Source organism: Myotis nattereri (genome assembly GCF_964212035.1).
Source record: "Myotis nattereri genome assembly, chromosome: 7".
Classification (NCBI taxonomy): Eukaryota; Metazoa; Chordata; class Mammalia; order Chiroptera; family Vespertilionidae; genus Myotis; species Myotis nattereri.
This window is the reverse complement of record NC_138082.1, coordinates 11,001,686-11,069,648: the sequence shown is the minus strand read 5'-3', so window position 1 is coordinate 11,069,648 and position 67,963 is coordinate 11,001,686. Positions and strand designations below refer to the sequence as shown.

Here is a 67,963-nt window from a genome sequence, read left to right as displayed (position 1 = left end):
TCAGGGAGGGGATGAAACTCCTTAACTAAGTGCCAGGTGGGTAATTAATCAATTTAACTACAAACAATCATGCTTAAGCTACATAATCTTTACTCCCTGGAATGGAGATAAGAAACGCCCTAACCTTTGAAATAGAGATGGATAGGATTGGAATCAACTGGTATAAATACAGATGTAAGAAGACAGACAGAGAGAGAGACAGAACCTAGGCACAGAACCTACACAGAACGTTCTCTAGGGACAGAAGAACTTCACTGGAGAGAACATGGCAAAAGATCCTGGACAGAAACTGGCCTCAGAACCTAGAGACAGAACCTAGCGAGAGAACATGGCAAAAGATCCTGGACTGAACCTGACTACAGAAATTGGCAAGAGAACCTGACTAGAACCTGGTGACTAAACCTGGCTGGAGAACCTGGACAGAACCTGACTGGAGAACCTAGCGAGGGAACTTGGCTACAGAACCTGGCTGGAGAACCTGGAGAACCTGGCTGGAGAACCTAGCAAGAGACCATGGACACAGAACCTGGCTGGAGATCCTAAGCAGAACCTCTCTGGAGATCGAGACCAGAACTTGGCTGGAGATCCTGGCTAGGCTGCTGATAACTGAACACTGTCTCCGTGTCATTCCTTCTTCGCTGACTCCGTCTACGCCTTTGGGAACCCCTGGACCTGCTGGGGCTGGACCCCAACACCCCACGAGGGGGTGTGCAGGAGGTACCCGTTTGTCTCTCTCATTGATGTTTCTATATTTCACTTCCTCGCTCTGAAATCAATAAAAACATTATTTTAAAGCAAAAAAACAAAAACAAATAAAACACTTGAAAAATAATCTTTTCTGGTTTATAGCAAAGCCAATTTTTCTCCCTGCCTCTACTTATGCACTCTCCCCACCCGTGGATGATTTTCAACATTGCAACAAAAGTGATCTTTTTAACACAGAAATAAGATGCCATTCCTCTTACTAAAACCTCTCCGATGGCTTCCCATCCTACCTTAAATGGCCAGGAAGGACCTGTATTTTCCACCCACACTTTCCTCATTTCTCTAATATCCTGGGCTTTCCTTATTTCACTCCAGACACAAGTCTTCCTTGCTGCTCCTCAAATTCACAAAGCACACTGCAGTCGCAAGGATTTTACATAAACTGCCACCGGACCGGAAATGCTCTTTCCCCCGATGTCCACACACAATCTTCAAGTCTCCACTCCAGAATCCCCTTGTCCATTCCTGCAGTGTGTATGTTTGTGTACGCCACGTTTCATATGTTGACATCCAAACCCCAATGTGATGGGGTTAGGAGGTGGGGGCTTTGGGGAGCTACTTAGGTCATGTGAGAGTGCCCTCATGAATGTGATTAGTGCTTTTATAAAATCTCACAGAGCTCCCAGCCCTCTCTGCCCTGTGAGAAGGTAAGCAGAAGTCTGGGACTTGGGAGAGGGCATTCTTCCAACAACACTAATCTTGGACTTTCAGCCTTCAGAACTGAGAAAATTAATTTATGTTTAGAAATGACCCAGTCTGGTATTTTTTACAGCAGCCCAAAAGACTAACGCATCCATGAAGCAGTCCCTGACCCTCTGTTAGAAAATAGTATTTCCTTTTCTCTTACTTTATTTTTCATTATAGCACTTACCAGCTGACATATTTATTTGCCTATTATGAGTTTCCCTCTAATAAAATGTAAGAACTATGAAAACAGAGACTTTATTCAATGCTATATCTTCAGGTCCTTGAATAGTGTCTTATGCACAATAGGAGTACAGTAAGTGTTTGAAGACAGTATAATCAAAGAAATAAATGATCTCTTTCACTATATATCTATACTATTTCACCTCCAGTTTTGCTCCCACTACAAACTGTTAGTTTACAGCATGTTGGACTCATCATAATAGCACTATAAAATACAAATGTAATCAATTTGTAAATTATAGCAAAAAATGTGTTGTCCATAAGCAAAGATGATAATGTTGTATGCACTGCTTCTCAATGTTTGCCTCACAAACTTTCAAGGAATCTTGGTAAAATGCTGATTCTGATTCAGTAGGTCAGAGGTCTATCCAGCTCCCAGCTAATGCCAATACTGCTGATCCACAGTCCACACTTTGAGTATTAACATTCCCACTGTTGATACAGATGGAATTTGCTTTGGAGTAGTTTGATAAATTTGCATCCATCTATTCTCCTCTTCCTCACCTTCCCCTTGTGACTAATGAAACAGATATTGAAGAGATGTAATCTGTGACACAAAACCAAATGAATTGCTACATGTAGGCACTGAGTCTTCAAACACGACATCATTGCAGTTACATCTAGAAAGAAATAGATACATCATGTGACACATGGATGTTCCTGTTGGGACACAAAGAGTGGCGGTATTTTGTTTTAATGTTCACATCATAGGATCAGGCCTCAGCTTTGCCACCAGTAAGGAGACTCCCGGGCTCTGACTTACCCTAGTAAACTCACCAAGGACTAATGCATGTAACCTGTGGGGCAGGTTCATCCTTTCTGTTCCACAGGAGGTCCCTAGCTATGCACTAAAGAGGAGAAAGTCAGGGAATTTATCTGTATTGTCTCTGTTGATTATCTTTCCCATCTAATCATTCTAATATTGGGGTAGGCAGGTAACCATTAAACTTTTGTGAACAAGGATTATCCCATTCTAAGATCTCCTTTCCATTTTCCCTCAGATGAAAGACACACTTAGCATCTGAATTGCTGCTGGGGTCCAACCCCAGCAGGTCCAGGGGTCCCCAAAGGTGTGGACGGAGTCGGCGAAGAAGGAAGGACACGGAGACAGTGTTCAGTTGATCAGCAGCCTAGCCAGGATCTCCAGCCAAGTTCTGGTCTCGATCTCCAGAGAGGTTCTGCTTAGGATCTCCAGCCAGGTTCTGTGTCCATGGTCTCTTGCTAGGTTCTCCAGCCAGGTTCTCCAGGTTCTCCAGCCAGGTTCTGTAGCCATGTTCCCTCGCTAGGTTCTCCAGCCAGGTTCTGTCCGGGTTCTCCAGCCAGGTTTAGTCACCAGGTTCTAGTCAGGTTCTCTTGCCAATTTCTGTAGTCAGATTCAGTCCAGGATCTTTTGCCATGTTCTCTCCAGTGAGGTTCTTCTGTCTCTAGGTTCTGTGTAGGTTCTGTCTTCTAAGTTCTGTCTCTTGCTGTCTATTTACATCTGTATTTATACCAGTTGATTCAAACCTATCAATCTCTATTACAAAGGTTAGGGCGTTTCTTATCTCCATTCCAGGGAGTAAAGATTATGTAGCTTAAGCATGATTGTTCGTAGTTAAAGTGATTAATTACCCGCCTGGCACTTAGTTAAGAGATTTTATTCCCTCCCTAACTTCAGGGGAAAATCCCTACCTGGGGAAACAACCTTTCTCAGAGACCTTGGTTAGAGCACATAGTGCCAAGAAGGTGAGCAAACATATTAAGAACAGTATGCCATATATGCCAGGTCCCTTGAAACAGCAAGCATGGACCGGCTCCCGGCAAATTGCAGTGAAGGATTACGCAGTTCTTGTGCTGAAGGTTTCCACTCTGCCAAAGATTATAGAGAGTCACAGGGGAGGTGAGGAGCTATGTCTTTGTTTAGGTCATTTCTTTTCTTACACCAAAAGGAAACAAGTGCAGTATTTCACTGCATAGGTTTTAATACGAAGCGTCTACTGGTCCATCCCCAGTTCCCTTAGCTCTCCCAGTTCTCATCAGTGTCTCTCCAGTGAAGCTACAGTCACCTTTACTCCTAGCATTCCTAAAGAGAACCTACAACTAGGTCCGTGCCCTGACTGGGAATCAACCCTGCAACTGGACAGCTCTCCAACCAACTGAGCCACTTGGCCAGGGCTTGTCATCTTTCTTAAAAAATAAACATTTTCAATATTTGGCCAAAAGAAGGCCATGTAGGTTCTTGGCTAGCAGGACGGTTGTTGCACACTTGGACTGTCACCTTCTCCAGGCTGGTAGTTGATATCGTTTTTCCAACTTATTTTTATATTAAAAATTTAAAAATGCATGCTCCAACTGAGGCAGGATAGTAAAAAGCTATGAAAATTCCTTGGCAAGTGGAATGGGGAAACAGACAGCTGAACACTGGCTGAGCAATTTACAGCCAGATAGAGAAGGTCACCAGGGCAGAAAGCCGCTGGTGCCTAGCAATGGGCAAAACTGGCATATCCTCCCTTGGCAAATCACTGACCATGTGGTTTAGATCCCCGTGACCTTTCATATCACAAGTCATGGGATTTAGACACCCTTCCACCCAACCCTCCCCCCGCCCCCCCCACCCCCCCCCCCCACCCCCTGCACACACACACCTTTCCTCCCTGGAGATAATATCTAGGCCTCAGTTGTATTTCGGCTCCAGGCCCAGCAACACAAGGTAGGCAATGCTAGGACCAACTGTGATGACTAGTGACCCCTGCCCTGATGCCGACAATCAGTGGAGCCATGACCTGAAAGGATACCTGGAAAAGCTGACGGATATTCTACTGAGATCCTGCCCTAAGACCTCCCCTAAATTCCCAGCCTTTAAAACCCTCAAGATGAAGGACCCTGCTCCTACTCTCCCACCCTCCTGGGAGCACAACAGCACCTTTCTCTTTTCCCTCTTCTTCCCCCACAGGTGTGCATCTCCTAAGCTCTAAGGCAGCAGTTGCCAGCCTTTTGGACCTCACAGGCCACCAGTGGTCCACGGACCACAGGTTAGCAACTGCTGCTCTAAGGGACCCCACCAGACTTGCAACCAGGGGAGCTATGGGCAGTAGCCGCTCATCCCATGCTAACCCCTGAACCTGTTCCCAAGGCCCCCTTTTTCTGATTCTCCAGTGAGCTGACAGCAGCCCCACCTCGGCTCACTTCTTTCCTATAAGCTTTCTAGAGAGCCAAAGCAGCCCCGCCTACGCTGTCTCCTGCTGCTGCTTCTATCTTAGGACCTTCCTTGTTCCACTGTCCCAGCTTGAATAAACATACTCAAAACCACCTGGACTCTTTCCTGCATGAGGTCAGGAACCCACACACTACAGGCCAGCCAGAGGCAGACCCAGTCTGGCCTGGCCCCCTTTCAGGTTGCAATTGTCCTGACTGCTGGCTCAATGATTTGTATTTCATTCTGTATAAAATTAGAGTTTTTAAGTAGAGACATGACAAGATTAAAACTATATTTGTTGTTCTAGACCTTGTGATGTATTTCCCAAGGCGACATGTAATCATACACTCCCCTCACCATACAAAATGTAGTACTTAAAATTCAGTCGAAACATGAAAGAAAACCACTTTGCTTTCGGGTATAATGAACTTTCTATCATGGCTGGGAAGTTAATTAAAAGTTAAGACTTCCACAATCTACAGTCGAGAAAACTCTTTAATCAAGAAGAAAAAGGAAATTACAGGAAATTTTTTATTTAAAAATTAGCATTTTTCTCTTTTTAAGTTCTTATTTCCTGAGAAGAAAAGAAAATTTTGAGACTGGGAGAGATTTCTTGTCCTCAGAAAGCAGTTTTCTTGAAATTCAATTATTCTCATTCAAATTCATGTTAATCAATATCTGGATTTCTTTACTTGTCATGTAACAAGGAATATTTCTTTCTTAGAGCAATACAATGTTGTAAGAATTAAAAAGGAAAAAAAAAACAATGACTGCTACATAAAATTCTTGATCATTTTAAACTACCTTTTCTTCCTTTATATTTTTTAATTAGAAGTGGGTGAAGCTCTAGCTTCTGTGCTTACTGATAGAGTTAAAATCTATGGAACTGTAAACTCTAGTGTAATTAAAAATTAAAATGATCTCAGTGTTTCCATGGAAATAAAGACCTCATGAATAAAGAATTAATATTATGCAACTGATATAGAAGTCTGTTACTGTGAAAGCCACACATTGTTTTACAGCTACTAAAAGCTAATGTTTTTGTTTTGTTCTTGCCTATTTCCCTTGGTTAAATTCTTCTTGAAGGTCTAAATATACCCATGTTTTTTATTACTAAAAACATTACAATATATTTTCAAATGTTAAACAAACTTGAAAAGGTGGAAAGATCTTAAGAGAGTGTATTTACATAAGAATTTCAAGATCTAAAAAAAAAAAAAATTTCAAGATCTAATTGGCTTTAAGCAATCCATGAACAGGATCGCAACTAGAAGGATGCTCTAGTCATCTTTTAAAAGCCAAAATTTGTATTGCCAACCAACCATATTTTAGGTAAAAGCAAAATAAGTGAAAAGTTAGTTTATTAAAAGCTGAATAATGTATACAAATGGTTTTTAAAAATTGATAGTTTAAGGCAGTTAGTTAAGCGCCCTGGCTGGTGGGGCTCAGTTGGTTGAGTGTTGTCCCATGCACCAAAATGTTGTCAGTTTGAGTCCCGGTCAACCCCAGTTAGGGGGCGTGCAGGAGGCAGTAATTATCAATACTTCAAGTATGGAAAGTGGTGTCTCTCATACGAAACAAAGTGATTTTTCTCTTTTAGACCTACAATACCGTCGTCTTATGAGGTATTTTGGAGGAAAGGAGAGAAGAACAGAAGGATAAACAGAAAAGAGAAAAATGAAGGAACATAAGAGAAAGTGGAAAAGAAGAATAAAGGACTTTATATTCAAATCTGATTTTAAGGGATCTAAAAGATTTCACTTTTTTTTTAAAAAAATATATTTTTTTTATTGATTTTTTACAGAGAGGAAGGGAGAGAGATAGAGAGTTAGAAACATCGATGAGAGAGAAACATCGATCAGCTGCCTCCTGCACATCTCCCACTGGGGATATGCCCGCAACCCAGGTACATGCCCTTGACCGGAATCGAACCTGGGACCTTTCAGTCCGCAGGCCGACGCTCTATCCACCGAGCCAAACCGGTTTTGGCTAGATTTCACTTTTAAATTTTCACAATTTTCTCTTGCCTTTGCCAAGGAATCTTTTAAGGAGGCAATTTCATAATTCCTTGAATATATTTTGAAAGTTTCTTCTTGCTTTAAAATGTGGACAGGCCCTACCTCAATTGGTTAGAGCATTGCCCTGATATACCAAGGTTGTGGGTTCAATCTCCAGTCAGAGCACATACAAGAAGCAACCAATGAATGCATAAATGAGAGGAACAAAAAATTAATGTTTTTTTCCCTCTGTCTCTCCCTCTCTTGCTCCTTGCTCTAAAATCAATAAATTAAAAAATGTGTAAACAATTGTATGTTTGGGATACTGCTCCCTTTGTGCTTCCAAGTGACTCCCAAAGGAATGATTTTGTTCATATAAAAAGTTCCTCAAAGTAACCACTGTAATTCCAAATAATGATTATATCATTTAGAAACTTTAAGATTTGTTTTGATTCTAATATAAATACATATAAGATGCAGGAGTTCAACCCAGTTGGGTACAGAACTAGACTAAAAATAAACCTATGAGTCTGGCAATAGTCAGTCAAATCTTGTGCACCTTTGTATCTTGGGGACCACCCCCTCCAAAAGAGAACTAGATCTTCATGGATAAAATAACACAACAGTGAGTAAAATTTGATAAGATTTTCATAAATGACGAGGCATTTTTCCAAAGGATGCCAGTCTGAAGAGAAGTCTTCTGAGTAAACTAGCTTACACCCATCTTAATACCTCTGGACTTCTTCTTACAGATTAACAATGAAGAAATGACAAGGACAAACACACAAAAGTATTGTCAGCAATAATGCAGATTTCTACCAAAAATATGTTTTTCAAACTTGATCAATCTGGATTTTTAAAAAGAGCCTCTTATTCCTAGATACTACTCTCAAACTAAACAAATTAAATAGCATTTGGAGTGGTTGATGAAGAAAAATAAGAAATCAAAGCTGAAACTCAATATGAACTTACCTTACCATCGTCATTGGAGAGACCCTGTGCAGGAGACTCAAAGGGCCTCAGAAAGCACACTATTTCCAAGTTGACCAGATTTTTATAGGACCTCCAAGATCATCAAATGCTGGCTCCTTTAAAATACCTCCAAAATAACCTGTTGACAGAGCAGAACTAAGTTTTTTGCTTACTGCAGTAAGGGAGGATATCTTAATAGTCTTTGTAGTGTCTTATGGGAGAAGTCAGAGGTACAATATTTATGAGTTTTGGGGATCTAGTTTAAGATGAGTTTCAAAGCAGGGGATCTGGTTGGGATTGGGACAGTTTTTACATAAGAGTATTTTATATAAAATAGTGTTTACACCTAGTTTTTGACTGGACAGAGGGAGGTGAGAGTTTGGAAGTGATTCTTTCGCAATCTTCTGCCTTCTCACAGTAATCTGCTGTTCCCTCCACAACCTGCATTGCTCACCAGCCTGGAACTTCTTTAATATACGATGCTTTACCTTTCAGTAAATAGTACTTATCACACCATTTCACAATTGGCTAATTATGTATATGTCTGCCAATACACAGTGAGTCCTCATGGGGTTAGGATGAGGTTTTGTTAATATATCTCACAGTCCGCAGGTAATAGTGTCTGGTTCTCAATGAATAGTTAAGTCACTGTTGATTGTAGCTGGAGTAAAACAAACATGCTGACTAATCTGAATTTCAATTTATGAACATAAACCTCAAATGAACCCTTAATCAAGTAGACCCATTAATAATACAGGGATGGGCAAAAGTAGGTTTATAGTTGTAATACAAATAAATAATACAATAATACATAATACAAGAAGAAAATGTGTTTCATCTACTCACAACAGTAAACCTACTTTTGCCAACTCCTTGATTATACTTCCTGAGTCTAATTACTCTCCTACTAGCTTTTGTCAACTCCCGCCACACCCACCTTCACACTTACCAAAGGACCTTGCTTATTTCACTGAGAAAACTGAAGCAATCAAAAGATAATTTCCACAAACTCTCATTTGTTCCCACCTACTAGCATCTTTACCCATGTAGGCTGCCTTGTCATCTGTTCATAGATGAGGTATCCATGCGTCTATCTAAAGTCAGGCCCTTTCCTTGGGTGCTAGATTCCATCCCCTTTCTCTTAGCCAAAGACATTTCTTCAGCAATTCTCTTTCCTTGACTTTCCCAGCTCTCTTCGGGTTGTTTTCCAATTATTTTCTATAAGGACACACCAAAATCTTAAATGCAGATGGTCATTCATTTAAAAATATTTCCCGCCGGGACCAGTTTGGCTCAGTGGATAGAGCGTCGGCCTGGGGACTGAAAGGTCCCAGGTTCGATTCCGGTCAAGGGCATGTACCTTGGTTGTGGGCACGTCCCCAGTGGGGGATGTGCAGGAGGCAGCTGATCGATGTTTCTCTCTCGATGTTTCTAACTATCTCTCTCTCCTTTCCTCTCTGTAAAAAATCAATAAAATATATTTTAAAAAAATAAAAAAAATAAAAATATTTCCCATGCATCTACCACTGTGATACATCTATGAATAAAAAAAAAAAGACAAAGGTCCCTGCCCCATGCAGTTTAGAATCTAGTAGGTGGAGACAGATTAATTACAAAATTTATTTTATATATATATATATATATATATACACACACACACACACACACACACACACACACACACACTAGGGGCCCGGTGCACGAAATTCATGCACTGGGTGTGTGTGTGTGTGGGGGGAGAGTGTCCCTCAGCCCAGCCTGCCCCCTCTCACATACTGGGAGCCCTCAGGCGTTGACCCCCATCACCCTCCGATCACCTGATCGGCCCCTTGCCCAGGCCTGACGCCTCCGCCAGAGGTGTCAGGCTTGGACAGGGGACCCCCATCTCCCCCCGATCACTGGCTCTGGCCCCCGCCCAGGCCTGAGGCCTCTGGCCCAGGAATCATGCCTGGGCAGGGGACCCCCATCTCCCTCTGATCGCTTGCTCCACCCCCCGCCCAAGCCTGACGCCTCTGACCCAGGCTTCAGGCCTGGGCAAGGGGACCATCATATCCCCCCAATCCCCGGCTCCGCCCCCCACCCAGGCCTGATGCCTCGGCCAGAAGAGTTGACCCTCATCACCCTCCGATCACCAATCACCGGATCAGCCCCTTGACCAGGCCTGAGGCCTCCGGCAGAGGTGTCAGGCCTGGGCAGGGGACCCCCAGCTCCCCGCGGTTGCAGGCTCCGCCCCTGCCCAGGCCTAACGCCTCTGGCTGAGGCGTCCGGCCCAGGCAGCGGGGACCTGCAGTGGCAGCGGGGGGCGCCGTGATTGTGGGCTTCGCTTGAGGCCCAGGCAAGGGACCCCTAGCTCCTGGGACTGCCAGCTTCGACCGTGCCCAGCTCCCATCGCTGGCTCCACCCCTACTTCCTGCTATCACTGGCCAGGGCGGAAAAGGCGCCTGATTCTCTGATCATGGCTGGGGGGCAGGGCAAAGGCGGCCCCAGGGTTTCCGATCACTGTCAGTGGCAGGGGGCTTCTTCCGCTTTCCCTTTCGCCTCCCTGCATTGTGCCTACATATGCAAATTAGCCGCCATCTTGTTGGCAGTTAACTGCCAATCTTAGTTGGCAGTTAATTTGCATATAGCCCTGATTAGCCAATGATAAAGGTATCGCCGTACGCCAATTACCATTTTTCTCTTTTATTAGTGTAGATTTCAGAGAGGAAGGGAGAGGGAGAGAGAGATAGAAACATCAATGATGAGAATCACTGATCAGCTGCCTCCCGCACACCCCACACTGGGGATGGAGCCCACAACCCGGGCATGTGCCCCCGACGGGAATCGAATCCAGGACCCTTTAGTCCACAAGCCTGGTGGGCTGGTGGGAATGGGCATCCTTCTCGTCCCTTGTGAGCCTCAAGAGTTGTTCCCTCACTGAGTCAAACCATCCAGGGCACTAAGTTTATTCTTGAGGGAACAACTCTTGAGGCTCACAAGGGACGAGAAGGATGCCCATTCCCACCAGCCCGAGTAGAAAACCGCATTAACTCAAAAGCACAGTGTAGAACACTCCAAAGGGTTTTGCTTTAACAGTGGGACAAAATGAACACTAGATTAAATGCTGCTCTGGTCTCACTTAACAAGGCTTGAAAGCAAGCCTTTCCAGGAACAAACTGTTTTCAAGACACCTGTGTCCTAGACAAAACTCAATAATATTTATATAAATACAAAAATATCCAGTATCTAACAAGGTAAAAATTATATCAAGCGTGCAATCAAAAGTTACAAGGAATTCAAAGCAGGAAAACATACAAAAATAATGAGCAGAAAAATCAATCAACTGAAATTGTCTCAAAAAAAGTTGACAGAATTAGTAGAAAAGGACATTAAAATAATTTTTTAAAAAATATTTTATTGATTTTTTTACAGAGAGGAAGGGAGAGAGAGAGAGAGTTAGAAACATCGATGAGAGAGAAACATCGATCAGCTGCCTCCTGCACACCTCCTACTGGGGATGTGCCTGCAACCAAGGTACATGCCCTTGACCGGAATCGAACCTGGGACCTTACAGTCCGCATAGACACAGATAACCATATAGTGGTTATGAGGGAAGAGGAATGGAGACTAGTAAAAGATAAACAGGGCCAAATACTAATATATGGTGATGGAAGATGATTTGACTGTGGGTGGTGGCACACGATGCAATATACAAATCATGTATCATAGAAAGGTACACTTGAAACCTATATAATCTTATTAACCAATGCCATCCTAATAAATTTAATTTTATGAAAAGATAAATTGGATTTTATCACAATCATAAACTTCTGCTCTTTGAGAGATCCTGTTAAGAGAGGTGAAAGATAAGCTATGACCAGAAAATAAATATTTGTAAATCACATTTCTAATAATGGACTTGTATCTAGAATACACTATTTAAACCTCTATAATAAGAAAACAATTCAGCTGAAGAATGGGTAAAAGATTCAAACAGACACTTCACTAAAGAAGATATACAGTTGGAAAAAACAAAACAAAACATGAAAAATGCTCAACAGTGTTCATTAGAGAAATGAACATTAAAACCACAATGACATATGTGGTTGTTACTAGTATATTATTACTACACACCTATCAGAATGCCTAAAATTTAAAAGCCTGTCTATACCTAATGTTGGCTAGGATAGAGAGCACCTGTAACTCTCATACATTCTTGACAGAAATATAAAAGGCTACAGCCACTTTGAAAAATCAGTTGAAAATTTCTTAAAAGGTTAAATATATACTTAACATATTTATTTACCCAAGAGAAATGAAAGTATGTATCCATACAAAGACTTACACAAATGTTTATAGCAGCTTTATTTGTAATAGCCAAGAACCATAACCCAGATGTCCATCAACAGGTGAATGAATAAGCAAATTATGGTATATTCATACAATTAGATACTACTCAGTAGTAAAATGGAATAAATTGTTCACCCTGTGACATAAATTCCAAAAAACTATGCTGATTGATAAAAGTCAAATAAAAATGTTCATACTATATGATTTCATTTTATAAAATTGACAAAGCAAATTGATCTTTAGTGACAGAAAGCAGTTTGGTATGTTTGGGGATGGTGGGGTGGGTGTGGGAGTAAAGGAAAAGTAGGGATGGATTACAAAGAAACACTAGGAATCTTTTGGGGGTGATAGATATGTTCATTATCTTAACTGGAATAATGGTTGGATATATGTATACATATATCAAAACTTATCAACTTGGCCCTGACCGGTTTGGCTCAGTGAATAGAGCGTCGGCCTGCGGACTGAAGGGTCCCAGGTTTGATTTCGGCCAAGGGCATGTACCTCGGTTGCAGGCAGACCCCCAATAGGGGCTGTGCAGGAGGCAGCTGATCGATGTTTCTCTCTCATCGATGTTTCTAACTCTCTATCCCTCTCCCTTCCTCCCTGTAAAAAATCAATAAAATATATTTTTAAAAAAACTTACCAAATTGTACACTTTAAATATGTGTTTATTATATTTCAATTATACCTCAGAAAAGATATTTAAATTAAAAACTGCTGGTATCTGCCTCCCACTTTTCCCTCTGGTTTTAGAATTCATTTTTATGAAGATATAATTAACATAAAACATTGTCTGAGTTTAAGGTATATAATATACTGATTTTTTAATTTATGTATCACTAGAGGCCCAGTGCACGAATTTGTGCACCAGTGGGGTCTATTGGCCTGGCCTGTGAGATTGGGCCAAAACTGGCTCTGACATCCCAGGAGGGGTCCCAGATTGCGAAAGGGTGCAGGCCAGGCAGAGGGACACCACCAGTACACGATCAGGGCCGGGGAGAGACGTGGGAGGTTGGCCAGCCGGGGAGGGACTGCGGGAGGGCTCCAGGGCGTGTCTGACCCTTCTTGCTCAGTCCCGATTGGCCGGAGCCCAGCAGCAAGCTAACCTACCGGTTGGAGCATCTGCCCCCTGGTGGTCAGTGCACATCATAGCAAGTGGTTGAGCTGCCTTAGCATATCATTAGCAATTATGCTTTGATTGGTTGAATGGCTGACTGAACACTTAGCATATTAGGCTTTTATTATATAGGACAATATGATTACCATCATAGTGTTAGCGAATACCTCTGTCTCATCACATAATTTTATTTTTGTGGTGAGAACAATTAGTATCTAGTTTCTGAACAGCTTTGAAATTTATAGCACAGTATTGTTGACTATAATCACTGTGCTGTACATTAGATCTTCAGGAGTTTGGTTGTAAGCTTGTACCTTTAGACAACATCTCTCCTGCACTCTTACACCCGTATCACATTCTCAAAGGTTTTCCATATTAACCATACAATTTATTAATTTTTCTCATGAATCAGTTCAGGACTCATTAATAAGTGAGTTTTTTAAAAATTCTGGTTTTATTCCTGAAGTTTTAACAATTCACTCAATAACAAATATTTTTATTATTTAAAAACAGAATTCATAGTTAATATATATGTGGCAAAATACTAAGGCTTTGCCATTACAACTATGTTAATTAAGTAGAAATGCAGGTATTTAGAATCAAAACAATACACCATTTAAAATGTCTAAAGCCTAAAACAGCTGATGAAAAAGAGTAAATCTTCTGGAGGGAGAAAGATTTTCTATGATCCTGAAAAATAGGCATAGTGGAATTATGGGGAGATAAAAGCATAGAGGGAAAAATTAATGCTATTTCCTTTTTAAATAGCATACTCTGTCATTACTCAAAAAATATAATGCTATACTTGAAAATGTCACAGCACCAAAATGTGGGGAAAAGGAATTACTAATGCCTTACTTTGCACATTGTTTTAAAATGTTGATGGTATATATAGTCTCCCCAAATGTAATGATAACAGTTATCACTGGCAGTTATGCTTAAAAACTTTCAGATTCCAAATTGAACATAAATCTACTACCAGAATTCTCAGATATTAAAGTATTTATTCAGCATCTTCAAAATGAACAAAACCACCACTATCCCCAAAGTATAAAAAGAAAACTAACAAGTTTAAGAAAAAAAGCACAGCATTTTAATGAAAAAATTACATTATAACAAGGACACTATACATTAAGTTACTATATACATATATATATATATACACACACACTCTTAAAACTTTTTAAAAAAATCCTGGTACAAATTAAATGACAACTTTCTCATACTCACATGATTAAGTATGTACTTTGACAGAATATAAAGATGAAATACAAGCTGATGAACCTCAAAATCAGAAACTTCAATGCAGGACCAGACCTCAAAATCTGATTTCCATTACTTTTGTAACTTTTAGAAAATATTTACCTGGTATAAGCATACACATTTTTTTCTTTTAAGTAAGTTAACTGCTTACATAGAAAATCAGTATTTAGGAAAATGCCCACCATAGCTGTGTTTATCTATAATTCATTGTAGTGTATATAAAGTTCACTTGGAGACTTGGAACATAAAAACTACAATGAAGAAACAAGCTCATCTGTAATTATGAATTTCTAAGCACTTATTCTGAATGTCCAACTTACTACTTCAGATATTGGACCTTGTGATATATGACACAAAACAGCATCTGTCCAACTTTGCTGTAGAGCTGTTAGGAGAATGCCAAATAAAGATACCGAAAAATTTATGCACTTGTATTCAACACCCTGCACGTTTAAAAGATAACTGAATATTTAAAATATGTAAACATACTTTTAAAAAAGTGATACTAAGCACCTTTATAATACAATACTGATATATTGTGACTGAATATGCATTCAGAGGACAAATGAACTTTTTAAAACTAATTTAAAAACCATTTTAAAGAGCTACTCATTGAAATACTTACATGAAAATATTGATAGTTCCAGTTTCTACCTAAAAACCAAAAGAGTATATAATTAGGAATATAAACTCCCTTCATCCACTTTTCTTTTGTTTTGTTTTTTGTTTGTGGGGAGAATGGACGGTAACTTTCTATCCTCATAATAAAAGAGAAAAAAAAAACAGTATCAGAAGAGACGTTCACAGCCCAGCCAGCATGGCTCAGTGGTTGAGAGTCGACTTATGAGCCAGGAGGTCACAGTTCCATTCTGGGTCAGGGCACATGCCTGGGTTGCGGGCTTGATCCCCAGTAGGGGCATACAGGAGGCAGCCGATCAATGATTCTCTCTAGTCATTGATGTTTCAATCTCTCTCTCCCTCTCCTCCCTCTCTGAAATAAATAAAAATATTTTTTTAAAAAAAGAGACATTCACAGAGAATAAAGTGAGAGAAATATTTCTAAACTATGTTTTGTTCTTGATTAACTCTGAATTCTTGGACATCTCTCATCCTCATCCATAACTGACTAGAGTTTGTATCTTAACAAGCATTTCTCCTTAACAACTCAACATCAAAAAATAAAGGAATGTTTCCAAAGAAATACAGTTCAATTGGTAAAATATTTAATAATAAATTATTATCATTAATGAAAGGTGAAGATTATATAAAATATTGCAAAAATGTTCCATAAAAAGTAGAAATAACAAATGAAAAGAACATTACCTACAATGGAACACTAAACTATAAATTAATTTGGACTTATTCCCTTAGTACACACAAACTAAGAGAAATCTGGGTTTGAGGTAACTAACAGTTGTGTTTAACTCAGCATAACATAACAGATCTGGCAGCCTATCTATAAATGCTGGTATCAAATATTTTCATTTATTAGGAAAATGATAAGCAAGTCTTATTAAAAATCATATATGTAATTGAATATTAATTTTGCATTAAATAGGGGTTTAAATAATAAATTATATATTAAATAGGATACAAATCTAAAGAGCAAGGAATTTTAAAATTCCACCCACTTCTAATATAACAGTGCTTTATACTTATACATGCTGTGAACCTGAAACTATTAAAGTGAATTAAAAATGGAAGATTGGACTTAGAAAAGGAAAGAAAATTCATATTCATATAAAGTATTATGGTTAAATTCCATATTATATTGCACATGCTTTAAGTGTTAAACATTAAAATCCATTTGAAAATCTTATTACTTTTAAATATATCCACAGATGGTCTCTGAAGGAAACAAGTCTTTAAGTTGATTTCTTGATAGTTATAATTGACCTTACAGAAAACAAAAGCTTATATTGAATATTTAAAGTAAATATACTTACTCAACAAGCAAATATATATAACACATCAGTTGTTTTAGTTTTAATATAAACTAAATTTTAAACTATTAATATTTACCTTTAAGTACTATAAATTCTAATACCATCAATTCAGTAAAAACTTTGGCATAAAAAAATAAATACAACTCAAATCCTTTCCTAACCAGAGCTGAATCTTCAATATAAAATAGGAAGGAATCCTCTGCTGATATAAAAAAGTTCCCCAAATTATCTGTAAATACCATGGAATTTTATTATTCTTTCAGAATTTTTTCCATTTCTACATTTTTCTACCCATAGGTAGAGTTGTATTACAATACTGCATAAATCCATGTAATATACATTAATTTCTGTTGCTTATTGATTAATTCAAGTTAAAATTCTCAGTACTTACCAAGATCCTATAAATTTCTACTAGATTACCATTAGTGTGCTATTGGTTTGAGTTACAAGTATAAAAATCAGAATGAAAGACGCTAAAATGCAACTATACACAGTTTCCACAGATGTGAGTGCTGGGCTTCGTGTTATGAAGTAAAATCTATTGTTTATTTTTCCAAATGAGAGACTACAAGTCTTCTCTCACCTATCTGCCAATTTAAAACATTTCTTCACAACTTTAAAGAGGGAATAAGTTCTTTTAGAAATTTTAAAAAGCATCACACATGCTCGCGCGCGCCGCGCACACACACGCACACACATGCACACGCACACACACGCACACACACACACGCACACACGCACGCACTAAGTTTTTTGTTCTTTTTCATTTTTTAAGAGCCAAAATTAGGTATTTCCAGGGAATAAGTTAGATAACTATTTGTGTTCAAGCTATATTACCATGGATAAGTTCAGATAGCCTTTTGAAATACTGGCCTCATCAGATACCTAAAAGCATAAGAATTATACAAAATAAGAAGTGTAAAATATCTCTTAAAGTAAAAATATAAAATTGGCAACAAATATCAGTTTTAAATAAAAGCTACTCATCAAACCAGTCTTCAGTCCACTTATCACACTGCTGAGGTTTGACAATATTCACCTTCTTTTCTATGACATCAGAGGTCACCAGAGTTGTACAGTTCAGAAAAGCTTCAACAATTTATGTAGCAGATAATTTCTTATAGTCCAAAATTTTTTTTTGCTTCCATAGACAATGCTGGTTCTTTGGGTTCCTGTTTAACTAGGTTCACAGAAATGGTACCTTCTGGGTTTTCTTCAACTTTAAAAGAAAAAATAAAAGAAAATACCTAAAGGTTAATATAATTTATAACACAGGGATCTTTAGAATTATATAAATTAGAAGCAAAGCATAAAACAATAGTTTGGAAAAAAGAACTAGGTAACTTAGAAAGGCAGTTGGTATATTTGAGAATTTAGTGCTCCTGACATCCTAATAGCCATTCATGTTACATTCCTTCAGTATGCTTCAAGTAATGAAAAAAGGAAGAGACAAGAAATCTATGAAGTTATTCTCCTCTAAAGATACTTTGACAAAAACGTAGTCCATAATGTGATAAAATTATAAGGAATAACTAATATTTAAACATAACTATAAACGCATCTGTGACTGAAAGTTAAGAAGCCTCCCATTATTTCAAAATAACTTGTTTTGCAAACAGCAGGCATATGTATCATAAATTCACAAATGTGTTTCCATTGCCATATGGTTTTCACATGTAGTCATATATTAAGAAAATGTTCCCTCTCTAAAGAAACTTCACTATATAAGTACTTTAGAAAAAATACCACAACTTAAAACAATAGTTCTGCACGAGCTATGTGTTTGCTGATCTAAAATACTTCAGAATAGCCCTGGCTGGTGTTTCTCAGTGGCTAGAGCGTCAGCCTGCAGACTGAAGGGTCCCAGGTTCAATTTCAGTCAAGGGCACATGGCCAGGTTGCAGGCCGATCCCCAGTAGATCAATGGAAAAATATCCTAGGGTGAAGATTAACACCCCTCCAAAAAAAGTAATATTTCAAATAAATTTAAAAGACAATAATTACTTTCTAGAAGGAACGACTTCACACTTTTCTTTACCCAGAAGAATGATGATTAAAAATGTAGGGAAAATATATGTTCTAAGGATAATGTTTATTAAGATTTTGCTTTTCAAAGCAAATCGCAAATCTTTTCCCACTAAACTGCCCAATCCAGAACAATTAGTGGAAAAAGAAGTGACATAGGTCAAGTAGGAGTTAACAGTCTATTACTATGTTGACTGGGCTCATTACAAAGTGAAGGTAACAAAGTCATGTATTATACCCAAGTCCCCTTTCAAATTCCACAGAACTCAACATTTAAGTCTATAACTCAAAATTTTCCTTTAAATCTTTATATCTGCCCACTTCATTCCATTTTCATTATGTGCATATTAATTTTTCTATAGTAACCTTTTCACTAAATAGTTTTCCCTTTAAAGTTTAATTTTTCATGGATTCTAACATCACCATAGATTTTCCTGATCTAACATCACCACAGATTTTCCATGTAAAGATAGGTTATTAATGAATAATTACAGTAGAGAAAAAAAATAAGTTTGTTATTAAAACATATGCTCATAAAATGTTTTCCCTTTTTCTCATAGCTTTACTTGATTTCTTTACATATTATAAACCCACTGAGTAGAAATGATAGTTTTTTTTCTAGTGTAGTGACGATAGCTCATAAAGTGTTTTTTAAAAAAAATCTTAAGATGACTTTAACTTACTAAGAGGTGGGTGGCTGTCTATAATTTGTATTGGAATGGTCTGTACATTTCCCAACAGAAACCGATGAACACTTCCTTCCAGATTCTCTGTATCCTCAGCATCTCCAGCGTCCACCAGCTGAACCACTGCAGCCACATTTTGATCTCGTGCTGGAAGGTTACCCATGGTAGAGGCAATACTGTTGTTTGGGGTAAGGCATGTATCTGTTTGAAGGCCATGACTTTGACCACACTGTAGAGAGTTATTATTTATTACGGTACTTCGTATTGAATCCAGAGGTCTTGAAGGACTAGAGGAGAGGTGGTCATTTACTGATATCAGAGCCGGTGATCCATCAGGAGAAGTGAATCTTGGTTGCAACTGTAAACCCTTTTAAATCAAAAAGAGTTACATCAAAACGTCTGAATTTACTATATAATAGTTCTCATAGGCTGTATTATTCTTTTGACACAAAATCGGAGTAAAATATAAGAGTACAGTTGTAAACAAATATTATGTGAGGACAGAAATAAGAACCAAAGGAAAAGTAGGAAAACTAAATTTTATTGCATGCATAGTCCACTCAAACTTTTTCAAAATGTATTGTTTAAATTATCATTTTAAATCAAGATACAAAAAGTCAGGAAATTAACAACAAAAACATATTTGATCAGTATTATAATTCTATAACCAATCCATGAGAAGGAGGAGGAGGAGGAGGAGGAGGAGGAGGAGGAGGAGGAGGAGGAGGAGGAGGAGGAGGAGGAGGAAGAAAGAAGAAAAGGTCTCAAATTTGGCTATTTTACTGAATTTCTACCTGTAGTTGTGTGAATATTTTTGGCTGAAATGAAGAATGTGAGGAGGAGAGCAAATGGGCTGATTCTGGAGACAAAGAACCCCTTGTCTGATTTGTTTCCACTTTGGTGGTAGACGATTCTTCTGGTGAATTTCCTAAATTATATAAAAAATAAACTATTAAAACAAAAAATGTACGGCTTCTAGGATACTAGACTTCATTACAACCTTAACTATCAGAAAATAAGGTAAAAGGTTTGAAAAGAACTTTAAGAAGTTATCTAGTCCACTATTTCCAGAACATGGTAGATTATCAGAATCACTAAGGGAACTTTAAAAATATATAAATTCCTAGGTTCAACCTCTATTAAATTTAATTCAGTACATCTAGGATATACTGGAAAAGGAAATAATTTTTTTTTTCCTTGAAAGACTCTACATCTGTAACTCTAATCAAATCCATTTTCCATGCCATGATTCTGGATCATACCTAAACTTCTCTAAATCTGAGAAAACTACTGAACCTCTCAATTACACGGACCAAACTTAACTCATCTTTGGTAGCCCTAGGACAATGCCTGGCATAAAGTAGGGCCTCAATAATAACAGTATTAAATTTCTTTCAATAATTCATTAAGGAACAAATGTTTTCTCAATATTTCAATTTGTAAAGTAAATTGTCCTTAGGGAATTTGATTCCTTCTCATGTAATTCTTATGTTAACCCAAGTATATTTATCGTTTTAAATCAATCACAAACCAATTACCAACAGCCATCTATTGCTTTCATAAATGGCACTGGTGTCAGACAAGGATGGCTTTTTTCTGTAACCTTCAACATGCTATTTAACCCATTTCTAAACTTCAGTTTCCTCATCTGTAAAATGAGGATAATAAGGGAATCTTCCTCAAAGGACTACTGAGAGGATTAAACATGACTCTCACATTTCTTGCCTTTTTCATTTCTAATTGTCCTTCTACTTCATTCTGCTACGACTACTATGGTCATACCCTGGACTACTCTACATCTAAAATCTCTAATTCAAACGTCCCATTCTCTGATCACAACTTATCCTCCCAGGTGTTTTTGCTCAGGTGCTCCATTACAAATTGTTCTTCAACCTCCTGTGAACCTCTAGTCAAGTGATTCCTCAGTTTTCTTCAGATCTATCAACTTCTTTCTTAATAAAATTATCTCCCCATCCAGCTTAGCGTGCTGGGTTTATAATTTTAGTCTCACTCTTGGAAATATCCTGAACTCCCTTGTCTCTCTGTCTTTGGGTCATACCCACATAGTAAAACCCTAACTCTGGATGAAAATGGCTTCCACTGCCTATACATGTGAAGCCAAATGCCACTGAAGAAGAAACTCACGGCTACTACCAAAACCAATTCATGATCATCAACATCAACCTGATGGTCACCTGTATCTGACAACCTTACAATGTTTCTCTCTCTCTGTTTTAGGGATGATATCTAATCTCCATTGTCTTAAAATCTTGGCCACTCTTCCCGAGATCTCTCATTTTTAGCACTCTTACTTCAAAGAGAAAAGAAAAGCTATCAGATAGAAATTTCTTCAACTTCCCATCACCAAAGCAATCAAATATCTTCATCTTCACCTATTTCTCCAGATCTCTCCTGTCTTAAAATGCCTTCTCTCAACCCCATAAACCCTTCACAGCAAACTTCTTGAAAAAGTAGGCCACACTGTCTCTATTTCTTCATCTCCCATTCACTCTTCATCCACCCATATGGCTCCCACCCAATCCACTCTACTGACAGGGCTCTGACATGAAAGCTTTCCAAACCTGGTCTCATGATCTTTTTCACTCTCCCTTATGGTCACCAATACCTATTCTTATGCCAGTGTTACTGAGCTCAGTAAATGCCTCTATTTGTTAGCTGCTCGTGGAAGAAACTCAGGAATCATTCTAGATTATTCCCACTCTTTTACCTCCTGCACCTATTCAATTGATAACCAAGGCCTTTAGTTCTACTTTTAAAATAACTCTTAAATCTGTCCACCTCCAATATGAATGTCCCGTTAAACCAGAGTCATATTTCAAAGGCACAGCTGAAAGAGCCTCCTAGACCTGTTTTGCTTATTCAGTTTTATCTCCAAGCATTATCTATGCTGAAAACCACACTAACTCTCTTAATTCCTTGAATATGACAAGCTCTTTCTTGCTTAACCTTTGAACATGCTATTCCTTTGATTGTCAAATTCCTATTTATTCTTCAGTTCTTAGTCTAAAAGTCACTTTCTCAAGTGTCATTTCCCTACTCTCTGGACTGTTATATGTCTCTATCACTACTGCCACAAAATTTTGCAAAAACTCTCTCATGGTGCTTTCCCTAACAGTGATTAATTAGAACATATTGTTTGGTATCTTTTTCTCTTGCTAAACTTTCAATTTAATCAAGAAAGAAACTTACTTGTTCTCCATTAGGCCTGCCATTTATCACCTTGAGTGAAATATGCACAGAACAAATGAATAATGCTAAAGAGTTTGAAAGTTATCTGTAGTCAGTGACTCAAAGGTTAATATGCCCAAGAATAAAGAAATAATTGTGAGAGAACCAAGATGGCGGCATAGGTAAACACCTGTACTTGCTGCCTCTCACAACCACATCAAAACTACAACTGAAGACAAAACAAATATCATCCAGAACCATGGGAAAGCTGGCTGAGTGTAAGTTCTCCAACTAGAAGGAAAGGAAAAAGCACACTGAAACTGGTAGAAGGGGTGGAGGTGTGGAGGCACGTGCGAAACCAGCTGGCAACGGGGTGCGCTGTAGTTGTTTTCAATCGGGAGGGACATACAAGCTCCCAATTGCTCTGAACTCCAGTTCCTGGCGAGACCCTGGGGACCCAGACTCATACAGGGAGAAACTGGACTGTCTAGCATCGGGACAGGAACGCGAGGGCGACTTTCTCTGAGGTGCTTGCAGAGATCATTGTTCCTGCGTGGGGGCACGGAATGCAGAGACACGGAGATGCAGGAACCTCCCCGGTGCAAGGCTGACTGGCAGCCATTACTGTTTGCTCGCCCTGGTGATTCCCTGAGACCCTGCCCCACCCAATTTACAACCCCACCCAAGCTGTGCGCAGTGGCTTTTGCATATGAATGGCCTGTTCTTTCGCAGTCTAACCTAACAAACTGCAGCTGGGTCAGAGAGCTCCAAAAATTCCAAAAGAAGTCCCAAGGCTCCGCAGCAGCAGCCTGCCTTGATTCACAGCTGCGCCTCATCTGGGCACTTCCAAACCCCAAACAAAGGAGGAATCTGCAGATCTCTCTGTAGCTCCTGCTGGGTGGCCTCAGGCAGTGGCTGACTTTGCACCTCCTTGGAGATCCAAGAGCCAGTGTACCCAGTGGTCAGTGTGAGACTATACCAGATTATAACTCTTCACATCCATAAGCGACACACTCAAGGGGCAGACTCAGTGAGCACCAAAGCCTCACTGAAGCAAGTCCTGCCACATAAGGGTGTCTCCAGCACAGCAGTTCTCCCCTTATAGACATAGCTGGTCCTCACAGTCAATTGGCCTGGAGGTCAATTCCTCCCAGTAATACCAACAGCAATCAAGGCTTAATTAACTGTGAACACAGCCCACAAAGGGGTGCACCAAGAGTGTCCACCTCAGGTGATTGTGGAGGTTGAGCCACTGGACCCTATAGGACACCTACCACACAAGGCCACTCTATTAACACAGGGAAGCAGCCAAAATGTGGAGACAAAGAAACATGTCACAAATGAAAGAAATGGAGGAACGCAAACTACTGGATACAGAGTTCAAAACCACGGTTATAAGGTTACCAAAGAATCTTCTAGAAACATCTGAGAAATTTAGTGAGACCCTCAAGGATATGAAAAAGGACCAACTAGAAATTAAGCATACACTGAGTGAAATAAAGAATAACGTACAGAGATCCAAAGGCAGACTAGAGGGTCTCAAGAATCAAGTCAAAGATTTGAAATATGAAGAAGCAAAAAACACCCAACCAGAAAAGCAAAAAGAATCCAAAAATATGAAGATAGTGTAAGGAGCCTAGGGGACAACTTCAAGCGTACCAACATCTGAATTATGGGGGTGCCAGAAGAAGAGAGAGAGAGCAAGATATTGAAAACCTATTTGAAGAAATAATGACAGAAAACTTCCCCTACATGGTGAAAGAAATAGACTTACAAGTCCAGGAAGCGCAGAGAAGCCCAAACAAAAGGAATCCAAAGAGGACCACACCAAGACACATCATAATTAAAATGCCAAGGGCAAAAGACAAAGAGAGAATCTTAAAAGCAGCAAGAGAAAAACAGTTAGTTACCTACAAGGGAGTACCCATACGACTGTCAGCTGATTTCTCAACAGAAACTATGCAGGCCAGAAGGGAGTGGCAAGAAATATTCAAAGTGATGAATAGCAAGAACCTACAACAAAGATTACTCTACCCAGCATAGCTATCATTTAGAATTGAAGGTCAGATAAAGAGCTTTACAGATAAGAAAAAAACTAAAGGAGTTCATCACCACCAAACCAGTATTATATGAAATGCTGAAGGGTATTCTTTAAGAAGAGGAAGAAGAAGAAAAGGGTAAAGATAAGAATTATGAACAACAAAGTGACAACAAATATATATCTATCAACAAGTGAATCTAAAAATCAAGTGAATAAAAAATCTGATGAACAGAATAAACTAGTGAATATAATAGAATCAGGGGCATAGGAAAGGGAGTGGACTGACAATTCTTGGGGGAAAGTGGGTGTGGGGGGTGCGGGAAGAGATTGGACAAAAATTTTATACCTATAGACGGACGAGGACAGTGGTGGGAATAAGGGCATGGGGTGGGGTGGGAACTGGGTGGATGGGAGCTATGGGGGGAAAAAAGAGGAACAACTGTAATAATCTGAACAATAAAGATAAAAAAAGAAATAATTGTATTCTATATAGTTATTCATAAATTTATTCTAAAGCATTTTTTAGGTGTTAACTTTTTAGCACGCATCATGCTATGAACTAGTTATATTAATTTGAATAAAATACAATCCTTGTACCCCTGAGGAGCTCAAATCATAATGAAGGATACAGACGTGTAAACAGAAGGATACCATGTTAAATGAAGAGGTAAATACAAAAGAGTAAATAGCTAACTTTATACAGGGGGTGAAGTTAAGAAAGCACTTACAGCCAAAGAGATTATTATTTGAGTAGTGAGTGGAGTTTGCCATGCGGAAGAAGAGAGAAGACATTTCCAAAAGAGAGAACAAAGGGGTTGAAATAAGTTTGGGCTATTGAGAGAACACAGGAGTTAGAACATACGAGAAAAATCAGTTTCCTGATCAGAGTATCTTAGTATTAGTACTGGAATTAACCTAACTTTACAGTAAACTGTGATAGTAATCAGACTCAAATTTCAATCATAAAGAACCATAAGAGCTGATTATAAGAGGGAATTTAAATAGCTGGAATTATTTTGATAAGTCCTAACATAGTTACTCTTTTCTCTTTGAGCCATGATTTCCTTATCCATTAAATTTGATTAGATGATGCCGAAACCGGTTTGGCTCAGTGGATAGAGCGTCGGCCTGCGGACTGAAGGGTCCCAGGTTCGATTCCGGTCAAGGGCATGTACCTGGGTTGCGGGCATATCCCCAGTAGGAGATGTGCAGGAGGCAGCTGATCGATGTTTCTCTCTCATCGATGTTTCTAACTCTCTATCTCTCTCCCTTCCTCTCTGTAAAAAATCAATAAAATATATTTAAAAAAAAAAATTTTGATTAGATGAGATACTATCTTAAATGTCTTCCAGTTTTAACATTGTTTGATTTTATATTTTTAAAGGTATTAAGATAACCTACCTTCTGCAAATGTTACTGTCACAGTCTCTCTGAGAATATTCCCACTGTCTGTAGTCCACTGAAGCTAAAAAGGGAACATTCACTTCAGTATAATATTAAAAAATATTTTAAAACAGCAATACAACTGTCATATTCCGTCAGAGTATAATTATGTTTTATTATGTAATTATTCTTTTCACTTGTTTATATTCTCAAAGCACAAGTATATTTCACTAACTAAATGCATTAGCTTCCCAAATTCAGATAGCAAGACTTTGGTTAGAAAGTGTAGGTGGCAAAGACCATTGCTAACCAAATCTGTTTTCATTCCTGAATTTGGGATAAAGAATAATTAAGAGTTTTGAATAGCAAAGACTAATAGCTCTAGCTTTAAAAAAATATCTAAATCTATTAATCTATTCAGTTACTGAATTTGGATAGTAAAAATGTGGAGAACAAAGAATATTGTTGCTGATATTTTAATGCCATAATCACTACCTGCATTACAATAACTAGTTTCTGGGTAATTATATTAATCTCTTCAGAGCAGGAAAAATTTTTATAGAAATTACCAATATTCAGAGGGAAACTATCACAGTATGAAGTAACATTAACCCTTTTCAGTCCAACGTCGAGGCTGACTCGACAGACCAGGCGCTAGGAGCAGGTCCAACGTCGAGGCTGACTCGACAGACCAGGTGCTAGGAGCAGGTCCAATGTCTAGGCTGAGGTCGACACCGCAAACAGGTTCAACATTCAATCCTGTCAATTAATTTGGATCAGACTATTTGAATTCCAAAAATAAAATTGGACCGCAAAGGGTTAATATCCATAGGTGGAATATAGAACATTATTACTTTGTTTATTCAAGTGTGAACTATTCTATTTAAATTTACCCATCTACTTAAAAAGGGGAAAATATACATAGCATGTAATCAATAACTGTCTGTTGAATGGATAAGGTATACTTTTTAGAGATAAACTATGCTGATTTTTAAATAAAGATTACTATTATTATTATTATAGTCAGAGTTGGATATTCAGTGGTTTTTCTTCTTGTGAAAGCAAAAAACAGATTTAGTTAAATCATCACTTAAGAGTTCACAGTATTTACGTTTTAAGAAAAATACCCCTATTTTCTCTTATATCATAGTTACTTACATGGCCTAATTGCAATCATCCCTATTAGTCCAAATAGTAATGGAGGCTGAGAAAGATTATGTAATAAAACAAGGAATTACAGTTGTAATCATACCGTTGCTGGAATAATCTCTGAGTTAGATACATTATCTCCATTTCTCAAGGATTTCTGTACTTCATGGATGTGATTTTTTATATCATTTACAGTTGGAAAAAAGGATAAATTATGTCTTTCAGGTACCTCATCAGATTTGAACAGTTCTCTTTCCACAAATTTTCTGTAGATAATATAAAATAGAATAAAACATAATCTAGCGATTTACTTTAGATCACATGAGATAAGGTTCTCTTTTTAGCATAAACTAGTATAAAACATGGTTTATAGCTTTATAAGTACTTTAACTTTTTCCATTTTCATTTCCCTACCTTTAATCATAGAATTCATGTGATTAAAGAAATGTAATATTTACATTGGTTAAACAACTGTATATCTTAGAGTGAGCTTTACATTTTTATGATTTAAAGGAATCACTATTTTCAATTTAAGGATGTTTTTGAATGCCTACTAGGTCAGGCACTACACTGAACACTTCACATCAAGTATCTACTCAAACCCTTAATATAATCCTTTGCATTCCCACTTTATGGATAAGGAAACTGATAGGTTGCAGAAGTTAAGTAATCTGCCCCAAATTGTACACTTACCTAATAAGTAAGAGAGCTTGGGCTCTCACTCAGATTATTTGCATAAATATCATGTTATGCTGCTTCTAAAAGGCATCAATTAATATCATATAAAATATGATCTGCTTGCATTTTACAAGTAGACAAAACAGAAGATAGAAACAGAAGGCAGTATTGTCATATAATTATATAAAAATAGATACATAAAATAAATTAATACATAAAATTTTGTGCATTACATTAGGTAGACCATATTGCAGAGGTGTATTAGACCTCTGTCCTTAAAATTCAGTTTTAGTAAATAGTGAATGGCTTTACCAAGTTCTGGTTCTAGTCTAACAATGCCTCAATGAAAATAAATATAAAAAGCCTAAGAAATCTGCTAAATAATAAAGTAATGTATTAACTAAGGAATAATCCTAGAAAATACTCATTAGGTTATTCAGATCAGACTACACAACAACGACTACAAACAGGTCAATTAAGTACAAGAAATCATGGCAAAGAGTACAGGCTGTAGATTCAGACCTAAGTTGCAGTTCTGCCTCTATCTCTTAAGCTAGTTATTTAACCATTTTCTCATCTGCAGAACGAGGAAAAATATACCAATTTTATAGTAGTAAGAATAAATGAGAACATGCATGTCATGTACATAGCATAACACCTGGCACACACATGGTAAGTGCCACATGACAATAATAGTTACTAGTAATTATTATATCCTGAGTATCAATAAAATTAGACCAGAGTGCTACATATAAAATTTCATTAGACAAAGAACTGTCCATATTCTTCTGCTGTAATAAAATATATTTCAAATACTTTAAAATAAGTACCTTGACCTAGAGGTTTTAAAATCTTTGGTTCTATACTTAAATGTTACACTCAAAACCATAAAAATCCTACAAGAAAACATAGTCAGTAAAATCTAGTATCTTTCTTATAGCAGTATTTTTTTCTGATATATCCCCTCAGGCAAGGAAAAATAAAAATACAAAATAAACAAATGTGATTAAATCAACTAAAATGTTTTTGCACAGTAAAGGTAACCATCAATAAAATGAAAAGACAACTCACTGAATGGGAGAACACATTCGCCAATACATCTGATTAGGGGTTAATGACAAAATTTATAAAGATCTTATAAAACTCATCATCAAAAAAACAAATAATCCAAATAAAAAATGGGCAAATGACCTGAATAGATACTTCTTCAAAGCAGACATACCGATGGCCAATAGACAAGTGAAAAGATGCTCAATGTCACTAATTATCAGAGAAATGCAAATTAAAACCACAATTAGATATCACCTCACACCTACCAGAATGGCTAACATCAATAAGTTAATAAATAACAAGTATTGGTTGGTATGCTGAGAAAGGGGAACCCTCGTGCACTGTTGGAGGGAATGCAGATTGGTGAAGCCACTGTGGGAAGCACTCTAATGGCATATTTACTGAAAATTTCTATAATATTAAGTGTATTACTTAAAGCAACAAAAATGAAAAACATATTCGAGCAATTTGTTTCTACTGTACCTTAGATGTTTCCTTACTGCATACACTTGTTCTATTCCTTGTGATACTAATTCTTGAATCTTATGTGCTACTTGAGGATGTAGACGTGAGGGTAATGTACAATTCTCATCCCTAATTGCAGTTTCCTCTTCTTCCAGAGAGGACACAGGAAAAGGGGGAGGTGACAAAGGGAGGGAGGGAGTCTCCAATTCGTGATACTGATGAGCTTGCTGTGTAGGTAACTGTACATACCACCTGACAAGAGAAAATATTTAAAATTATATTACTAGACAAAGGCAAGAATCATAATTACATCTGGTAATACTTATCAAGAGAAGGAATAATCCTTTATGAAAAAATTATATATTATTATATCATATTAAACATAAATTTAAATTGCCCTCTGCTTAACTTTTCTAAGATTGGCTTTAAATCCAATTACATAAAAATCTTTTTGTTTTTAACAGACTTTTTACTATGGCCATAAAGTTAAGGAAGGTACAGGATTTAAATATATATGAAAATGGTATTTTAAATCTCCTATTAAGTAAATTTCACCTCAAAATAATGAGACTTTTTATAACATTATCTTTTGAATTGTGTACTTTCCCACTCATCTACCATTTTGTCCCCAGATTACAACCCCTGTGTTGCACCTATTATCCTTCCAACCAAAAAGTGGACACAAGATTGAGCTATGTGGGAGAACTGTCTCTGACAGGAGCTCAACAAACTGCCTGTACAGCATTCCAGCTCCTGTTACCCAATGAATAAGACTAAAAGGTCACTCATACAATAGTGCAGTGCACAAAACAAAAGAAAATGAAACGATCTGGTAGGATACTGTTTTAATTGATATATCTGTACAAAATGTTTGCAATGACTGATATTGCATAAAATGGAGCCTACTTAATTAAAAGTTATATGCAATGTTCTCCAAACTGAAAGATCTAATTATTGAGTCTATTTATTTTTCATACATCTGAAAGTTTTTTTAAAGATCATACAAAAACTATGACCCATACCCTTGACCCCATTATACAATTGCAAATTCTAGACTGATACATAAAAGAAAACTAATATTTCTTCTTATTTAAGACCTTAGGGAGCCAAATATGAGGGCAGAAGATGAGTTTACTTTGGGTGTTAAGCACATAGTGTAATATACATATCAAGTATCACAGAAAACTCCACTTGAAATCTATATAATTATATTAACCAAAGTCACACAATAAATTTACTAAAAAATTAAATTAAACTTAAAAAATTTTAAAACCTTAGTATAAAAGATATAAAACAGAATTTTAGGGCTTAGGATTCATTTCTGGCTGCTACAAGTAATCAAAGATGGGTTAAAAAAATATTCAAGTAACTACAAGTTTGGTTCCTAGTAAGTATCTAAAACAAAGTACTAAATACAGTATATAGTGAAATGTGTTGCTAAAAATGTATTTGTCATTTTGGAAAAAAACTTCCTTATGGTATACAGAATTGTTTGGTCAAATTTAGCCATGATATCTGGCTGATAAACTCAATGGCTTATACCAGGGGTGGGGAGCGTATGGCCTGCGAGCCATAAAAGGCCCACGAAATCATTTGGTCTGGTCCTGCCAAGACATTAGGGGTGAGGTAATTAAATGTTTGACCAAATATAGCAGGCTAATTTTTTTCTTTGTTTTTCTTTTTTAAAATTTATCTTTATTGTTGAAAGTATTACATATGTCCCCTTTGTTTGTTCATGTTTCTTCCCCATTGATCGCCTCCACCCCACCCTCACCCCGTCCCAAGCCTTCACCACTCTATTGTCTGTATCCATGGGCTGTGCATATATGCATATACTAGTAAATTCCCTAGCAGGCTAATTTTTAAGTTGAAAATTTTGTATGGCCTGCAAATGATATTATAAATATCCAAATGATCCTTAGCAGAAAAAAGGTTCCCCACCTCTGGCTTACACAGTGTCAAATCATTTTAATACTTAGGGAACTACTAGTGAGGCATCCACCTTATAAAAAACCGTTAATAAAATAACTGGAAACCGTAATTATTATTTCTCTTACAGAAGGAATTCTTGCAAATGGAGCTAATTTATAAAATAAAATAACGTCATATAAATGTCATACCTAAAAACACCACCAGCATCTACCAAGTTCTTCTTTAGCATGTTAAAGGCTTTCTCTTGCTCCATTCGTATTATTTTCTTATCAATTTTGGGGTCTGTAGGAACTCTATATTCAGGAAACTTTTGTACCTTTTTAATGTAAATTCTTTTTATAAGAAAAAAGAGAATTTTTTTATTATATTGAAATCTCAAGAAAACCTAATTTATCAACCAGAAGTTTATTTGAAGCATTGAAATTTAGAAAAAATTCAATTATTCTAGAAAGCGTTCAGAGGATTATGTGAAAGGCATGCTATATTCTCAGTGCTTCATAATACTTAGCAAATTAACAATAATCATAATTTCAGTAAAAATACCTAAATACTTCTGGATATTAGTTGTTTTTTTTTGTTTTGTTTTGTTTTGTTTTTTTTCCTGGATTTGCCACTTCTTCATTCTCCTGGAAGCCATCATTACCTCATACCAGGATTACTTTACTAGTCTCCTTCTGGCCTCTGGACATCCAGTCTTTCATTACTTAAATCCACTTGACACATCATTGCCACAATAATTCTTCACATTTACACTTCTCTACTAAAGAATCTATCTGCTCTTTAATGAAATAAAATATCTTAGCAGCATTCAGGGCATTCCATATGATTCTAGCTTTTCACCTAGTCTTTTTAAATATATATAGATTTTTATTGATTTCAGAGAGGAAGGGAGAGGGGGAGAAACATTAATGATGAGAATCATTGACCAGCTGCCTCCTGCACGCCCCCTAATGGGGATCAAGCCCACAACCCATGCATGTGCCCTTGACTGGAATTGAACTCGGGACCCTTCAGTCTGCAGGCTGACATTCTATCCAGTGAGCCAAACCAGGTAAGGCACTTTTTACCTAATCTTACTTTCAATTACCTCAAACATAAAATTGCTTTTCCTATGAAGGTTATATCATCTCAATGGAGAAATCATCCTTCTTCCTCTAATACTAGTACCAAATATACAATCATGCCTATCTTTATTTATATAGTCTTCCTAGCCTACAATTTATTTCCTTTAACTCTCTACCTATCCAAATTCAATCTAAACCTCAGCATCCAGGCTTTCCATACATTCTGTCCTATTAATGTGTTTGCATGGTTATATTCTCTCTCTGAAGATAGTTAGCTAATCCATACGATATACTATTATGTTCTCTAAAAGTGTTGTTTACTGATCTACTCCAACAACATTTTAAGTTCTACATGATTAAGGAAAATCTTATACTTGTTTTAGTCTCCCTACTTCCCATGGCACCCAAATGTAGTTGCTGGGCACAGAGTAGATATTCAGGAAGTACTTATAAAAAAAATAGAGAATAAAATTATTTCTTCACATATAAAAATTTTTCTCCCAAGTTACATGTAAAGTTTTAGATCTATTACCCTATGCAAAAATCAGCTGAAAATTTACAAGTCTAATTAAATAAATGATAAATTAAGTAAATAGTCTATAAGTAGACTATTATATGGCTATTAAAAAGGAGCCATGAAACTAATATGTTATATGTCAATTATATCTCAATTTTAAAAGTAAACTTAAAAATGTTTTTAAAGAAATAACCAGTGCATTTATATACAGTTATGACAGCTTTCGGATATATTTGGAATGAAGAAAAGCAAAGTGTATAGTAGTATATACCATTACATTCAAACTAGTCTGAAGCATAATAGCTGTCTAGTAAACAATCACAATGGGCATTCAGAATGAAAATAAATCAGTGTGAATTTACAGAAGGAAAGAAGGTACACTCCTACCGAACTTTAAAAAAAGAAAATATTAGTAAGCTTTACTGAGATATTTAACATTTATGAGAGTAAAGTCGTATACAGCAATACGACTTATTAAAATAAAGTGTACACACACACATATACACATATATGTATATGAGAGTAAATGAGAATATATATGCATATGAATACACACACACACACACACACACACACACACACATATATAGTCATATACACAGAATAACTTTGGAAGGTTATTCGAGAAACTGGTAAGAGTTGCTGCTTTAAAGAGGGACAAGGGAGCAAGGATAAGAAGAAAATCAGATTTCACTGTATATTTTTTGGAGCTGCTAAAACTTTAAAAAGTGAATATTAGCTATTCAAAAATAAGTACTTAATAAGAAAGAAATGAAAGCTTACCGGGCTGGACAAGTGGCTTTGTAGAGGTGACAAGGCCTGCTTTCCTGCTCATTGATCTTTTTTAACTGGAAACCTCTTCTCCTTGGCCCATACTGACACTCCATTACCACGGCTCTACTCCCTGTGGGCCAAGACCAACTATTGATATTATATCAAGTATCTATCCATTCTGGGTACTAGATTAAAAATAACTTGGTGGTGGCTATATCAAAATCTATACTTTATTATACAACTTCAAGGAAAGAATACAGCAATATGACTTATTAAAATAAAGTGTACAAATAAATTTAAAAGTTGATTGTAATATTTAGCAAACGTACCACATTATGTTAAGTAAATGAGTATTACATTTACTGAATGTCAACTGGTATTTACAACATACATATGATTTTAATAAAATTTACTATTTTATAAATAGAAATTAGCACATGCTGTATTTGTGAATAAATAATATTTAAAATTATATTTCCTTTTGTAATTACTTATTTCCTTTTTTCTATTTTGGGCTGTTATAATAATGTAATAACCAGTCACTAAGATGACCCCCAATGATCCCTGCCTCCTAGTTCTCATGTCCTTGCGTGATTCCCTTCCCTTGAGCATGGGCTAGACTTACAAACTTCCAATGAACATAGCTGAATTGACAGGACATTATTTCTTATATTAGGTTATTTAAAAAGTCTGTGACTTCCGTCTTGAGTACTCTCTTGCTTGGATTGCTCTCTCTGGGAAAAAATCAGTGTCACGTAGCAAGGCAGCTCTATGTAGAGACCCTTGTGGCAAGGAATAAGGTCTGCTACCAGCTGCATGTGTGAGCTTGGAAGCAGATCTACCCCCCCCCCCCACCCCCCGCCCCCGGCACACATGAGATGATTGCAGCTCCAGCCCACACCTTCACTGCAGGCTTGTGAGAGAACCTAAAACAGAACCATCTGCTTAGCCATCCTTGGACGGCTGACCCCCAGAAACTGTGAGGTAAATGCTTGTTGTTTTCAGCCTCAAGTGTGGGGTACTTTGTTACACAGTAATAGATAATACAAATAAGATGTAAAAACTATAGTTAAGATTTTAAGTTGAATATCCTATTCTAGGGTACAGCAAACTTCTAAAATATAAAAACAAAAATGCAAATCATAAATTAAAATGTTGATAAAGCTGACATTAAAATGTAAAACCTGTATTTAAAAGGCACCACAAAGGTAAAGTAAAAACAACAGTTTGAAAAATAGTATTTTATAAGGCACACAACAAAAGATTAAAATGCAGAATATGAAGAACCATAAATAATTTTTTTAAATAAAGAAACAACCAAACAGAAAAATGGGCAAAGGCTAAGAACAGGCAATTCAGAAAGAAAAAGGATATCAAACTAACAAACAAAAAGATGTTCAACTTCACTAGTAAAGAGGGAAATACAAATTGAAACAATAGTAAAATACTATCTCACATTCCTCAAATGGCAAAAATTTTTAAAAATTGACAATAATCTAAAAAAATTGACTACACTGATCAAGTTAACATCACTAAAAGGCGTCACACATAGGTAGCAATAAGGAGGCAGAACTTATGAAGTATTCTTGCAAAAAATACTTTTATGAAAACTGAATCTTCACTTAATTAAGCCTCTAAATCTAACAGTTTATAGGAAGTAGAGAAGACAAAAGGACATGTTAAATTACACCAGAGATAGAACCAGCAAAATCCAGAATATGGCAAACTCTACAGAACAAAGTATCTGAGGGGAAACAGGACAGAAACTTTTAGATAAAAATAAATGTAAGATATATTTTAACCAAATATAATCTTTGACCTCTGTTTGGATATGAATTTGAACAAACCTATGGAGAAAAGAATTGAGATAAATGGAAGAATGGGAACACTGGACATTTTATGACATTAAGAAATTACTGGTAATTCTTTTAAAGCATGATAATGGGAGTCTCCATACACACACACACACACACACACACACATACATACATACATACATACATATATACACTAGAGGCCCGATGCATGAAATTTGTGCGAGTAGGCCCTCGCAGCCCCGGCTTTGTCTGGAAGGTTGTCTGGAAAGTTGTTCTGCTGTTCAGCCATCCAGTCTAATTAGCATATTAGCTCTTTATTATATAGGATATATACTATATATACATATACATATATAGAGAGAGAGAAAGAGAGGAAGAGTCCTTATCTTTTAGAGACATATACTTTAGTATATACTATATACTTTGGTAATTGTATGTGAAATGACATGAATTTGCTGTAAAATTATCTTGGGGGTGGGGAATGAGGCAGTTGGGATATAGATAAGACAATATTGATAACATGCTGACAGTTGTTGAAACTGGATGATGGATACATGGAATCATGAGATTTCATATATTATTAACTCTACTTTGATAGACATATGAAAATTTTCATAATGTAAATATTTTTTAAAGAATAACAATGTGCCAAAACCGGTTTGGCTCAGTGGATAGAGCGTTGGCCTGTGGACTGAAAGTTCCCAGGTTCGATTCCGGTCAAGGGCATGTACCTGGGTTGCAGGCACATCCCCAGTAGGAGATGTGCAGGAGGCAGCTGATCGATGTTTCTCTCTCATTGATGTTTCTAACTCTCTATCTCTCTCCCTTCCTCTCGGTAAAAAATCAATAAAATATATTAAAAAAAATAAAAAGAATAACAATGCTAAATCATAGAGTGAATATGGGAAAAGGAAATTTTCCTACATTGCTGAAAGGACAAAAATTGGTACAGGTCATCAATGCTTTGTGTATGTTTCTGAATCTAAAAAGCTCAAAAAATAAAATTTTTTGGAACCCATTTACTTACAAAATCTGACCTGAACTTTATGAAGCGATTTGTTGTCTTGATTTCTTCCTTAGTGTGACTATCCATAAAATATTACTGTTTGATTATGTGTTACTACTGGCCCGGTGCACGAATTCGTGTACATTGAAAGGAAATTAATTAGAAGAAATATTTTAATATTGCTATTTGCCATTTCTCTATAATAGAAGTGTCAACCAAATTCACCATCGACAATGACAGATGGAAACATATGCGTGCGATTGGCACCAGCAAGAGCTTTATATGTATCATGCATGCACGAGTCAACTTAGCCCTTTTTTATATATATATATATATATATATATATATATATATATATATATATAGTATATATATATACAAAAACTTGCTTAATTAGACCTGCCTTCTGATTTAGCTAAACTTTTTCCAGCCCAGTAAAGCACCCCAACTTCTCTTCCAGGTAATTGTCAGCAACACAGCAGTAAATATCAACACAAAGCAGATTGTTATTGTAGATCATACAAAGAGAACAAAGGGTGAAATATTTAACTGCAGCAGCGTTTGACTATATTCTGTGCAGTGAGAATACCTGAAGTCATTTTCAAGGTCCACCATTTCTTTTCAGGTGGGTCAAGTTTCTAAGCTTTCTAAATCTCTGTTTGCTGGCTAATGAAAAGAGAATAGGATTCTACCAAGTCTCCTATCTACCTACTCCAGGACTTCTGTGAGGATCAAATGAGATGAGGCACAGGAAAACACTTCACAGACATTTGGTTAAAGTGTACTGACTATGAAGCAAGTCGTGTTCCTGGGCTGAAGAAACTCCAAGGAGGCCAGTAGTCACTAGGGAGAGGAAGCTGGTCGTTGCTACATGATGTCATTACCCGGCGCCCACAGTGACCATTTCCAGGCTGGGCCGGGCTGTGGGCTGCATTTTGCATCGTGGGGTCTCAGCAGCGTTGGCTGCGATTTGGTGGGCTGTCGCTCTGGGGTGGTGGTGGGGCCTGAGTCCCACTTGGGGGAAGCCCAGTGTTGCTTTGTCGACACCAGGTCCACACTGCCATTCTTTGTAAATGGCCAGGGCACATCGCGGCAGCTCCTGCATTGTGCGTTTGCACCCTGGTGGTCAGTGAGTGTCATAGCGACCAGTAGGAGGGGCAGAGGAACACTTAGCATAGTAGCCTTTTATATGTATAGACTAGGGGCCTGGAGCACGAAATTCGTGCACTGGGTTGGGGGTGGGGGGAGTGTCCCTCAGCTCAGCCTGCCCCCTCTCACATACTGGGAGCCCTCAGGCGTTTACCCCGATCACCCTCCAATCACCTGATCGGCCCCTTGCCCAGGCCTGACGCTTCCGCCAGAAGTGTCAGGCTTGGACAGGGGACCCCCATCTACCCCCAATCACTGGCTCTGACCCCCGCCCAGGCCTGATGCCTCTGGCCCAGGAATCATGCCTGGGCAGGGGACCCCCATCTCCCTCTGATCGCTTGCTCCACCCCCCGCCCAAGCCTGATGCCTCTGACCCAGGCTTTAGGCCTGGGCAAGGGGACCATCATATCCCCCCCAATCCCTGGCTCCGCCCCCCCACCCAGCCCTGATGCCTCTGGCCCAGGCATCAGGCCTGGGCAGGGGACCCCCCAGCCCTCGATTGATGGCTCCGCCCCCCACCCAGGCCTGATGCCTCGGCCAGAGGAGTTGACCCTCATCACCCTCCGATCGCTGATCACTGGATCGGCCCCTTGCCCAGGCCTGAGGCCTCTGGCAGAGGCGTTAGGCCTAGGCAGGGCGCCCCTTGCTCCCCGCGGTTGCAGGCTCCGCCCCTGCCCAGGCCTAACACCTCTGGCCAAGGCATTAGGCCTGGGCAGGGGACTCCCAGCTCCCCGCGATCTCCCGCTTTGCCCCTGCCCAGGCCTAACGCTTCTGGCCGAGGCATTAGGCCTGGGCAGGGGACCCCCAGCTCCCCGCGTTTGTAGGCTCCGCCCCTGCCCAGGCCTAACGCCTCTGGCTGAGATGTCCGGCCCGGGCAGCAGGGACCCGCAGCGGCAGTGGCCCCACAATCGCAGCTCCGCTTTAGGCCCAGGCAAGGGACCCCTAGCTCCCGGGACTGCCAGCTTCGACCATGCCCAGCTCCCATCGCTGGCTCTACCCCTACTTCCTGCTATCACTGGACAGGGCGGCAAAGGCCCCCCGGCTCTTAGCTCCCCCCTGGGTTTCTGATCACTGTCAGTGGCAGGGGGCTTCTTCCTGCTTTCTCTTTCGCCTCCCTGCATTGTGCCTACATATGCAAATTAACCGCCATCTTTGTTGGCGGTTAATTTGCATATTGCCCTGATTAGCCAATGAAAAGGGTAGCGGTCGTACGCCAATTACCATGTTTCTCTTTTATTAGTGTAGACTAGAGGCCTGACACGGGTGGGGCCAGGTGCGGGGAGGGGCTGCAGGCGGTTGGGGGTGCCTATTGGGGTCGGTTGGCCGCTGCTGTGCACATTATAGTGATCGGTCGTTCCGGTCATTCCAGTTGCTTGGCTTTTATATATATAGATTGTCTACACAATACATGCTAGAAGTATTTTGTAACATTACATTATTATAGTCCAAAAATTCAAACTTCTAAAACACATGTGGCCAAAAACAATTGGGAGAAGGAATTTTTGAACTTGTACAACCACTTTAGTGAACAACTTGTGAGAATCTCTTAAAGATGAAATGGGCATAAGTCACAACTCAGTAATTCCCCTTAACACATAATTACATCTTTTCAACGAAAATGTATATTGTGGAGGTCTGACTATAGCATTTGTAATATTGAAAAGCTGGAGACCTGAATGATTATTTATAGAAAAGTAATTGTGTTTTGGTCATATGCTGGACTGTTATATAATAACTAAGTTGAGTTAACTGGGATTTAAAAGTATCAATATGGATAGATTTCAAAATAAGGGTGAGTAAAAAATGTACATAATAATGTCTACAATTTACTATTTATATATATTTTTTAAATATTCAAACAAAATGTATAATTATAGATACAAATATGTATGGTAAAGTATAAAAACAGACTGGAAAGATACACACCAAATTCATGTAGTGGCTATTTGTGAAGAGTTAAAAAGGAATTAGAACTAGGGTAGTGAAAAAATGTTGCATTTCTTTTATAGAATACTGATAAACCTGGGCACAAGCTACATTTATCTTATCTTCCTCTAACTATTTCTTTTTACCCTCAGAGGTCCAGGATGAGGCTGCAACTCTTCCAGCTGAATCAGTACCCACATAGTCCTGGAATAAATCACTTATTTTTAGGTTCTGTGGGGTCTGACTGGTCTTGGGGTAAATATCTGGGAATTGTCTGAAACTCTACTGTTCTAGTAAACACTAGTGTTTGAGAATACTGTATATAATGCATCTGTTGCTTGAGAACCCTGATATTAAAATTCTATATATAAACCCTTGATTATACACAATTCTATATAGTAACTCAAGAGTTATAAGTTATATAAAATGGACATAAATTTGTACCACAAGACAAATCAAAAGAGGAGAGAATATCTGGAGATTGGATAAAAAACAAAAACAAAACACAAGAGATATACATATTTAAAATAATAAAATTGCTTACTGTTTAATTTCTATGAAAGAGGTGCACCTGGAATCTCAATATTATTTTTTATTTTCAGCATATCAAAAGGAAGCATGATTTATTGAATATATTAAAATGCAATTTTACAAAATATTGGTTATGTTTATTTTAAGTATTCTTTTTAGTTTAATATACATTTTTATCAATTAACATTTAGTTATCATCTACCAAAATGAAAACCACAGTTTCAGAATGGATCATGGCGACTGCTGAACCTTTTAAAATATTTCTTTTAAAAAGTACCTGTATTGACAAACGGAATTCCATCATATGGGACATACTGCGATTTCCACATCAAACGTGTAGCTGGCTTGGCTGGGCTTGGAGATTGGCGAGTCCCCCAAACACTCTGTGTTTGCTGCTTGTGAAATGTTAAAACACTTTCTAATTCAGTCTCACTTACACAGTAGCCCCGGTATGAATCTCCAATTTTCTGCATGTAGTAAAATTAAATAACAAAATTATTAGCAAATATGTTTCATTGTACAAAAAATTTAATGAGGTGATTGTCCAAGATAAAAGACTCATCAGCTCTCAAAAGACAATGTCATTTCTCCTTCAGATCAATGGTCTATTACAACCAGCAGATCTGGTCTGAATTCAACTAGCGTCATCAAATAGATACTGTCCAGGTATTTGTTAGAGAATGCCAAACTCACTGCCATATTGACTTTATCAAAATCTTGTTAGAGACAAATATTCTTTAAGGAAAATAGCTTGAAGAATATATCATGTATCCATTCTTCTAGATACTTAAAATTCTCCCCCCATATCCAACCAAATCAGCATAAAACTAGCCACAAGGTACTGGTTCCCTGTGGGGCTTCTTTAATGAAACTGATTTTGATATTATGCCATGAATTTGTTTGAAAACCTATGAAAACTGTGATTATCTTATATAAAAATGATGTCAAAGAATTTGTTCATTATATTAGCATTCTTTTCATGAAGATCCTTCTCTGGAATTCCTGTCTGACCTTAAGTGCCAAAAATAAGTAATGGGTTTTTCTTTTTCTTAGTTTGTGGAAATTAGCATAAATACTTTTATCTAATGGACACAGAATTTACTAATTAACTTGGTTTCCCCTTTTGAATGTAGATGCTTAGAATATAGACAAGTATATATATATATATGTCTCTGTATGTATATATACTCAATACAGTATATATATAATGTATTATAGAATTGTATACCTAAAACCTATATAATTTTATTAATCAATGTCATTCAATAAATTCAATAAAATGAAATAAAAAAGGAAGAAACTGGTGATATATATTTGGGGATTTTTATAAAAGTGATAGTTGAAAGTCAACAAAGTTGATAAGCTGTATAAGGGATAAAATGTAGAGAAATAAAATAAAGTCGAACAGTGAACTTTGAAGAATTTCCACTGAGAAAATGAAAATAAATAAGCACAAGCAAAGAAAGAGAAGGAATGGTCAAAAGATCAATAGTAGAGAAAAATGATGGCAGCTGATCAATGATTCTCTCTCATCATTGATGTTTCTCTCCTTTTCCCATTCTAAAATCTATAAAAGTATATATATATTAAAAAGCCACGTTTATATTTTCATGAAAGACAAGGGAAGAAATGATAGTGAAGTGAGAAGATTCATATTATCTCTACTTTAATAGATCATACAAACTCTAAGGAATAAAAGAATAGATGAGAGATACAGCCTCTGCTAGTCGTTTTCAAAAGTAGACATTTTGGGCCTTAGCTGGTTTGGCTCAGTGCACAGAGCATCGGCCTGCAGACTGAAGCGTCACCGATTTGATTCCAGTCAAGGGCACGTACTTCAGCTGCAGGCTCAATCCCTGGCCCGGTCAGGGTGCATGCAGGAGACAACCAATCGATGTGTCTCTCACATTGGTGTTTCTCTCTCTCTCTATCTCTCCCTCTCCCTTCCACTCTCTCTAAAAATCAATGGAAAAATACCATCCACTGAGGATTAAGAAACAAAAAAAGGTGGACATTTTGGGATGAACTGTAATTCATTAAGTGAATCTAGGTAAGGGTTGTTTTTAATTCACCTCACAACTCCTAAGACGGCAGGCCCATATAGGTGTGTTAGAAGAAAGTGGCTGGAGAGGAGCCAGAAACGGTTCTTCAAGCATTCTGAGACTGGGGAGAAAAATATTTAAATATACGTTACAAGTTACACATATACATGGCATTCAACTACTTTATTCTCTTAGGCAGTTTCAAAGACAAAATATTGAGGTCATCAATAAGAAATTAGAATAATAATGACAGATTGATCTGATGGGTATATTAATTATAATTTTATTTAATCATGACTATTTTAGTACCTGCTAACACAAATGCCCCAAGTTTGTGTTTCCAAGTACCTGTAGTTCCAACAATTCAAGTATTTTATTTGTCTCGTTAAAATCGTATTTTATATTTTTCTCATTACATAATTATTTTCATTTATTAAAAAATGAGCTAATAAAACATCTTCAGCTGACTTGTTAAGAATAGCATGATAGCTGGCCAGTATAGCTCAGTGGTTGAGTATACAGGCATGCACCAAGAGGTTCGATTCCCCGTCAGGGCACATGTCAGGGCTGTGGGTTCAATCCCCAGTAGAGGTTGTGTAGGAGGCAGCTCATGGGTGTTTCTCTCTTATTGATTTTTTTAGCTCTCTCTCCTTCTCCCTTCCCCTCTCTTTAAAAATAAATAAAAACATAAAGGAATAGCATGATATTATGTCAAGTTCTAAGACTAAAGGTCCTAAGTATTATGTGAATTTAAAAATATTTTCATAGATTAAAAAATACTAATAATACAAAAACCATGTCTAGCCCGGTCAGCATGGCTCTATGGTTGAGCATCTACCTATGAAGCAGGAGGTCACAGTTCAATTCCCAGTCAGGGCACATGCCCAGATTGCAAGCTCAATCCTTAGTGTGGGACGTGCAGGAGGCAGCCAATCAATGATTCTCTCTCATCATTGATGTTTCTATCTCTTTCTCCTTTTCCCTTCCTCTCTAAAATCAATAAAAATATATTTTAAAAAGCCATGTTTATATTTTCCTAAATTATTATAAAGTGTTATTTTAAGGCAAAAGTAAAAGCTGAAATACATATTAACAAAACACATTTTAAACACTTTACCACAGAGGAATTAAATGCATAAAAATGTGATGAAACCATTAAAAATTTTAGGAACTAGAATGAATATTTCTTTATTCTAAAAATTCCATTAGTGTCAGGTGTTTCCAGGTTGTTTCAAATACGATAGGCAAGCATCACTGAGGAAAAGCAGCACTCTGGACATTTCTCCTTTTAGACTAGCTTCCTTATTGCTGAGAAGCCATTAAAATAAAGATATGTTTGATGACAGTCTATTGTAGTTCCTCAATTTCTGATCTTTTCTACAGTCAGCCAGCTTTAGATGTAATAATTGAAAAACTGTATTTCCATGGTGATAACAAAAGAGAGCTCCTGTCCCCTTGACTCACCTGGTCACTGTCTTTTGGGGCAACGTGAGGGATGCTTGTGGATGCAGAATGTAACTACTGTTATGGTCGGCGAGAGCATCCAGTCTTGCAGTTGTTAAGTTTCTGTTGCTGGGTTTCTCTTCAGAGGCATCTTAACCACAATCACAAGAACAAAATAACATCACTATCTTGAATAAGACCATGAGACTGTAACTAACTAGAACTTTAATATTTGAAACAGGAAAGGGAAGATATGCTCTGAAGCTAAAGACAATAAACCTTACAATGCTTTATTGAGAATTTCTCTGATAAACTTGTTTACTTTCCAATTATAATACTGACTACTAAAATTCTGTAATTAAGTTTTTGGAACTTATATTGAACATCTAGGATATAACAGTGGTAGAAATAATTGTTATACATAGAGTCTGTATAATTTCCGATTATACATAATAGGAAAATGTAAAACTGACTCTTGTTTTTGTTTCTATACCATGTTTACTATGTTTTCTGCAAACTACGTTTTTTTCCCTTATGTTTTTTTTTTAACAACTGTTAACAAAGACAAAGAATCATAAACATTAAGGTAAAAATATCTACCCTAAATCATAACTATGAACAAGCAACAGAAGAGTGTAACTATGATGTTAGAAAAGAGATTCAAATAGATGAAATGGCAAGGGAAGCAAAAGGAAGAGAATAGTGTTATCATTAAATATGTGGAGAAAAAGTAAAATAAAAAGAAACTGGAAATATGAGTCTCCTTTCTGAAATTGAAGGAACAAAGAAAGAAGGAGAAGAGCAAAGAGGATGAAAAGAATCATTAAAAAAAGTAATAAGTGATATGACTAACAACAATACTGATAAAAATACATAAAAATACAAATGTAAAATCTTCTCCAGTAGCTATTAGCACTATATCCTTGTTATTATTGTTGGTATTATTACTGTTATCATAATTAAGAATTTATTTTATGCTCACTGGTCATTTGGGAGGAAGCAAGAGTCAACCAGCTTCATAGAATTCCAAAATGAAATAGACAGCTAACCTAGACAGGAGTTGAAAAATGAACTTAAAATTTATTTGGGCTAAGAAATTTTTTCTAATTATTCAGTTCACAACCTTACCAAAAGAAATCAATTTTAGCACTGACTTTCATGAGGTGATTTTTCTAAGTGTACATCTTTTTCTTTAAAGCATTCTAAAATTCCCTATCTCCCATTATTACTCACCCTGAGGACTATTCATATCCACAAGTTGCCCCTGAGGTATAATCACTTGTGTCATTCCTGTCTGGGTAGATGGAATTACACGAAGCATCTGTCCATTTTCTGATGAGCTGGCAACAATCATCTTGGATTCATTAAAAAAGAAATCAAATGCATAAGCCTACACTAATTTAAGAGTTATTACTTAAATCATTAAAGACATGCCTGTCTCTTTGGTCGATACTATTATTTCCCTCATTTTATAGATGAAAACACTGAGATACATAAAAATTTTTCCAAAGTCTCACAACTGTTAACTGGTAAAGCTAGAATTCAAAACAGGAAGTTTGACCCTATGTCCTATGATCTTAACCACCTATGATCGTAGTCATTACACATGGGTGAGATCGAATGACTCAGTAATATGACAAGGCTCTGATTGTCATATTGTATGTCAAATGTATTAACTTTTTTATATTTATTGTCTTACCCATACATGTTTGTCCTATTTGTGTGGTAATCATCTATATTTTAAGTCATTTTATTAGTTAAAAAAAACAGTAACTTTTTAGATGCCTAATTAAACAGTATTTGTTTTTATATCTCTGCATTTATATATATCCTGTCTTGGTCTATAGGGAATACTACAAAGTTCCAAAAAATCTAAAAGCATAGAGAAAAGTATACATTATACTTTTTTTCAGGTTAATACTGAACCCATTGCCTTAAATTTAGAGGAATGTCAATGTGTGGGAGGCAACCAGTCAATGTGACTCTTGAATGTTTGATAAGAAATGCAAATTTTTAAATCTTCAAACACAAGTAGTAAAACTATAAATATATATACACACACACACACACACACACACACACACACACACACACACACATATATATATATATATATAGTTAGTCCTCACCAGAGAATATTTTCTCTAGAGAGTGTGGAAAGGAGGAGGTGGAGAGAGAGAGAAAAGGAGACTGAGCGGGAGGGAGGGAGAGAGAAGAGAGACACATAGACTGGTTGCCCCCATAGCACCCCTGCAATGCAAGTATGTGCCTTTAACCAGGAATCGAACCTACGACCCTTTGGTGTGCGGGCTGACGCTCTAACCATTGAACACACTGGTTAGGGCTAAAACTCGTTCTTTATAAAATATACTCACCATTTGTGCATTAGAATCCTCCAATGACTGAAGTTCATATTGAATAGGTTGCCCATTTTGGTCCACTAGGTGAAATTGCTCTGCAGAAAGAGTCTGTGCCTGAGTCAGGGGCCCTGGTATATTCTGTGATGTGAGTGAATTATCTGCTTCATGAGTAGTGACGGGTAAAACTCTATCAGAACTATTTTGTCCAAAGGAAGGATCCCTGGAGTCGATACAGGTTGAATGCTTTGCAAAAAAATAATAAAATAAATAATCACTTGGATGTTTGTAAAACGTAACAATTTTTTAAAAAAACAGAATGTTTATAATAAAAATGAAGACTTTTTTTCAGTTAATTATCCACTTTGCACTACAAAAGTTGTCAATTCACAGACTGATCAGAGAGAAAGCAGTTCTTAAGTGAAATTGATTTTTATTATATTCAACCTCAAGTGATGAAATATAATTCAACATAAGGATTTCATGGGTATAAAATGTTATGAATATACAAAACTAAATATGATAGAATTGTGAAAAATAAAATGTTAAAATTCTTGAATACATTAAGTATAACAGTATTCCTTCAGCATAAAAAGTTGTTAAATGGCATGTTGTTTTCCCTTAGAATGGGAAAAAGTTCCCAGTTGAATCCCTACCTCAAATTACCTGAGAGTCTGTTTTTGAATCTTCGGAATCATTATGGTTGACTATTAATGAATCATTAGACTGTTCCATGCTGACATCATGTTCAATTCCATTTTCTTCTATTATTTAAGAGCTGAAAGAGTTCAAATATCTGATCAATTAAAGCCTTAATGTTTTTACATAATTTATGTCTAAATCAAATCACTCACTTCCCCTACTCTGTTACCCTATATGATTTAGGTTAAGTCATTCCCACTCTATAATTAATAAACATTTTCGTTAAATGACTTGCCAAAGCACCAGAACATATTCAAGGCAGGACATAGTGCTATGCAGTTCCTTCTTCCAATCTTTCCACTCACATACTGGCTTATTAAGATTGCTGTTATGTGGCATATATTGTTATACCCTTCAAATACTTCTAAAACTCTCATTTTACAAAGATGTAATAAAAGTAAAGCCTTTTAACTTTATGAGTTGGATGTACCATATTGTAGCATTAAATAATTTTAAAAAAGATCTCTTGGTATAGGTGGAGATTAGGTATACAGAACTCTCACCATAATATACAATCAGTCAAGCTTTGAAAATAAAGAAATATGTATTCCAAAGTTTGAGCTACTAAGGCCTAGTACAGTGATTTTCAACTGTGGTGATTTTGTCTCCTTGCCCACTCCCCACCCGTCAAGGACATTCAGCAATGTCTGCAAACATTTTTGGTTGTCAGTACGGGGGCTGGGGAGGAGTGGAGGAGTGCTACTGGTATCTAATGGGATACTGCTAAAAATCTTAAAACGCACTGGACAGCCGCCACAACAAAAAGACCAATGTTGCTTAGGTTCACAAACTCTGACCTACTATATTGTAGAGAGTATAGGATTCTGTATTATCTAAACACACACACACACACACACACACACACACACACAAACGTTTTATGTGTTAAAACTGGCGTAAGGTTAAAATGAAACTGGTAAAGAATACCATTGAAAATTTATAATATAAAGTAAATCTCATAGAATCTTTTTAAGAACTCACCATTTTATTTTATTTTTTTTAAAAGACAGCATAAATTTTTTAAAATCATTAAAATTTTATTTTTTCAATTAATATGCACTAAATTGAACTTTTCTATGTGTATATAATCTATGGATTTTAATACACATGTCCATGTAATCACCACCACAATCAGGATACACAATAATTTCATCACCCTAAATTCTAATTTAAATTTATACCTTGTACTTTAGATTTATTTAGTAGTATACATATTTGAATACATATTTTTCTGTGACAGTATGCAAATATTCATTTATAAAATTAACCATTTTTTAAAAATCTACAAGGTTAGCCATTTCATATTTCCAAAATATTGTAACTATTCTACCTCAAATATAAATTGTAATAGGCTATAAAATCACTCTTATTTTTAATATATAACTATGAAATATCTTTAAATTGCTTCTCCTTTAAGATTTTAAATTACTTGTATTATAATCTAATTTATTACCAAAATTCCAAAAAATTGTAGTTACCTTTCAAGCTATAAGAGAAAAATTTTATTTTATAACTTTCTCAGATTGGCTTACTTATTTGATCTCTTCAACAATCCTGTGATTCAGTTACTTTCTCCAATTTCCATATAAAAAATAAGACTCAGGCAATTACGTAACTTTACCAAGATTACAAATACATTAAGTGGCCAAACACTCAAATCCACATATAGTGATCTCAAAGCCTACACTTCATTCTTATAATAGAAACTCTTTTGAGGTAACAAAGCTCCCTCCTTCCTTCATTAGTCCCTTTAAATATTTATTTGATAGGTTAACAAATTAAAGATGCTAAAAGTTCTTTGTTCATTGTTCTCAACTTTTCCTTGGTTATAATTTAATTAGAGGCATTCCTAATACCCAAAAGCTCTCCAGCAAGAAATCTAAGATCTCTTACTTCACCAGAAAACTGAGCTCTAATTATGCAGGCATTGCCCACTGAGAAAACATCCTGTAAATAGATTCAAGAGTTAAAAACTACAAATAGCTAAAGGGCAAGAATTCTAAAAACTTACTCTTCTCTTCCTAAGATGCCTGGTCTTATTACAAATTATCCCTTCTGGACTAAAATTTCTTTTCATTTATTTAATTTCTCTTACCCTAACTTAAATTTCATCAATGAAATTTATTTTAGAGAGAGGTAGGGAGAGGGAGAGAAATATTGATTTGTTGTTCTACTTATTTATGCATTCACTGGTTGCTTCTTGTATGTGCTCTGACTGGGATGGGACTAGCAACCTTGGTGTACAGGGATGACACTAACCAACTGAGCTACCCGGCCAGGGCTCATCAATGACATTTTCATTGGAGTTAAGCATTTTCTCTCAAAAAGAAAACTTTGGAAAGAGTAGCAGTCATTAACAAATTTGTGTTAATTTACATAAAGATAGCTTTCTTCCTTTAAGTTAAAACCAGCTACTGTGAAAAGTTCAGAGGTGAGACAGCAAGTACATCTGAGTCTCAGAGCACTAATTTAAAAAAAAAGGGGGAGGGGGAGGGGGATACAGCAGGCCTGAGCTAGATGCTGCAGTGAGGATGTAGGGCAGGATGAACGCCCCGGAAGTGCACTCATAAAGAGGTGGGTGGTGTTAAAACTAGGAAGATTGCCAAACATAAACCACTTACTTCCGAACTTTGCCCAGACTGGGATTTTGCCAATGGAAGAAAGGTACCTTATTTTTCTAATGTCTTCTGGGACCTCAAAACTCAAAAATTTCCTTTCAGTATATACTACAATATATCTATCCTATGGGTTAGTATCACTTTTTCTGATGACACTGGGAAAATACTACTTAAAGTAGTTTCTATACGTAAAATTGGGTTTCAATATCTCTTGACCTAACCCACTGCTGAATTGGAAATTAAAAGTACATTTTTAAGATACCAATAACCTTTTTATCCATTGATTTTGTTGTTGTTGTTAATCCTCACCCGGACAGGGGTGGAGCTGGAACCTGAAACCCAGGTACATGCCACTGTTTTAAAAAATAACTTGAATGCAGTGTAAAGTATTACTCCTTCCTTCCCTAATCCTTCTAAGCAATGTGCATTGCCTTTTATCATGTCAAAGTAAAGGTTTTTTTAAAGAATGAGGATATTAATATCAAATATCTAGGTATAAAATGTTCTTTGCCAACAAGTAACCATAAACATAACAAAGTACCTATATAGAAAGTGTAATGCAATGGTTCTCAACCTTCTGGCCCTTTAAATACAATTCCTCATGTTGTGACCCAACCATAAAATTATTTTCGTTGCTACTTCATAACTGTAATGTTGCTACTGTTATGAATCGTAATGTAAATATCTGATATGCAGGATGGTCTTAGGCGACCACTGTGAAAGGGTCGTTCGACTGCCAAAGGGGTCGCGACCCACAGGTTGAGAACTGCTGGTGTACTGTGCCTTTTCCCTTAACTCATAATAGACAATTGTGAACTTTTATGACAGCTGTTGCTTTCAATTAGTTAAAAATAAAATTATTACCTTCAGGAAGTAGCTCAAATTTAAATTCCAGGCCTCAAGCATCCTACTACCCCTCAAAATGCCCTCTTGTCCACTGAAGTTCATCCTTTCTGCAGCACTAAAATCATGACAGTAGTAGCTTCATTTATATGAGAGATATAATTATGTCTTCATAGCAGCATTTTTTTTCTGTAATGAGAACATATTCAATGTTTATCTTATTTTCCTACATATAAAGAAAAATACTAGATTTTGTTATACAGGTCTATTATAAAATAGCCATTGCAAGCCTGGTATAGTGGAACCATCAGTTAGACTCAATTAACAAGAACTGAAGGCTAGAACTGACTTTACTAGAACTGCCCTTGTCTTGTGGTAGGTGATCTAACCTCTGTTTCTTTATATAAAATCAGACATTTGGACTTAGTTTTTGTCTCAACTCTCACATTTTAGAACTACTGAAACAAAGACCTCCACAGCAGATTACATTTTTGTCCACAATGAAAGTATTTACTAATGGAGCACAGCAACTTTTGAAGCTATAGAAGCTATAAAGCCCTCCTCCCCATACCCCACTCCCAGTAATATCCTGGAATTGATTTGACAAGCTTATTTCTTAATCAAGTAGTATTGGGCTTGGATAAGAGAACAGAAAAGAGAAAGTATTGAATATATACTACATGTAGTTAATGACTGGACTTCAGAACACACGCTAAGGCATTAAATTCTGCTGGCAAATTGCTTTCTAAAATGTTTCACAGTCCATTAAAAAAGTGGATAGATTAGGAAGAAAGTGTTGTTAGAAGTTGTTTTAATTTACAGTTTACACATATTTCATACATGGCAGAGGGGAAGTGACTCTTCAGGCTACAGTCACTCACATCTCTGTGGACCATGTTTGGGCTACTGCTGTTTTGATTTTACTCACCTGCATTTCTAATTGTTCAAAAATTTAGAGGCAATTCTCAGCTGCAATTTATAAATATCTGTCTTAATATCAAATTATTCTGTGGTTGTTGTTTTTTTTGCCCATAGGCTTTTGTGTAAATTTATCCATTAAAGCCAACAGTCTGAAATAAATCCCCAAAGAGGTTACCGTTAGGCTAAAGAATAAAGCCTTGAGATTTACTCTTAAAAGAGTTTCTTTTAATTCTATGTACCTTGATTAGTCTCAAGATTTAAAGGATCTTGAAAGCTATTAAATATCAGTGTCAGATCTTATTAACTACATCTTAAAAATATTGCTCGAGCCCTGACCGGTTTGGCTCAGTGGATAGAGCGTTGGCCTGCAGACTGAAGGGACCCAGGTTCGATTCCAGTCAAGGGCATGTACCTTGGTTGCGGGCACAACCCCAATAGGGGGTGTGCAGGAGGCAGCTGATCGATGTTTCTCTCTCATCGATGTTTCTAACTCTCTATTCCTCTCCCTTCCTCTCTGTAAAAAAAGAAAAAAAATCAATAAAAATATATTTTAAAAAATATTGCTCAAAAGTACTCTAGAGAATATCTTTCAACTTTTAGGGTAGGTAAATGACAATGTGCCTTTTATGATCTATACAAAATTAATATGAATCAGTGGTGTCAAAATTAAATCAAGACTACTAGTTCACAAGTATTTTATAGAATAATTTAATTTTTTAAAGGTGGGTGAAAGTTATAGCATGCTAAATCAACATCAAAAATTTAAATGTATGCAAATTTATATAGAAACCATCACCTATTTTAACTTCTTTTTTGCAGTGAAAAAAATAATTTAAGGCTAGTATTCAGTGTCTCTTTTACCTAAGATTTGTTCTTCCTATAAATTTCCTTGTAATCTTGGTTTCTATCCATTTCCTGTATATACACACCTCTTTTTACCTCTTTGCTCTTTGAGAACGTCACAAATTATTTCATGTATTCCTCACAATGACTCTGAGGCAGATTTTATTATCTCTATTTATAGGTAAGAAAACCAAAGCTCTCAAGTAACTTCCTTAAGATCACAGAGAGCATTAGAGCTCAGATTCCAAACTCGGAGGAAAAAAACAAAAACCCAGAACAATTTGGACTCCAAAGCCCTAACTGTCTTTATACCATACCACATCATATCATCATATACATTTAAAAAAAAAACCACCCTATAATAAAAAAAAAACCACCAAATATATTCCAAGCTGTTGTTCCCCAAATGACAATGTGTCTTCATGAGGACTGTAGTAAATGAATCATGTAGGAAATCATTAAGAACCAAAAACTTGCAGTTAATATTCTAAGTAAACTTAAGGAAAACACTCAAAGAAAAAACACTAACTACCTTAGGTACTGCATGGAGACAACACCAAGTATAAGACATGTCACTGCTGAAAACATACCAAAGCCATCATACTGGGTGTTTACTTAATTTTTGGAATACCTGTTAACTAGTTTTTCCTTAAAGTTCTCAGTCAAATGAAAAATGTATTTTAGTGAATTCAATATTTCTGCATTGACAATTCAAGTCTTATCTCATTAAGCCTTCAGGTTCTGTATCTTATTTTTCACACATACATTTTTTCATTGATTTCAGAGAGGGAGAGAGAAATAGAAACATCAATGATGAGAGGGAATCACTGGTTGGCTGCCTCCTACTGGGGATTGAGCCCACAATCCCAGCATGTGCCCTTGACCAGAATCGAACCATGACCTCCTGGTTCATAGGTCTATGCTCAACCACTGAGCCACCCGGCCGGAGTTTCTGGTATTTTTCATTCAAATTAAGAGCAACCTATATATTGATTCTTACCAGGTACTGTATTTTTTATTTTGATAAATTTAAATCAATACTTTAAAATGTATTAATCTACTGATTAACTATACGTTTTTAAAGGTATTTTGAGCAATAAGATATCAATAATTTTAAAATTATCTGAAAAATAACTTTTTTGAAGATTTATTTGAGGTTCAATGACATTGAATTCGGGTAACTTTAACTGCTGTAACTCAAAAATCACTAATGGTTAAAGAATGATGTTTAAAACTGTCAAACTTCTACCCACTGCCACCAAATGAATGAATGAAACAGGGAGACCTCAACTAAGCAACTGTTTCAAGCCTCCGGTGGTCTGGCTTCTTCGAGGAATGCCATTCTCACCATTACAACGGGTCGCATGACGACCTGACCACCGCTTTAGTTGCCAGCCCCGTCCTTTCCTGGGACTTCCGCACAGAGGTTTTATTTATTCCTCTTACCAGGAGGCGATTCCTACTTGTTCACGTTGGCAGAGCGAGTGTGATTGGCATCTAAATGACAACGACGGTAACCATGGCTAACACTTAACTAGGCGCGTTTAGTTCGTACAGCCGGCCCGGGTGTGGCACAGAGGTGCACACGAACGGGGGTGAGCCAAAGGGGGCGCGCAGTGGTCTGCAGGGACCCAGCATGCCCGTCGGGAGCATTCCGACCGCTTTAGCGGCTTCGCCCCCGCCCCAAGCAGCCGAGGCGGCGTCAGGACCCAGGCACGTGGTTCCCAAACAGCCCTCGGGTCGCCGTCGCTGCCCGCCAGTAACAGTCTGGTTCTCGCTGGCAATCACTTCTCATATTCTATCGGACGCCCATCTAATGAAAGTGCATCTCTAACTTTTTTTTTTTAAAGGAGAGCTTTAGTTGTCTTCACCTGTGCACACACCGCTCTGCCCCCAAATTTTGCAATCCAGCTCTGCCCGATGCTGGCCTGCTGTTTCTTGGAGCTTTCCTGGCGGACGCCTCAAAAAGCGACTGAAATCTCAATAGTAGAGGATCTCTCCACCCATCCATCCTCCAAAAACAGCTACATTTAATTAGAATAATTCTCGGTCACTGATAAGGCATGAGCCTTCTGGGTAACGTAGACCCCAAAAAATAAAAAAGCGGAGTTGGTGTGGGAAGACGCCTTTCCCCTTTTAAATATTAGATATAAAGGGGCTCATAAAGAGAGAAAAAACAAAAACCCGAACCCTAAAAACCAGGACCAGGGGCTGCGCGGAGGACCACACACGGGGCCCTTCCCCGCGGCGGCGGCACGTCCTCGGCTCAGCGACCCTCCGCAGGGCGCCGAGCCTCCCTCCCCAGCGGCCTCCCCGGGACCCGCGAGCCTCCCCCCGGGCAGGGGGCGGAAGGCCTCGCCACGGAGGGCCCCGGAAAGGCCCCGAGGCGGGTCCGACGGTCGCCACCGAGGTCCGGCGGTTGCTTAGGGACCGGGAGGGTCAGGAGGTGATGGGAAGAGGAGGCGGCGGGAGGAAGGGGGGGGGGAAGCAGCGTCCGGTCCGTCCGCGCAGACAGCTCCGCCATACCCGCACCTCCCCCAGTCCCGCCGCCGCCGGGAGCTCTACGGGGCGAGGAGGGATGTCCACGGAGCTCCGGAGCAGAGGGGAGAAAATCCAAAACGAGTCTACTCAACCTCGCCTGGGCTCCGAGGCCCCGCCATGGAGACCGGCACAGTGCGCAGGTGCGGCCCCGCCCAGCGCGCGCAGCGCGGGCCGGAGAGGAGGCCACTGTCGGCCACCGTCGTCCGTTCCCACTCGGATTGCGTTCCTTTTTTTTTTCTCCCTGTAGTTCCTTTCTCTCATCTGGATTTAAAACTTGAAGATAGAGGCGAGAGCCCACGAATAGTCTCGGCAGAGTGACTCTGCTTGTGAGTATGCGTGGTCAAATAAACGCGGAACGGCTTTAGTAAATTAAAGCTGGAACAAAGAGGAAATATAATAAATATCTGGCTGGAGTCGGGATGGTTTAATAAAAATGAGGGGGGAAAAAGCATTCCAGACAAAAAAGAAATTAATCTCATTATGCAAGTAAGATATCCTGAGGACAGGGTGGCAAAAAGAGACTACGATTCCCAGCAGTTACAGCGTCTGAGAATCGCTGCTTTCTGGGGGTTGTAGTATCTGGGACCCGAGTTTGAAATATCGGATCTAAAGTCACCCTGTTATGTAATAAAAGGGAAGGCGAGAGAGAAGCCGATTTGAAGTGGGCCTGTCTGTGTCTTCACACTCGATCCCAGGCCTAACTATGTGAACAGAACTCCCTGGAGATGAAAGGGACGCTGTGTCTTTAAGGCTCGGCCGCCCTAATCGCTGGCGCCTCATCCGGGAATCGGTGGTTGATGTGTGCGGCCTGGGCGCGGGGCGGGCGCCGCGTGGTGTTGGAGAAAGCGGGGTCCCGGCCCAGGTGCAGGGTAACTGTGAGCCGCCTCTTTTTGTAAACCCGAGGGACCGGCGCTCGGAAGAGGGGCTTGTCGGGCCGTTACCCCCCGCGCCTCTGTGGGCCAGTTTGCTGTGCACCCCCGCGATGGCGCAGCTCCAGACCCGCTTCTTCACTGACAACAAGAAGTGAGTACGCTGCGCCCCTCGCCCTTTCTGGGGGTCCTGTGCGAGGACTCCTTCCGCGTGACCCTGCGGGTCCCTGCCTTTGGCGCACTCACTTTTACACCCCCGTCCCCCACCCCCACCCCCCGCTCCGGTTTTTGCTGGACTCCTCGCTGGACCGTGTTTTCCGCCCAAGCAGCTCGGGGTTCCTCCGGGACCCACCTCTGGTATCGCCATTTAAATTGTGACCGTGGAGGAGCCGGCGGGCTGCGGGGCTGCCTCCAGCAGGAGGCACATCGTGTCACTGGGCCGTGAACCAGGTCCTTGCAGGCTGTCTGCCCATCTGTCCGTTTCTGAAAACACAGCTTCATTTTCTTTTTAAGTAGGTGGTAGACGCTGTTTTCCTAAACCAGGCTAGAAAGTGGAGCTCTGAAGAGGGGGTTGGTAAGACTGGGAAGTCATTCGGGTTACAGATTTGTGAATATATATATATATATATATATATATCTGTGTACACATACGTGTATATATAAACATTTTTAACAACAGTCCCCAGGTCTGTAGCATTCATTTGAAACCTAATCACATCCTGCCTTATGGTGTGTTTGTAGCTTTTTGAGCCGACCTGGCAATTAATTTTGTTAATCCCAGGCAGCAAAATGTCTGACATGTAGTAGATGCCCAGTGACCCAGTGGATGTTTGTTGAATGAATGAATGCACATTTGTTAAGATAATCTGTGGACATAATCTTGATGTTTCGTTTCTGTTTCGTAGATATGCAGTAGATGATGTTCCCTTCTCAATCCCTGCAGCTTCTGAAGTTGCTGACCTTAGTAACATCATTAATAAATTGCTGCAGGCTAAAAATGGTAGGTAACATGTTCTGAAAAGTTACCACTAACTCCAGAAAATTCCATCACACTTTATTTCCTTATTTTGGTCTTATTTTATAATACTGCATACATTGTATAATGCTAAAATTTATAAATTATAATATATGGGGTTCCCTGCTGATACTTTTTAAAAAATGCTTTGAAATAAAAGTTTCCAGGAAAAAAATACTTTTAGGACTAAGGAGATAAGGTGGTTGAGATTTGGGAATACAGATTTTAGTGTAATAGTTGTGATGTAAAGGTAATCAAGACATTGTGACTGTGCTGAAGACGGCCGAGCTGGGTTGGCAGAGAGCAAACATCTGGATGCTTCGGCCCCACCTGCTACACTTCTACAAAACGGAATAACAAATGCCAGTGTTCATACTGGTATTTTTTTTTAACTATTTAAGATTCATAAGAATGGGTAAAACATTTAAAAACATGTAAGAATATCAAACCATTTATAAAGATACAAATATTAAACATAATGCTGGGTGAATATGTTATTAGCCCATAAAATTAATATAAACAATGTGTGCAACAATATTGATTAAACAAGATTGGCCATAAATTGATCATTGAAGTTTTATGATAGGTATATGAAGATTTATTATAAAGTTTATTCTCCATTTTTGCATATATTTGAATTTTTCTATAATAAGATGGTTTTTAAAAAGTAAAATCACACATGAAATAGAAGATGTAAACACTTTATTCCGGAGAAACTCAGAGGCCACACTGGGATAATAGGTACCTGTTTGTTGTGGAGTCTCATATACATCTCTGCCAATACCACTTCAGGTCCTCAGAGTGATGGTTTTATTATGTGTTTTCTTTAGAGGTCCACAAACATGTGGAGTTTGATTTCCTTATCAAGGGCCAGTTTCTACGAATGCCCTTGGTCAAACATATGGAACTGGAAAACATCTCATCGGTAAGTTCAAATGCATACTTGCTCTATTTTACTCAAGTTATTACCAGATAATGAAGGTGAACTCCATTTAGAATCAGGCTGAATCTACGGTAACCGGTATCCTTTTGATTATTTTTTTTCTTAGAAATTTGAATTTCAGTTTTTTATATACTCAAGTTTGAAATCCTCTCTTCTGAGAGTATATTATTCAAGAAATACAGATGAATGAATATGGAAAGATACCTTCATATCTGTGGAAGAATGGTCAAAAAAAGGCAATAGCAAATATATATTTAGTTCTCATAAAGGTGTACAAAATGATTGTGCACCTAGAACAACTTTTATAGCTTAGGGCTATTGTGATTTAAAATGATTTTTCTACCCTCTAATTTTCAAACATATTAATATTGCTTTTATCATTTAAAATATAATTTGGGGGGGCAATTTTTAGAACTGTGGTAAAATACATATAAAATTTATTTTAACCATTTTTTTAAGTTTATAATCTAGTGGCCATTAACTACATTCACAATATTATGCAACCATCACCACTATTCATTTCCAAGACTACTACTTCATCCTAAGTAGAAGCTCTGTATCCATTTAACAATATGCTTTTGTGATTTTATAATTTAAAGTTTCTTATATTCTTTTTTAAAAATATATTTTTATTGATTTCAGAGAGAGGAATGGAGAGGGAGAGAGAGATAGAAACATCAATGACGAGAGAGAATAGAATCATGGATTGGCTGCTTCCTGCATGACACACACACACACACACACACACACCCCTCCCCCCTTGGGGATTGAGCCCACAACCTAGGAATGTGCCTTTACCAGGAATCGAACCATGACCTACTGATTCATAGGTCGACGCTCAACCATTGTGCCATGTCGGCCAGGCTTCTTATATTCTTTCCCCCCCCACTTTTAGCATAAGTTTTCCAAGGTCATTAATATTTCTTAATGTTACTCATAGCATACTGTTATGTCAAATAGTTTCACCTTTTGTATGGCTCCAGATTTTCTGGGTTATGAAGGGGACAAACATGGAGGAGATGTATTAAACTGGGGGTCTTTTATCTTCGTAAGACTGCACCACCTGATTGATGCCTGGTTTCTCTCTGTGACTAGGAAGAGGTTGTGGAGCTAGAATACGTGGAGAAGTACACTGCACCTCAGCCAGAACAATGCTTGTTCCATGATGACTGGATCAGCTCAATCCAAGGGGCAGAGGAATGGTATTGCAGACGGATGTTCTTATATCCCTTTTCTTATGCCACCATAGTCTACTTAAGTGCATGATGGGAATATTCTGATTTCTCTGTTCTTTGTAAAAATAGTTTTCGATACATGTATCAGTGACCACACCAAAGATCTTTACATTCACTATAGTCTTGAAGAAACATATCTATTAGTAAGTTTTCTCTTCTGTGTCAAGATGTGGTGACATTTGTATTCTGAATAGGCCAAGTGTCAAGGCATTTATTTGATTTGCTGTTTTTAAGACCAAGGATGTTATTTGTTTTATAGAGGGGGGAGGGGGGAATCCTTTTATAATAAGTTACATATCTCCTGGCCTGCTATCATGAAAGTGAAGATCATGCTATATTAGGGCTAAAATGGGCAGACTGGAATCAAGAAGCTGTGGCTGGCTCAGAGCAGACTCCCACTGGCCTTACCTGTAGAAAAATACCTCAAGAGTGGAATATAGTGGTAGCTTACGTGCAAAGAATTCTCCCTGTAGTTATTACACAAAGTTACGTTTTTACTTTAAGTGGTTTTCTGTTTAATGGTTTTTACAAGGGCTGTTAAGCTTTTCAAACTACTTGCTTAGCTTTCCTAATAGTTGTAGTATTTACAACAATAGTAAAAGTGAAATCTAGGATTAGTCAGTAGCTCTGTTATTATTTTTAGCAGGTCAGGAAAAGCCAAATGTAATATCTTCTGTTCTGCTCTCGTGTGTTTTGAAATACCATATTCAAGGAGAGTTTTAAAGTATAATCCTCAAAATTGACTTTGTTACCTTAGAAATATAATTGATTTCAGGGGCTGAAAAAGCTGCTTTTTCTATTTACTCACAGGATCTTGACTGGTTCTTACGATAAGACTTCTCGGATCTGGTCCTTGGGAGGAAAGTCGATAATGACAATTGTGGGACATACAGACGTCGTAAAAGATGTGGCCTGGGTGAAAAAAGGTAAGCAGTCTGCCTAAACGGAGAACACTCCTGGATAGGGATTGAAAATAAGGCATTTTCAGGGTTAGGGCATAAAATGGACAGCTTAGGAAATGTCTCATGCCTCAGTTATTCTCACCTCTTTCAAAAATATAGTGTTCAAGAAGAAAAGGATTATATAAAAAATTCACACTTTAGTAGAAGTGAACCCTTACTAAAATTATATCAGGCTAGTGCACAGAATTTGTGCACTCGGGGAAGTCGGGGTCCCTCAGCCAGGCCTGCGCCCTCTTGCAGTCTGGGAACCCTCAAGGGATGTCTGACTGACGGCTTAGGCTCAAGTTGTCAGTCAGACATCATTAGCGCTGCTGTGGAGGCAGGAGAGGCTCCTGCCCTCACTGCTGTGCTTGCCAGCTGTGAGCCTGGCTTCTGGCTGAGCGCACTAACCACCAGGGGCCAGCTCCTGCATTGAGCAGGATCGGGCCGAAACCGGCACTCCAACATCCCCCAAGGGGTCCCAGATTGCGAGAGAGTGCAGGCCAGGCCAAGGGACCCCACAGGTGCACAATCAGGGCTGGGGAGGAACATGGAAGGTTGGCAAGCCAGGGAGGGTCCACAGGAGGGCTCCAGGGCATGTCCTGCTCATCTTAGTCCTGATCAGAAGGGCCCCAGCAGCAAGCTAACCTATCAGAGTGTCTGCCCCCTGGTGGTCAGTGCACATCATAGCAAGCGGTTGAACAGTCTTGGCATATCACTAGCATATTATGCTTTGATTGGTTGAATGGACGACAAGACAACTGGACACTTAGCATATTAGGCTTTTATATATATAGATATATTTTCAAGTTAAGACTGTGTGTGTGTTAAACTCATTTCTCTTAATGTATTTTTTGAAGAATCTTTATACTGTAAGTTAGCTTCTTTTTCAAAGCTGGACATGAGCTTTTTTTCTTTTTAACGTTTTCCTCAACAACAAATTCAGTTCTTTGGTTTCAGAGCACCATCTATTTTACATTGTTGTGATTACATGTCTCTTGCTCCTGTGCTCTCCTTTCTTCAGACAACCTGTCTTGCCTACTGCTGAGTGCCTCTATGGACCAGACGGTCCTCCTGTGGGAGTGGAACGTGGAGAGAAACAAGGTGAAAGCCCTGCACTGCTGCAGAGGCCACGCTGGGAGTGTGGACTCCATAGCTGTCGATGGCTCGGGGACTAAAGTAAGTAGCTACGTGCCATCAGGACTGTGGAGTTCCACTCTGAACTTAGGTGAAAATTGTTTCCTGTGTACATTCATTGTGATTGGCCAACTTTCCTAACAACTGGTGACTAAAGCAGAGAAAAACAAGGCAAATAACATGATGGGTTATATTACAAACTCTTTTTCCTTTCATATATCTGTTTCTAGTTTTGCAGTGGCTCCTGGGATAAGATGCTAAAGATCTGGTCTACAGGTAAATCAAATATTTCTTTTACTTTGACTTATTCATATTTCAAGAATTGTAGTGAAAATTCTATGTAGCCCATATGTGACCATAGAAATGGGCCAGTGTTTTGTAGGATACAAAGGATCATAGTGTAGAGAAAAATTCGTATATTTCTTTGTGTTTCACAATGTTTTTCTACCTCAGCATCCCCTTATTAATTGGACAATGTCACTGAATTGCTGCACATGTCAACAGCATGTTTGGTGTAATGGGGCATAACTGTCTGAAGTCCCTTATTCAGGAATCTGGAAATAAACTAAAGTATCTTTTGAGTAATTTTTGTATACTTTACTGTTAGAGGAATTTTCTTAAAGCTGGTTTACTTAAACAAGCAGACATTTTTAATAGTTTTATCAAACCTCTTGCTTTGAAAACAGATTAGAAGGAACAATTGGAGAAGGAGGAGGAGGAGGAGGAGGAGGAGGAGGGAGGACTCTCAGAGGCAGGTGCCTTCATAGTAGTAAGAAGACAATGAAAGAAGAAAAGGGGGGGAAATGAACAGATACTTAAATTTTAAAAACAGTAGCCTAGAGCTGTTTATGGCACAGGTAAACAGATCAGAATACCTGTTACTTCTGAGGTAACTGCTGTATTACAGCATAATACCCTAAATACGGTTTACAAAGGAGAGTCAGGGGGATCAGGAAGCGCTTAAAGAGTTTTAAGTAATTATGTGCAAGATGGCAGGAAATATATAATCCATTTTAGTAGATATTCCAAAAATGCTTAAAATAATCAGTTTTGAGGCAGAAAGTAGTTTAGAAATTTTCCCCTTTGTGGTATATTTTATTTTTTTATAATTCTGGGTAAATGAGATATGTTTATTAGTTGTTACCCTTAGGGCACTTACAGTCCAGTTTGGGAAAAACTTCAAAATTCATAAAAAGCATTCAAATATGTGGTTTTCATCTGAAGTTTGATACCTGGCCAAATGATGTAAAACAAGGATTTTTTTTTACCAAACAAAAAATAACTATCTGTGAAACACTTAAATTCATTGTTAGAAAAGTAAAAGAAGAATAAACAGGGCTGGAATGTATGTCCTTTTAACATGTATTTATCCTGTGGCATTCCCTTCATGATATAAATCCAATCTGGTCAACTAACAGTAAGCAATTTTTCTTAGATATGGTAAAGTAGTGAATATTTTTAATGATCTTAAAGACACAGTGAGATATCAAACTGGTTAGCTTCTAGGATTTAATGTATTTTACTTTTTCTGTTTGGAAGATTGGTAACCCAGGTATTGTTTTTATGTATAATTTTCTATTAATGAAAATTGGTAGGAATATCTATTCTAGCCAAATGAGATACTATGGAGAAAATATGTACCCAGAAATGTAAGAATTCTTTGAGACTGTCTGCAATTACTGTTTACCATAATTTTTAAAAAGTATCCAATCTAATTCTCTATGATACAGTCCCTACAGATGAAGAAGATGAAATGGAGGAATCCACAAATCGACCAAGAAAGAAACAGAAAACAGAGCAATTGGGACTAACAAGGGTAAGTATTTGTGGGAATTGCTATCCTTGGCAATTTGTCTGTAGTGACAAATTGATGTTTCTATCTCCCTCTTCCTCTCCCTCTCTCAAATCAATAAAAATATATTTAAAAATTTTTTTTAAAAAAACTGTAAATGCCTTGCCAATTTGGATATTGTGCCAGTTGTGATTTATTGATGCATTGCCTTGATTTTGCAACCTCTAAAGAATATATCTGAGAAGAGAATTTCTTGAATTATAAAATACCTTTACACAGAAGTAGTTTTTTTTTTTAATTTTCACCCAAGGATAATTTTCCATTGATTTTTGTAGAGGGAGTGGAAGGGAGGGAGAGAGACAGAGAGAAAAACATCAATGTGAGAGATGGATTGGTTGCCTCCTGCACATGCCCACCCAGGGCTGAGGATCAAGCCCGCAACCAAGGTACATGCCCTTGACCGGAATTGAGCTGGGACCCTTCAGTCTGAGGGACAATGCTCTAACCACTGAGCAAAACCAGGTAGGGCGAAGGTGGTCTCTTTTTTTCATAACCTTTCCTTTAATTGAAGTTGGCATGCATACAGTTACGTATACAACTCAGTGAATTTTTACAATACCCAGGTAATCACTACATTGAGAATTACCAATACCCGGAAGACTCCCTCTTGCCTCCCTTAAAAGAAGTAGACCCTAAAGGTAATCACGGTTGTGACTTGTATCACCTTAGATTAGTTTCATCTGTCTTTCATTTTTAGACGCCCATCGTGACTCTGTCTGGTCATAAAGAAGCAATTTCCTCGGTTCTGTGGTCAGATGCTGAAGAAATCTGCAGTGCATCCTGGGACCACACAATTAGAGTATGGGATGTTGAGTCTGGCAGTCTTAAGTCAACCTTGGTAAGATTTACAGCTTCAGTGGTTCTCGGATTAACTTTGAGCTTTTAAGTGATAAGCTTCTAGAGATGATTAATTTTAACCCACCCTGGTTAAATGTCCTTCCCTCTTTTTTTTTCCAGACAGGAAATAAAGTATTTAATTGTATCTCCTACTCTCCACTTTGTAAACGTTTAGCATCTGGAAGTACAGATAGGCATATCAGACTGTGGGATCCCCGGACTAAAGGTAAGTCATGTAAACCACTGGAGGAGAAATGTATAAACAACATCAGTTTCTCTTTTCAATAGAGATGTGTATAAAAAGCTAACTTTCTACATATTTCTTTTTAGATTTTTTCTGCCTACTTCTAATATTCAGTAATCGTTATCTTTTTTGCTTTGTTCAGATGGTTCTTTGGTGTCGCTGTCCCTAACCTCACATACCGGCTGGGTGACAGCGGTAAAGTGGTCTCCTACCCATGAGCAGCAGCTGATTTCAGGTTCTTTAGATAACATTGTCAAGCTGTGGGATACAAGGAGGTAAGTCCTATTTACGGTCCACAAAAGAAATATGTCAATTGCCTATTGTATACAGAGAAAACAAAGTGAATACTGAAATGGTAAATATTGATGTAAAAAGAAAGACCAGAATCAAAGGCATTTTCTTTTGTTAACTTTTTTTTGCAGAATTTGTGGTAGTTGGGGGTTTTTGGACAAAAAAAAAAAAATCCACAAGTATATAAAAATACATCTTTCTGACCTTGGTATGTATGTAAGACAAGAAAAGACAGGTTAGAAAAACTATCCTGAACTTTAATATAAATATAACTATAGAAGTAGAAGGCCGCCCTAACTGGTTTGGCTCAATGGATAGAGCGTTGGCCTGCGGACTCAAGGGTCCCAGGTTCGATTCCGGTTTAGGGCATGTACCTTGGTTGCGGGCACATCCCCAGTGGGGGGTGTGTAGGAGGCAGCTGATGGATGTTTCTCTCTCATTGATGTTTCTAACTCTATCCCTCTCCTTTCCTCTCTGTAAAAAATCAATAAAATATATTTTAAAAAAAGTAGAAGGCCAGTGGTCTCTGAATAAATAGAACTGTGATCAAGTTATAAATTATGTTAATAAAAATGCATGCTTGTTATTTACCTTAAATCTGCTTTCTGACATCTTTTTAAAAAATATATATTTTATTGATTTTTTACAGAGAGGAAGGAAGAGAGATAGGGAGTTAGAAACATCGATGGGAGAGAAACATCGATCAGCTGCCTCCTGCACATCTCCTTTTGGGGATATGCCCGCAACCAAGGCACATGCCCTTGACCGGAATCGAACCCGGGACCCTTCAGTCCGCAGGCCGACGCTCTATCCACTGAGCCAAACCGGTTTTGGCCTTTCTGACATCTTTATACTGCCTTATGATACATGAATTATTAATATCTAGAAGGTGTATACATTTTAATTGACTACTTTATATAGTTTCTGATATTGCTAGTTACCAAATAGTTTCTGATACTAATAGTTAAGTGCCATGAAGAAAATCAAGCAGAGTAAAGGGGACACTTCTTTGGGGGAGGCCTCTCTTTGAAAGTAGTATTCTGATAATGAATTGAACAATGTGAAGGTACGAGCCATGCACAGATCATGGCGGAGGAAAGTCATTGCATATTGACAAAATAGCAAGGGAGCCAGTGATAGAGTGGAGTAAGCGAGGAGGAGAGCGGCTGCACATGAGGCAGATGGTGGTGATACTGAGCAGGACCTTGTAGGTCACGGTAAGGAATGTAGATTTCATTCTAAGTATGATGAGGAAGGCTTTGGAAATTTTTGAGCAGGGGAGCAAGAAAGAGCAGAGAGGCTAATAAAATTTGAGTCAGAATAGTGGTTTGGACTTTGGGGGTAGCATTAGAGATAAGTGGTTGGACTTTAAGTATATTTTAAAGATAGCTCTTTGGGATTTTGTTTGTTGTTTTTTTTTTTAATATATTTTTATTTCAGAGAGGAAGGAAGAGAGAGGGAGATAGAAACATCAATGAGGAAAGAGAATCACTGATAGGCTGCCTCCTGCACACCCCACACTGGGGATCCAGCCTGCAACCCAGGCATGTGCCCTTGGCTGGAATCCAACCCGGGACTCTTTAGTCTGCAGGCCAACACTATCCACTGAGCCAAACTGGCTAGGACAAGATAGCACTTTGTCAGGATTGGCTCAGAAACTGAAAGTAGAAATAGGAATCTAGGACAGTGGTCAGAAAACTGCGGCTCGCGAGCCACATGCAGCTCTTTGGCCTCTTGAGTGTGGCTCTTCCTAAGCCTTAGGAGTACCCTAATTAAGTTAATAACAATGTACCTACCTATATAGTTTAAGTTTAAAAAATTTGGCTCCCAAAAGAAATTTCAATCGTTGTACTGTTGATATTTGGCTCTGTTGACTAATGAGTTTGCCGACCACGGGTCTAGGATAATGCCTGTATTTTCTACTGAGCAACTGGGTAATTATTGGTGCCATTTGCTATAATGGGCAAGAGTAGAAAAAAAGAAGTTTATAGGGGGAAATCAATAGTTTTTGGTTGTTTTAAATGTGTAGAGCCCAGACATTGAGCTGTCACCCAATTGGATATACATATCAAACTCGGGAGAAATTTGGCTAAAATATAAATTTGGGAGTTACCAGCATGTAGGTCAGTAATGGCGAACCTATGACACGCGTGTCAGTGGTGACATGTGAACTCATTTTTTTGGTTGATTTTTCTTTGTTAAATGGCATTTATATATATAAAATAAACATCAAAAATAAAAATCTTTGTTTTACTATGGTTGCAAAGATCAAAAAATTTCTATGTGTGACACGGCACCAGAGTTAAGTTAGGGTTTTTCAAATTGCTGGCACGCCGAGCTCAAAAGGTTCGCCATCACTGATACAGATAAATAGATCAACGGTATATAAAGCCATGATTCGGAAGTAAAAGGAAAGTAGTCAAGGAAGTGTGAAGATGGGCCTAATTATAAATTTTTATAAATAAATAGCATTTTTCCTGAATATACTTGTTTGTAGTAAGTCTTGGTCACTTGCTAATGATGTAAGAAAACAGGAGAGGTGGTCAAGTAAATACCCAGAATTTTAATACTAAGTGGTGACAAAGGCAGGGATGGTGAATGGAAAGTTTAGCTGATCATTCATGTATGTTTGTTTTAGTATTATAACATGCACACAACGTCAACATTTTCATCTTTTAGTTGTAAGGCTCCTCTCTATGACTTGGCTGCTCATGAAGACAAAGTTCTGAGTGTGGACTGGACAGACACAGGGGTAAGATGTTATTAGTTATTTGGTGAAGAGGAAAATATATCATTAGAATAAATCTGGTGTTTGTTGTATTTCATATATCTGATATTTATAATTCTCTATTCTAAGTTTCCATTAGTATTATTCATAAAATCTCAGACTCCATTCAAAGAAGGAACAAATTTGTCCATTAATATTAGGAATAGAAAATATGAAGCACTTTTGTTCTTATGAGTATTTTAATGACATGTTTCAAATCCATAAACTTGCTACTTTAGACTAATTGGATCAAAATATTTCCCATTTAAAAAAATCTTATATAATGAATCTAGATTATAAAATGTATTTAAATAATTATAGTTTAATTATTTTTATGTATATACATTAGCTCTATTGCCTAAGAATTCTTTTCAAATATAGGTCGTAGGGCTACATGTATAATTTGTAATGTCCATTTACTGGCAAACAATGTGCTGTCCTTTAAAAACTTAATTTTCCTAAATGGGTAAAACTATATTACCCTTCAAACTTTTTATTACATTTCTTAGCAAATCCTTCATAAAAAATTACACCTTAACCAAATTCAAATGATCACTTTTAAAGCTTTAATATACTGTATTATAATATAGTGAAAACTGATGTAACCAGTCCATTTAAGTATAAACTCACAATGCAAGTTAACTGCTCATCCATAATTTCTCTGTAATCTGAACCACCAGTATTTACTTAGGTTTATTAGCATATGAAATAACTGTCTTCTATTTGTGTTTTTTTCTCTCCTTTTATGCAGTTACTTCTGAGTGGAGGAGCAGACAATAAGTTGTATTCCTACAGATATTCACCTACCACTTCCCATGTGGGGGCATGAAAGTGAATGATAAACTTGACTACAGAGATTCTGTAAATGTAATTATAGAGAATCCTCAGAATACATCAGTGCAGATCACCCTTTATAATAGTTCTTACTGTCTTTTTATTTTGTATTTATTGTATAACTGTGCATTTATAAAATATAAAATGTGGCTTGCATTCTCTACCTATGTAAACTCTTGAAATAAAACTGAGTTTATTATTTCTTTTAAAGGTACTAGTTTGAATAAAATTTGCTTTTGAAATGCTATAAAAGCATATATTAAAAATACAGTACTTGTCCAGTGGTGGTTGTTTTTTAACTTCTGATAGAGAAACAACTTTTTAAAGTTAGTTGTTTTTAAAAAGCATCTAAAAAATAAAATGTAATACAGAAAAATTTAGAAATGCAATTTGCATTTGTTAAAATAAGTGATGTCTAACTGTAAAGACTTTGAAGGTATTCAGAACATTAGAACATGTAGATGTTGCCAATTTATTTAAATAATTTGTTGAAATACTCTAAGTGAGGTATTTCATATTAAAGATGTCACCATCCTTACAGTGGTTCTCAACCTGTGGGTTGCGAACAATGAAAATACATCCTGCATATCAGATATTTACATTATGATTCATAACAGTAGCAAAATTACAGTTATGAGTAGCAACAAAAATAATTTTATGATTTGGGGTCACCACAACATGAGGAACTGTATTAAAGGGTCGTGGCATTAGGAAGGTTTGAGAACCACTGCGAGAAACTGCATACAGATTTCATGGTAACAAGGAATCCTTCTACCATACTTATTCTTATGTATAAGAACAGATTCTTTGGA

The 67,963-nt window shown here is 37.7% G+C and overlaps 2 protein-coding genes across 3 annotated transcripts; one reads left to right on the top strand and one right to left on the bottom strand.

Annotated features, from left to right (window-relative positions):
* Positions 1-16,722: 16,722 nt before the first annotated feature.
* On the bottom strand, positions 16,723-54,340 carry CARF (calcium responsive transcription factor). Its single transcript, XM_081096171.1, has 16 exons — positions 54,279-54,340; positions 49,903-50,070; positions 46,385-46,496; positions 45,737-45,964; positions 44,595-44,715; positions 43,383-43,512; positions 41,949-42,039; positions 40,154-40,343; positions 33,457-33,577; positions 31,281-31,424; positions 29,179-29,412; positions 27,071-27,233; positions 25,837-25,900; positions 20,000-20,133; positions 19,203-19,572; positions 16,723-17,713 (listed from the first exon to the last, which is right to left on the bottom strand). Exons 3-16 carry the CDS (start codon positions 46,451-46,453, stop codon positions 17,613-17,615), a joined length of 2,160 nt encoding a protein of 719 aa, XP_080952297.1. The 5' UTR covers positions 46,454-46,496; positions 49,903-50,070; positions 54,279-54,340; the 3' UTR covers positions 16,723-17,612.
* Positions 54,341-54,355: 15 nt separating this feature from the next.
* WDR12 (WD repeat domain 12) lies at positions 54,356-67,419 on the top strand. Of its 2 annotated transcripts, XM_081096170.1 has the most exons (14): positions 54,356-54,512; positions 55,090-55,209; positions 55,961-56,055; positions 56,901-56,995; positions 58,109-58,215; positions 59,059-59,174; positions 60,214-60,368; positions 60,557-60,602; positions 62,057-62,142; positions 62,876-63,016; positions 63,136-63,241; positions 63,402-63,534; positions 66,230-66,302; positions 67,069-67,419. In XM_081096170.1, exons 2-14 carry the CDS (start codon positions 55,169-55,171, stop codon positions 67,144-67,146), a joined length of 1,272 nt encoding a protein of 423 aa, XP_080952296.1. In that variant the 5' UTR covers positions 54,356-54,512; positions 55,090-55,168; the 3' UTR covers positions 67,147-67,419. The 2 variants fall into 2 exon arrangements, with proteins under 2 accessions (XP_080952296.1, XP_080952295.1); XM_081096169.1 differs by lacking the exon at positions 54,356-54,512 and having other exon boundaries at positions 54,809-55,209.
* The last annotated feature ends 544 nt before the right edge of the window (positions 67,420-67,963 follow it).

Coding starts and splice junctions, on each gene's coding strand:
- CARF (XM_081096171.1), bottom strand. CDS start 46,453: ATGGAACAGTCTAATGATTCATTAATAGTCAACCATAATGATTCCGAA. Junction 31,425..33,456: donor AAAGCCACTTGTCCAGCCCG/GTAAGCTTTCAT, acceptor TCTTATAAAAAG/AATTTACATTAAAAAGGTAC. Junction 29,413..31,280: donor GATGCTGGTGGTGTTTTTAG/GTATGACATTTA, acceptor TTCTCTTGTCAG/GTGGTATGTACAGTTACCTA.
- WDR12 (XM_081096170.1), top strand. CDS start 55,169: ATGGCGCAGCTCCAGACCCGCTTCTTCACTGACAACAAGAA. Junction 62,143..62,875: donor AGCAATTGGGACTAACAAGG/GTAAGTATTTGT, acceptor TTTCATTTTTAG/ACGCCCATCGTGACTCTGTC. Junction 63,017..63,135: donor GCAGTCTTAAGTCAACCTTG/GTAAGATTTACA, acceptor TTTTTTTTCCAG/ACAGGAAATAAAGTATTTAA.